The sequence below is a fragment of the Panthera onca genome, chromosome B1 (genome assembly GCF_046562875.1).
Source record: "Panthera onca isolate mPanOnc1 chromosome B1, mPanOnc1 haplotype 2, whole genome shotgun sequence".
Taxonomy (NCBI): Eukaryota; Metazoa; Chordata; class Mammalia; order Carnivora; family Felidae; genus Panthera; species Panthera onca.
Genome location: NC_138342.1, coordinates 197,831,535 through 197,887,153, shown reverse-complemented (window position 1 = coordinate 197,887,153; position 55,619 = coordinate 197,831,535). Strand labels below are relative to the sequence as shown.

Here is a 55,619-nt window from a genome sequence, read left to right as displayed (position 1 = left end):
ATGATTGTGATGTTATTCCTTTTCAATGAGTCGCTGAGTTCCCGAATTCTTAAATCCTGCTCTTTTGCTTTAGTCTCCCTCTTTCCTTCTGCTTCGTTATTCTCCATTGCTTTGTCCCCTCTATCGCTGGTTTCCTGCTCAGCCTTATCATCCTTCCTGCTGTGGCATCTGTTCCAGATCGCAGCTCGCTTGTAGCCTTGTTTATTTCATCCTGGCTAGCTTTGCCTTCATTTATCCCCACAGAAAGGCATTCTCATCTACTTTCGACCCCAGCTGGTGTTCTTATTATCGTGATTCTAAATTCTGGTTCAAACATCTTGCTTGTTTCTATCTGTGTTGGTTAAGGGCCTGGCTGTCCTTTCTTCCTGCTCTTTCTGTTGGGGTGAATTCCGTTGCTTCGTCCTTTTGACCGAAGGAAAGGAATGAATAAGATAAAAGAATTCAAAACTAAAAAATAAGAAACAACACACACACACGAATCACCCAAATGGTGCTAGATCCTAGGTGAGTTGTGGTCTGGTTGTTGAAATGGGCTTGATAGATTAGAGGAAGAAGGGAAAGAACATAAAAAAAGGAAACCGTTGGAAAATTTGGAAAAAAGAACACAGTGAAATAGGATAAACTGAAATGATGGAATTCAAATGGAATTTGACACATTTACAAAAAATTGAACGAATATAGTCGACAAACACTCAAGGAAATTATTTTAAACCCTGGAAAATAACCACATATTGTTTCTCTTTCTGTCTTCATGAAAAAGAAAAGAAATGAAAAAGACAAGAAAAGAGATGGACCAGCGAACAGACTGAAATATGATTGAAGTTACATTGTTGTCCCCTAGAAGTCAAAGGATGAAGCACTTTGTAGTCCATACACTCAGAAGGCGGAGAGACTTGGGTTCCTGAAGAGCCAGGTTGGCCCAGTTGGGCGGTGCTAAGTGTCACGGCTCTGTTCTCCACTAGATGGCGCAGCTAGCCTACAAGTGCGGATTGCTGGGGCGCTTGGAGGTGCATATGCGCATGCGCGGGAGCGGAGCCCTTGGCGTCACTCAGGTGCCCAGTCTGTAGTATCTGAACTCGGCTGTCTGCGACCAGCAATCCTACCCCCGTCCTTTCTCTCCGGCTTCTGTCCACTCGCCGCTTTTACACTGTCCGTGGCCCAGCCGTCAGGTTGCCAGGCGGCACCTTCCTCGTGGGATTTACCTCCCAGGCGGCTGTGTTTCCCGACCCCTCCCTTCTGAGGGCCCGCGGCTGAGACCTGCTCAGATCCTCTGCGTCAGGGTCTCAGCGAGCAGTGGCCGGGTGCCGGCCGCACCCGGGAACATCGGCAACACCGTGCCGCTGCCGATGCCCAGAGACTGAGGCTGGGTGCCAGCCTGCGCCCGAAAACGTTCGCGCGATGGTGTAGCAGCAGCGTTTCGAGGATTATGGAAAATCACCACACACCTCTGGTAGCGGGCTTCCCCCTTAACGACCTTGTTCCAGCACCAGCGAATGTGGCTGTTCTCCGGGGTCTGCTGGGACCTCTGGGGTCGGCTGGGGTGGCCACACAGACTACCTCGTGTCCTCGCAGCAGGGGAACCGCCTTTCTCCGTGTGGTTCGAGACACCCCTCCTCCACCCCTCCAGTCTTCACTCTGCTCTCGGGATTCGCCCTTCCGACCAGAGCACCGCCAGGTATCAGATGCGGAGTTTCGCACTCTGCCCTCCCCCTGTTTGTACAGTCTTCATGGAATTGAAACCCGCTCCTTTCTCCTTCCTCCCTTTTTGGTTCAGTGCCTGTGGCTCTTTCCACATTTCCACTTCCTCCCCAGCTGCTTTTGGCGGGGGGAGGGGAGGGCGAGGGGATTGCTTTCCCCATATTCTGCCCCTGTCTCCGTCCTCTCTCTGCAGGCAAAAACAGCTCCCTGCCCTCTGTGGCTTCTCTCTTCCCCAGGTCACCTCTCTGCGCCTCGTCCCCACTGAGTTCTGCGGTTCAGGTTGGGCAACCTTTTGCGTGAATCCTCAGATCAGTTTTCGAGGCGTGCAGGATGGTTTTGTGTTGATGTGGCTGCATGTTATGGATGCAAGACGCAAAGAACACTTCCATGCTCTTCTGCCATCTTGGCCCCTCCCCCCACACTGCCTTTTCTGTATCGTCACCAATACCCTTAGGAATTGCAGGGTGACTTCTCTGAATTAAGCTTTCCGTGAGAAATCCAGATTAGGCTGGCTGGATTTGGCGAGACCAAATAACGCTGTTCCCATTGCCATGATTGCTCCCACATCACCGCACGTGAGGCCACCTCCTGGTTTTCCATATGCAATCTTCTTTGCTAATTGTCAACAGTTTTTAAAATTGAATGTCTTGACTTCACTGGATTTATATTTTGAAAGAAAAGTTCCTGGAATGCCTGGAAAATATATCGTCACCAGTGGCCCGAGCAGCTCAAGGTTGTCTATTTTAGCTCAGAGTCCAGGGTCCAGCACGGCCAAAGCGAAGTCACAAGGAGGGAATCCTAGACCCACCAGACCTTCTGTAAATGTTCATGGTCGCCTTTATGCCCCACGAAATGCTCAGGCTGCAGCGCAAGGCATGGAGACTCCGACCTGCCAGGCTGAGCAAGTGCCCAAAGCCAGGTCCTCCTGGAAGTCTAGGCAATGCCCGTGCTGGCCAGCGGCGCCCCCTGCTGGACAGAGAGCAGTGTGCAAGACTCCCTCTTGTGACCTCCCCCACGGATTACAGAGCCAGAGGTGTGGACTTCATCATGTGTGGGTGGAACACGTGACACACGGCCACCCAGGAAGAGCTGGTCCTAGTCATCTGGGGAGCTGACTGGATGCTTATGGAGGCCGTCTTGAGATCCAGATCAAATATTGTCCGTGTGTGTGTGTGTGTGTGTGTGCGTGTGATATTCAGGTTTGAATCCAGGAAGAGAAAGTTGGATCCCCAAATTTCTACAGGATGACCTAGCATGGTTATTTTCTGTGGCTTTTCCCTTCGTGGCTCAGTTGCACATACACTGTTTGCGTTTTACCCACGATTCTGCCCACTTTAGAATCAAATCCACAGGAAGGATAGATTTCACGTGTGCATGTCTTTTGAGATCTAACATCCAGCTAGCCCTGTTGAACTCTTTGACTGAGAAAGTGCCATGTCATCGCTCATCTGTGGAATAAAAAACAAAATAGAAGAACCTAGGGCAAGCGAAGAATAAATAAAATAAGATAAAATCACAGCGGGAGGCAAGCCATAGGAGACTCTTCAAAAAATTTTGTTTTCTCTTTATCTTAGAGAGAGAGAGAGAGAGAGAGAGAGAGAGACAGAGACAGAGACAGAGATACAGAGCATGACGAGGGGAGTGTCAGAGAGAGGCGTGCACCCAGAATCCAGAGCAGGCTCCAGGCTCTGAGCTGTCATCACAGCGCCGGACACGGGGCTTGAAGTCTCAAAGCCTTAGATCATGAGCTGACGGAATCAGAGTGCACACCGGCTGAGACACCCACGTGCCCCAGGAGAACCCTTAAGTGTAGAGAAGAAAGTGAGGGTTGCTCGAGGGGAGGAGTGGGTGGGCTCCCTTTGCAACGGGCGTTATGGAGGGCCCCTGTGGGGGTTGGCAGTGGGTGTTTCATGTAAGTGACGAAGCCCTAAATTCCACCCCTGAAACCAAGACTGCACTCAATGTTAACTAAATTTGATTTCAATTTGGAAAATGGAGGGGGGAATGGGTGCCTCAGTCGGTTGAGTGTCCAACCTCAGCTCAGGTCAGGATCTCATGGTTCGTGGGGTTGAGCTCCACGTTGGGCTCTGTGCTGACAGCTCAGAGCCTGGAGCTGCTTTGGATTCTGTGTTTCTCTCTCTCTGCCCCTCCCATGCCAACACTCTGTCTCTGTTTTTGTGTGTGTGTCTCTCTCTGTTTATTTAAACGTTTTATTTCATGTTTAAAACATGAAAACAACAGACCAATAAATTTTAAAAGTAGATGAAGAAAAAGTATTTTTCCTCTATCGGCTCTGATATTTGAACATCCAGAATTCAATAAGATTTCCTGTACAAAATTCACATGCTGACGTTAGTTCCCACTAAGTGTGGTATGTATGTTTAATGCAGACTGGAAACAACAACAACAACAGCAGCAGCAGCAGCAGCAGCAGCAGCAGCAACAACAACAGGCTTTACCCTGTCAGTGCCATTGGCAAACGACCAGAGATCTCCTATATGGCCCCCCTCCCCTGGGGGGAATTGAAGGATGATGCACTAATTCCCATTCAACAATGTATTTAGTGAGTCTCTCGCTCCTGAGAAATGAAATACAGTTGTGACTTAGAGCATCCATCCATACCCTGACCTGAAATACCACATTGTTGCCTCGGTGTCCACTTGAGACTGTTTTTCTGAGGTGTACAACCGAGGACCAAGATTGCAATGCAACTGACCAGAAATCCCTGAGCCTCCTCCCTTGTGGAGGAGATTGTCCGATGGGGGGATGGTGGTCAACTCTGCGGAACAAGGTAGAGCTGCTTGGTGGCTGAGCAATAAGAGGTGGGAGAAGGTTCCTTTCCCCCATTTGCTCTGCAGCCTCATGGGAGGGGGATTGTTAAGGGAACCGAATCTAATGAACATGGGCCAGGATGGCTCCACCCACCCGTCTCCTGAGAAATAAGCATTTATTTGCTCTTTGCCATTTCCAGGCAATTAGCCAATGTTCACATGAACATGTGGAGACTTTACAAAATAGATTATGTATACAAGGAAACACTTTGCACAGTTATGAATTCGTGTTTCCTTCTGCTCCTCTCCTTCTGACACAAAACATTCCTGAAAAGGCTGTCTGCTCCCACGTAGAGCTAGAGTTCTTCCCGTTTCCTGGTCATTTGCCACTTCTCCGTGTGGAAGCACTGAGATTGTTTCAAACTCCTTCCCCTGCCGGTGCATGTTGGGATATCGCCTAGAGTCCCCACACGCACATGTTTGGGCACATGGACTTTACCGATACACAGAGAGTAGGGAATGGGATGATGGGACCGTGAGTCCCAGGCATTTTCACAGGGACTCCCGGGGCTCTGCCTTGTTTCCACCTTCATGCCTCATTGGCCACTCCCTCTGACCCTTTCAGGCTCTGAGAGTGCCCAATGATCCTCGGTGCTGATGGAGGGGAGAAACCTTGCGAGTCCCCAGCATAATCCACACCTCTCCAATAACCTCATTACAGACAGCCAGCCTTAAAGCTCAGGATTCTCCAGGTCCACTGGAACGCCATAGCCCATGAATCCAGCCAGATTCATGGTCCCTCCACATGTCTGGATCGCACCCACCTACAACACACAAAATATGGCCTACAAGGGACTGTGAGTGAGTGAGTAGTGAGTGAGGGCGGGTGAGTGTGCACGTGGGCAGGCGTGTATCTCAAGGCCTGTAGTGGGATCCCTGCACTGCTTCCTGAGACCTCTGTCCCTTCTTGTTCTTCCTCTTGGTAGCTCTGGCTCTGCCTGGGAGACAAGGGACTCGGTTAATGGCCGTTGCGCTCTGAGGTGGGATGTCCCTGGCTGAACTGTTGAGCCGGTAGATGTTTGGTTCACGGTGATCCTTTCCCATCTCGTCTCTGTATTTGGACTGGTGAATTAGGACTGCACCGGGGGGAAGGGCAAATTCTAATTTCCTGAGGTTGAATTCAGACTTGGGACGGTGGCTTTCTTGGAGGAATCTCCACTGGTCTAACGTGATTGCTGGCGGTGGTGTCTCTTCCACGTGATCCTCCAATTGTGGCACCTCGATGTCGGGGTCGGTTTCGGGCCCCCCTTGGGCCGCAGCCGTGCCTGCGTGGTCAGCCTGGAGGGATGTGGATTCCCCAGCACCTGGCTCACTCCCACGGTCTCTTTCCAATTCACTCTTCTGGATGTAAAAGAGGACATAGGCATGTTGGCTCAGGGCAGACGTCGCATCACTGGCGGTCACCTTCGCATCATCCATTTTGTACCACTGGCCGTTCCCAGCTTTGATGTAACAGAAGTAATGTCCGCTGTGACAATTCCAGCCCGCGTGCACCAGCACGGCATAGAGCACATAAGTCAGCGACCCCCCGTTCTGCCCAGACACGTATCGTCGCATGTCAAGGCGCTCAGGATATTGCACTTCCTTAGCCAGTTTGCTGCCCGTGAAATGGCAGAATCGTTTCAATACCAGCATCAGGACCTTGGAGCAAGTGTGCAAAGTCAACGTCTTGGAAGCGGGTACCTTGTCGAGACAAGTACTACAACGATAGGCATTTTCACCATCCAACTGTTCGGGCTTCACCAAGTGTTGCAAAGCTTGGCTCACACTCTGAGCCGCCCTGATATCCAGGCTAATGTCCAGGTAAGGGTCCAAAGTGCTGGAGACACCCTGGCAGTGGAGACACTGGATTTGAGACCTCCAGTACCCGCCAAAGATTTGCCGGATGAGGGTGGCGTCCTGAGCCTGAGGCTCTGAAGGCTTGTCCTCACGCAAACACGCTTGCTGCATAGCATCCAGAGTGAACATCAGAAACTCATGGGCATCCTCCTGCCTGTGTGTGTGGAAGGCAGCGAGCAGTTTTGGCGGAGGCCGGATCACATCTCCCGGACGGCAGAGGGCCCGGGTCACGTGAGCCTGCAGAGCACACAGCACGCAGAATGGCTGCCTCCCACAGCTTCGGGAGTGCTCCTGGGACAGCATGTAGCCGGCGAGGGGTGGTGTGTACGTCAGACACTGCAGCGCCGCATTCGCATAGCACGTGTTCCCCAGGTTCTGCAGGCCAGCCCCAACCACGGAAGGTCTCCTCCAACTCACGGGTTTCTTTGCGGGGGGCAGACCTATTGACGCGGGAGCCCAACCGTTCGGCAGGTCGCAGGGTGTGTGCGATGACGGTGACGGCTTCTCAGGTAGAGTGGGTCCTCTGTGGCCTTCAGCACCACCCGTATTTGACCCGCAAGGTTTGAGGTTTGGAAAGACATGGAACTGAGACTCCTCTCGGCAGTGGGAAGAGGGCGTCTCCATGTCTCCTGAAACGTGGAGCCTCACGTTGCAGAGCGATGCTTCTCTCAGGAGGCCAGTCTCAGAATGATAGCTGTGGCCCTCTCCTCAGCCCTCGTAAAGCTCGCCCCACCCACCTGACTAGGACCACGTCATCCAATCAGCCACCAGCTGGAGTTGGATGAAGGGTCTTAGGGTGTGGCCACTCTTCTGCAGACAGACCACTCAGCCCAGCCTTCCTCCTGCCCCTCCCTCCTCAAGAGGCACACACACACACACACACACACACACACACGTTTCACCACTTTCTCCACCTCCCTCATTTCCATTGCTCCCTCTCTGGACAGACGGACTTGAGCATTTCCAACCTAGAGGAAATCCTTTTTTGAGTATCCACTTTGCTTTTAGATAACACAAAGTGTCAAGGAATGACGGCCATGAATTTGTTAGGCTATGGAAATCATTTTACCAATTGAGCTCTGGTATCATGTAGGAGCACCTCCTCTCCGTCAGCCAGAATGCATGGGACACCAGCAAATTATTCTGGAATGATGACTGTCCATGGATTTGATTCTAAAACTCCTGAACTGTCTCCATAGGATCCGTGTATACAACTATCACGAAGGTCCTTTGAAACACGTCTGTCTACCAAGGGGTGGCCGAGAAATTGTCCCAAGAAATATCCTTTGCCTGGTTTCGGGCTTTGTAAATGCTTTCTTCATTTTGTAGCTCCCTTCCCAATAGGAGAACAAATCCTAAACCCATCATTTGCCAAATTGTCACTGGTATTCCTAGCAAATCACATAGCAAGGTAGGTATAGGTTCCCGTGGTTCAGGACATGTTTGTTGTGGATTTGTGACATTTATAGACGGTTTGAAATGGGAATTTAGACATGCAAGGAACAATGTCCCCTCGAGGAAACTGTGGCTTTAATGTGTCAGTATCTCTAGACCAGATTTCAGAACTGACCAGGTCTACTGAAAATGTGCTTTCTTCTCTAATGTTTGTTTGCTTTTCACTTTTAACATTTTAATTGATTTATTTTGAGAGAGAGACAGAGAGAGAGAGAGACAGAGAGACAGAGAGCGAGAGAGAGCGCTCATGTGGACAAGCCAGGGAGAGACAGAGAGAGAGGGAGAGAGGATCCTCAATTAAACAGTCACCTCCTCAGGGTCACCAACTAGGAGGAAAAGGCTGCGAGCACGTGAGGTGTCTCAGTGCCAAACACACTCATGTGAGGGGAAGGAAAGGGGCAAGAGGTCAAGGAGGACACACAATGGGATGCACAAAAGGAGTCTTCAGACTCTTGTGACCACAGCCTGAAGACACGGCCCTCTCCCTGCCTGGTGCCCTCCAGCCCCACCCACGGCTTCCTTCAGCCTCTGCCTGGCCTCACTGCATGGGACCGGACCACGGCCCCACCTTTACCCGCAGCATCCTTACCCCTGCCACACCCATGCCCACACCTCATCCCAGTGCTCTCCGGCCTCGGTTGGCCCGGCCTCACGTCCAGGCCTTTGCTCCACCGGGCCAGCCTGGCGCCAGCCACTCTCAGGACCACACCCCAAGGAGAATCTACCAGAGAGTGGGCAGAGGAGGGGGGCGAGCGAGGCCAGGGCACAAGCACACCTTTCCCTGTTCTTCAAATATCCGTTGGCAGGCGCCACGTTTGGACCTGTTTCTGCAAGGAATCATCTCTCCCTTTGGTTGTCATCTCGTCCTAGAAAACCGGTTGTGTTTTCACTGGACGGTGTTAGATGGTAGGAAGTCTCACGTGACTGGTCTGAGCAAAGCAAGTTGCCCTATTTAACGTAGTGACTTGAGCCAGTCCATTCCAGACCTTCCTGGAGCATAAAGCTGACCCCTGTCCCAAGACGAGACACCTGCTCCTGTCTGAGTGCCTGGCCCCGACAAGGCCATTCTCCCCGGGTCTGGAGCCTGCCGGTCTTCAGACTCCACGAACACCCCCTTGCTTCTCTAGCCTCAGCCCCGGCCACCTGCCACGTGGGCAAAGAGGCCTGCAGAATGGCTTCCAAAGAAACTTTGACCACCTAATTCTCTGTCCTCTCTCATCAATCGCTCATCACTCTACGTGTCTATCTCCTAACTCTCGTGTCTCCTTCCCCTGTCTAGTATCTATCTGTGGAATGTCTTTCTCATCCTTTCCTTTGTATCTCTTCTATGCCACCCTCCTTGACGTGACTTGTGAATGAAAATGCCTTTGAGAGACATGTGGACAGCAGCCCCTAACGCTGAGTGATTTCCCATGCACATGTTCTTTCGGTTCATGGGTTTTTATGTCGACAGACAGAGAGAGAGACAGACAGAGAGACAGAGAGAGAGAGAGAGAGAGAGAGAGGGAGGGAGGGAGGGAGAATGTGGGGGAGGGTTAGAGAGAAAAGGAGAGAGGCGATCCCGAGGAGGGAGGGAAACTCAAAGTTCAATCTCCCCAACCCTGAGATCATGACGTGAGCCGCCTCCAGGTCAGACACTTCTCTGACTGAGCCACTCAGGCATCCCGACCCTCATCGGTTTCGAATTCACCTCTAGCATTGTCTTGTTCCCAGGACACTTGGAGAGACTTTATCTTGAAAGGAGAAGAGAGGTTAACCCGTGTTTCTTTGCTGCTTCTGAATCCTTAGTTGTTCTCCACTAGGTGAGGATCCAAGTCCCAAGTGCACTTGGGAACAAATGCAGGATTCTACTCTATGTGACGGGAAACTACAGTGTACACACAAAAAAGAAAACCATGCACATTCGGTCGTCTCTGAGCAAATTTTATTAGCTGTGGTAACACTACACACAATGTTGCACTACCAGGGAAAAACAAAAATGCAGACAGCATGTAAAATAGTCCCCGATATGATCTGCAGAAAAACGATATCAGTGAACTATTCTAAAACGAAAGATTGCCTCCACTTGCCCAGCCCAGACTGGAATCATTCCTCCGGTGTCCCCAAATTCAGACATTCGCAAACCCGATACACATTCATTTCGCAGATCCTTAAGTTGACATTCGAGTGGACGACCTCTTGCAATCCTGGCGCTGAATTTCTCATAGAATCTATTGAAACGGAAGAGACGAGACCTTGTTGATTGAGACGGAGCCGGTGAACCAGAAGGTGTAGCTGCATAAAGGAAAAGTGCGCCATGAGCGTCTGCACGTGGGCGCTCAACCCACTCCCCGCCCCAAGCAGGACACCAAACACAGTGTGGACGCAAGTTTTTGTCCTTGCAGGTCTTTGGGGGAATTGCTGCTTTAGCAAAACTAGGTCACGGCCCTGCCTTGGCCTCCGCTCCGCAGTCACCTGCTCGGGGTCACAAGGGCCAGAGGACGAGTGTCCGAGGACATGAGGTGTCTCACTCCCGGTCGCTCTCCTCCGAGGACGAGGAAAGCTGCAGGTCATCGTGGAGGATGCTCAGGGAGACAGGCACACAGCCTCCCTCAGACTGGTGTGTGATGGGTGGACCCTGGCCAGGGGGGACTGGCCTCTCGGGAGGTGGCAGACAGGGAGCTGCTATGAACCTGGAGCTCCAGCCGCCTTTGTCCAGGCGGCTGAAGACCATTCGCAGGGGCTGGCCGGGTGCCTGCGGACAGGGCGGACACAGAGGCCAGGGGCACGCCTGGAGAGTGTCCAGGTGAGGTTGGGGGCGTGGAGGCTGGAGGCCCCTGCTTTGCACCGAGGCAGGGGTCTTCCTGGTCAGTTGGGCTGCCCCCGTGGGACACCATGCACTTGTCCTTGCTGGACGACACAGACTCTGGCGCAGCCCCACATGGGTGCTCCCTGTGCTCTTGTGGGGTGGCTGGAAGGGGCTGCAACGTGGTTTCTTTCGGGGGTTCTGGCACGTGTCGTCGGGGAGCGGGGCCCATCTCGTGCCTGGTGTCTGGATGTGGGGCTGGGGACTCGCAGCCAAACGGGTTGGAGGAGGATCAGGGCTCCCCTCAGGACGCTTGGCTGGTGCCTGGGCGTGGCCAATGCCACCCGCCTTGGAGACGGCCCTGGAAGCTTCGAGGGAGGCACATCGGGGCCGGTGTTGTCTCAGCTGGACACCGAGGCCTGGATCCCGGGCAGAGCGTTGGTGTGCCGGGGCAGGCGGGGCAGGCGGGGCAGGGGTCCCCACTTGCTGGGCATCCTGTCGGCCAGCAGGCGGGAAGGTGCTCGCCGCAGGTCTCCCGAGAGGAGCAGCCGACGGGGACAGCTGTGTCGTGTCAGGCGTCCCGCTAGGAGGCTCAGCCGGGACGTGCGGCTCCAGCACGGACACCCTCTTGGTGCTGTACACGGGCATCGGCCTGTGCGGATGCTGTGGGAACACACAACACACAGACAACGGCCATTAGTCCTTCCTCCCCACCAAGGACACATGCACGACAAGCACAGCAAAGAGACCGACAGAAACGCAAGCAACCGGGAGACACGGGAAAGGATTGTACTGACAGAGGACAAGGGCCTCCAGCTCAGCGTCGATCGGGAAGAAACACTGGGCAGTAGCCCCTTGATGCTTTGATTCCATGGGAGCGACGGACCAGAAAGGTTGTGCATCGTGCCTGCCTCCCGAAGTGGACAAGCACGTCCATTCAGGCTTCTAGGAAAAGTACAGGCGTCCTGCAGGTGGAGGTTCGCGGTGGGGGCTACTGAGTTTGGATGGCCAATGGGGCGGGTCTATGTGTCACCAGGGAAAGATGCCTGTGCCTCCCAAGAGGCCTAGGTGTGGGCACAGCGCCCCGACATTATGTTGGCACGCCCAGCCGGCACCCGGTTAGCACACATGCAAGGAATCCTGCCGGATCATGGACACCCGGCAAACGTGGCTGGAAAGGACCCGCACGGAAATCCCAATGTTGACAATCGGGGTGGACCCCCTTCCTCAGCCAGGAGGGCCGGGAAGCCCGTCACATCCCCGTCCCCAGGAGAGAACGAGAGCAGGGACGGGGGACACTCACCCTCACATAGTCGCAGGAATCTGTGGAGTCCCTCCAGGCTCGCTGCTGCCTTCCAGGGGCTATCCTGGGGAATCTCTGCAGCAGCGCCTTCCTCTGCTGGGCTTCTCGCCTGCACGACCAAGAACGGGAAGGTGAAGGAGCGGCATTTCGTGTGTTCACCTGGGGAGCGAGTGATGGGGCTTGGGCAAGATCTCCTTTCTTCATCTGCCCCCCTGGCTCCCACTCCAGCGAGCCGTCCAGGTTGGCCCAAGACGTCCTCGTGTCGAGAGCCGTGTGCGCCACTGCCTGTCATTTGCCGCCTCCCCCTGTCTCCCTACCCCAGGACACACAGCCTCAGGGACTCCCCCAGAGCAGCACAATAGGCTCGTGAGGTCCCCTGGGGGGCGGGGAGCTCCTTTCTCTGCCTCCCCCACCCCTGTGTGTGTGTGAAGACGACACAGCACCCAGTGTCCGGGTACAGAGACTCAGCGACCTGAGCTGCCAGCCCACGGGCAGGCCGGAGCCGGCCGCATCCTCACCTTTGTCCCTCTTCCATGTCCCTCGCAGCCTGGTTGAAGGGCCCGGGCTTGTGCTGGTCCTGCTGCTGGCGTGGTTCCACATTCTCCTTCGGCTTCCTGGGGACAAAGGCCTGGGGGGCCAGGCACCCGTCCCAGCGCTTCATGGGGCACCTGGTGCTGGATGCGTTGTGCCCAAAGGCTCCGCAGTCCTTACACTTGAGCTGCGGACCAAGGAGGGGGGGGGGGGTGCTCAGTGAATCAGCACCAATCACAGGCCTACTGCAAAGGACATGACAAGGACACACTCGGGGAGCGGAGGACTGGTGTGGGACAGGGCACATCGTGGACGGCTCGGGAGGTGCCAGGAGATGGAAGTGCCTAGGATTCTACCCAAGCCTCTGTGAGGGACGGACCGGGAGTTGGGATTGCAGGTCTCAGGCCGCGTAGAATGAGCCCCACGCCACGATGGGGACAAACACCAGGCTGGACGTGACCCTCCGGCCGAGGGAGCTTATCCCAACGGGCAGGCTGCTGAGATGCCAAGGCAGGCCACCGTGGGCTAGGAAAGGACGACCGACTTCCGGACACAGAGTCTTCATTCCCTCGTCATGTGCGATCCCCGGCTTCAGAGGCATGGCTCCCCCACCCCCACCCGACCCAGCCCCTCCAACCCACCCACTGGTTCACCACGCCTCCAGGGCTCCACTTACCCGAGGATCCTCGTCCTCTAGCCTGGGAACCCTGGGCGCCATGGCTGCTCTCCGTTGCCTCTTCCCGTTTGGGGCTTTCAAGGGTCTGGAAGGTACGTGCTGGGTGTGCCCACCCGCCATCTGCCCCATCTCCTTGAAGGGTCAAGTCAGCCTTGCTTGAAGATGGGTTTCTGGACTTGCTGAGTCAATGGGAAAAGGAGAGTCATTCCCACAGACACAACGACTCCTTCATGAACCTTCCTCCCCCAGCGGGCACGAGGGGGCGTCATGCCCACCAGGTCAGACACGGTCCTCACCTGGGAGGTGGGACCTCTCCCTCCTGCATGTTCTACACGCTCTCCCGTGGACCCACCCGCAGGACGGCACCCTCAGGCAAGGCCGTGGAGGTGGTCTTGCGTGACTCACCGGAGAGACTTTCGGGAAGTCTCTCCCAGGGCCCTCCGGAAGGAAGACCACACACAAAGTCCTGGCCCCCACGGACACCGCAATCCACGCTACGGCGATACTCCCTGTGGCACCCAGGGTTGCATGTGCACCGAGAAGGATGCTTGCCTCTCCAGAATGTACCTCTCCTACTTGACCCCCAGAGAAACCACCCTCAAAGACAAAGTCAATGAAAACGTTTCGTTTCTGCTCGACTCGACTGGAAGCTTCCCCACGCAGGGCCTGAACCCTTTCCTTTCATGTGGCCTTGACGGGGCCCCACGCTGAACTCACGTGTCAGCCGTGGCAAATGAGTATTTGCCGTGAAATTCGGGTGAACAAGAAAATTCCTTAGGCTCTCAGGCCCCACGGCGACATGGAGCAGGATGCTGTCACTGCTCCCGCACGCCCTCACACCAGTCCGACTCTGGGGTTCAGTTCCTTTGGAAGCAGAACCTCATGTGCTCAGGAACACCGAGAGCCACGCCTTTCCTCAGTCTCTGTTCTCACACTCGTCTTCAACACTAAAGCGTCCTTCACCTGGTGAGTCGAGGCGCATCACAACCTCCATTTCCTCCCTGTCCCACTTCCGTGCCAGCTCGTGTGAGCCCCACATCGTCCCAACCCACCTGAAACGCCAACGTGCTCCTCCTGTGTGTCAGGAGACACCGAGACGTCCAGAGCGGCGGGTGGCAGGCGGACTGCCGTGGCGGAGACTCAGCGTCCGTCCGGCGTGCCCGAGGGACGGTCAGTGAGGGACACTTCCTTCCTTCCCGGACTCTTAGACCCGCCCAAGGTCACGTGACCTCTCGGGCACTTTAATCCCAGGCAGCCCATCACCTTGGTGCTCCTCACGTCTCCACACTAGGAACGAATCCTGGAGGTTTAGCGATTTCTTGCCGTTGTAACTGGTATGCATGCATGTGGAGATAGACGTTTCAGAACACATCTTCACCCTTGGAAAAAGAGACTCGTGTGTGCATGCCTGTTTCATTCGTAAACTGGTGTTTCTCGTGGGCCTCCAGGGAAGCTTGCGGGGCCCCTGGCCTCACGTACGTTCCTGTGGTTGGGGGCCCCTTCGGCGTCCTCCGTGTCCAAGCTTCTCCCTTTCCCAACGGGAGCGGTGTGTCCATGAGCTATTTGCAGTGTCCCTTCACTCCACACCCTGCCCTGCCCTCCCCGTTCCCCTTTCTGTCTCTAGGGCGGTGACTGCGCTTGCTGGGACCTTCGGAGGAATGGGATCCTATGTCCCGTGTCCCCTGGGAACCAGCCGCCTTGGCACTTGGTCTCGTGACCCAAGTCGCTGTTCCTGACAAGTCCCTGTGTTGACGCGGGGCGGGGGGGGGGGCGCTCCCTGTGTCCGACGCCCCTCGTTTGGGGCTCTTTGTTGTTGCCCATCAACTCGGACGTTCTGTTTCGCTTTTGCTCCCATTGGGGGATGTTGGTGTGATTGCCACCGTTTCTCCTGGCCTGGCCTGGCTGGCCTCAGCCACGGACACTGTGTCAGGGAGATGTCTTTGGGATCCCGAAGGGCCAGACCCAAGGGACAAGGTGCAACCCCATCGGCGGGGCATTCCTGAGTGTCATGCAAGCGAGCACCTTTCTCCCACAGCAGTGCAAAAGCTAGCGGCCCCACTGGCCGAGGTGGAGGGCCTGCGTCGGCAGTGCCGTGGGCACCCTGGATGGTTTCCCTCCTTGAACATTGGCGTGTATTGCGCGTCGTGTGCGCTTTTCTTTGGCCTTTCCTATCTTCTCCGGGAGGCTGCTCCTGTGGCCTCTGTCCACTGCCCTCAAGGCAGGGCCCTCCCCCAACCTGGTGCCCTCCAGCCCCGCCCACCGCTTCCTTCAGCCTCTGCCTGGCCTCCTCACTCCATGGCACCATACCCCGGCCCCACCCTTACACGCAGCATCCTTACCCCTGCCACACCCGTGCCCACACCCTTTCCCAGTGCTCTCAAACCTCCGTTGGCTTGGCCTCGCTTCCAGGCCGTGGCTCCACGGGGCCAGCCTGGTGCCGGACACTCTCAGGACCACTCCCCAGGGAGAAGCCCCCAGAGAGTGGGGGCGGGGGAGGGGGCGGGCGAGGCCAGGGCACAAGCACACCTTTCCCTGTTCTTCAAATATCCGTTGGCCCCCTCCCTGCTTGGTTTTGTACCCCTCCCTGTTTTTATATTATTTTTCCTTCCCTTCCCTGATGCTCATCTGTTTTGCACCTTAGAGCCTTCATATGAGTGAAGTCATGTGATAGTTGTCTTTCTCTGACTCATTTCGCTGAGGAGAATACCCTCTCCTTGTAGCCACATCGTTGCGAATGGCACCCTGTTTTTCCTTTCGATCGCCTCGTAATGTTCCATTGTATCTCTATGTGCCACCTCTTCTTTTTCCATTCCATGCATCTATGGACATTCGGGCTCTTTCCATCCTTTGGCTATTGTTGATAGTGCTGCTGGAAGCTTTTGGGGGCGTTTGGGTGCAGGTGCCCCTTGGAAACAGCACACCCATATCCCTTGGATAAATACCTAGTCGTGCAATTGCTGGCTCGTAGGGTCGCTGTGCTTTCAGTTTTTTGAGGAACCTCCATGCTGTTTTCCAGAGTGGCGGCGCCAGTTTGCATTCCCACCAGCAGTGCAAAAGAGATCCTGTTGCTCCGCACCCTGGCCAACATCGGTTGTTGCCTGACTTGTTAATGTTAGCCATTATGACACATTATGTGTGAAGTGGTAGCTCATTGTGATCTTGATATGGATTTCCCTGGTGATGAGTGAGGTTGAGCATTTTTTCATGTGTCAGTTGACCATCTGGATGTCTTCCTGGAGCAGTGTCTATTCATGACTTTTGCCCATTTCTTCGCTGGATTCGTTGGTTTTTGGCTGTTGAGTGTGATCAGTTCTTTATCGATTTGTCTACTGAGCCTTTCTCTGATGTGTCGTTCGCAAATATCTTCTACCATTGATGATTGAGCTGATTTGTTAGTGTAGCTGATCTGTTTCCTTCACGGCGCAGGAGAGTTTTCTTTGGATGAGTTCTCAATAGGTCGTTTTTCCTTTTGTTTCCCTTGCCTCCGGAGACGCGTTGAGTAAGAAGTTGCTGTGGCCCAGATCACAGAGGCTTTTCCCTGCTTTCTCCTCGAGGGTTTTGATGGCTTCCTGTCTTACACTTAGGACGTTCCTCCCTTTTGAGTTTCTTTATGTGTACGGTGTCAGAAAGTGGTGCGGGTTCCTTTTTCTGCATGTCGCTGTCCAGTTTTCCCAGCACCGCTTGTTGAAGAGACTGTCTTTATTCCATTGGATATTCTTTCCTGCTTTGTCAAGGAGTCGTTGGCCATCCATTTGTGGGTCCATTTCTGTTCTCTTGAGCTGAGTGTCCGTTTTTGTGCCAGTACCATACTGTCTTGATGATGACAGCTGTGCAATTACAGCTTGAGGACTGCGATTGTGATGCATCGAGCTTTCCTTTCTTTTTCAACAGTGCTTTGGCTCTTCAGGGTCTTTTCTGGGCCCATGCAAATTCTAGGATTGTCTGTTCCAGCTCTGCGAGGAGTGCTGGTGTTCTTTGGATAGGTGTTGCTTGGAGTATGTCGATTGCTTTGGGTGGTACTGACATTTTACCCATATTTGTTCCTCCCAACCAGGAGCGTGGAATCTTTTTCCATTATGTTTTCTGTCTTCTAAAATTTCATGTAGTTGTCAGTGTATAGGTTTTTCATCTCTTTGGTTAGATTTATTCCTAGGTATTTTATGATTTTGGGTGCAATTGTCAATGGGACCGATGCTTGATTTCTCTTCCTGTTGCTTCATCATTGGTGTATCGGAATGCAGCCCGTTTCTGTGCATTGATTTCACATCCTGCAACTTTGCTGAATTCATGGATCAGTTCTAGCAGTTTGTGGTGGAATCTTTTGGGTTTTCCATATGGAGTATCATGTCGTCCACCAAGAGGGAACGTTTGACCTCTCCCGGCCAATTTGGAGGCCTTTGAGTTCTTTGTGTTGTCTGATGGCTGAGGCTAAGGCTTCCAATGCGATGGTGAATAACAGTGGCAAGAGTGGACCTCCCTGTCTTGTCCCTGTCCTTAGGGGGAAAGCTCTCAGGTTTTCCCCATGGGGGATGATATTCGCGTTGGGTCTTTCGTATATGACTTATATGGTCCTTCTAGCCCTACTTTCTTGAGGGTTTGTATCAAGATAGGATGTTGTATTTTGTCCCATGCTTTCTCCGCATTGATTGAGAGGATCGTGTGGTTCTTGTCCTTTCTTTTCTTAGATGTGATGAATCACATTGATTGTTTTGTGCATATCGAACCAGATCTCCATCCCAGGTATAGATCCCACCTGGTCGTGGCGAATCATTTTTTGGATATATTACTGTTGGATCCGATCGGCTGACAACTTGTTGAGCAGTTTTGCATCCATGTTCCTCAGGGAAATGGGCCCATCGTTCTCCTTCGTCATGGGGTCTCTGTCTGGGTTTGGAATCAAGGAAATACTGGCTTCGTAGAAAGAGCTTGGAAGTGTTCCTTCCGTTTCTCTCTTTTGGAGCAGCTTCAAGAGAATAGATGTGAACGCTTCTCTAAATGTTTGGGAGAATTCCCCTGGAAAGCCGTCTGGCCCTGGACTCTGTATTTTTCTTTTTGTGGGGGGTGGGGGGAGGGGGAGATTTTTGATTACTAATTCATTTTCTTTACTTCTTTTGGTCTGTTCAAATTTTCTTTCTTCCTGTTTCAGTTTTGGTAGTTTATATGTTTCTTGGGAGTTGTCCATTTCTCCCAGATTGCCCATTTTATTGGTGTATAATTGCTCACAATATTCTCGTAGTATTGTTTGTATTTCTGCTGTGTTGGTTGTGATCTCTCCTCTTTCATTCTTGATTGCCTTTCTTTGGGTCCTTTCCTTTTTCTTTTTGAGCAAACTGGCTAGGGATTTATCAATTTTGTGAATTCTTTCAACGAATCAGCTCTGGTTTCACTGATCCGTTCTAGTGTCGTTGGTTTTGTTTTGTTTTTTTTTCTTTTTGTACTTGTGTTTGTTTTTGTGTTTTGTTTTTTGTTTTTTTTTTTTTTTTGGTTTCCATAGCATTGATTTCTGCTCTAATCTGCATTATATCCTGTCTCTGCTGGTTTGGGGTTTTCTTTGCTGTTCTTTTTCCAACACTTTAAGGTGAACGGTTAGGTTGTGTCTCTGAGCCGTTTCTTCTTTCTTTCGGAAGGCCTGGATTGCTATATACTTCCCTCGAATGACCCCCTTTGCTGCGTCCCAGAGGTTTTGGCCTGTGGTGTTACCGTTCTCCTTTGCTTCCATGGACTGTTTAATTTCCTCTTTAACTTCTTGGTTAGCCCATTCACTCTTAAGTAGGGTGTTCTTTAGTCTCCAAGTATTTGTTACATTTCCACATTGTTTCTTGTCGTGATTTCGAGTTTCATAGCATTGTGGTCTGAGAATATGCACGATATGGTGTCGATCTTTTTGTCCTTGTTGAGGGCTGATTTGTGTCCCAGTATGTGATCTATTGTGGAGAATGTTCCGTGTGCACTGGAGAAGAATGTATATTTGCCTGCTTTAGGATGAAATGTTCTGACAATATCTGTCAAGTCCATCTGGTCCAGTGTGTCATTCAAAACCATTGCTTCCTTGTTGATTGTGGGTTTAGGTGAGCTGTCCGTTGCTGTAAGTGGGGTGTTGACGTTCCCTCCTAGTATGGTATCATTCTCAATGAGTTTCTTTATGTCTGTGATGCATTGATGTATCTATTTGGGCGCACCACATTTGGTGCACAAATGTTTACAATCGTGAGGTCTTCTTGGTGCACAGACCCAATAATTATGATATAACGCCCTTCTACGTGTCTCGTTAGAGTCTTTATTTTAAAGTCTAGATTGTCCGATATAAGTATGGCTACTCCTGCTTTCTTTTGCCAACCATGAGCATGAGAGATGGTTTTCCATCCCCTTGCTTTCAATCTGAAGGCGTCTTTAGGTCTCAAGTGGGTCCCTTGTAAGCAGCATATGGACGATCTTCTTTTCTCACCCATTCTGTTACCCTATGTGTTTTGATTGGAGCATTGAGTCCATTGACGTTTGGAGTGAGTACTGAAAGGTATGAAGTTATTGCCATTGTGTTGCTTGTAGAGTTGGAGGAGTTGCTGGTGGTGTTCGCTGATCCTTGCCAGTGTTTTCTGCCTGTGGTCTGTTTTTTTCTTTTATGTCTTTTGTCCCCTGGGAGAGTCCGCCTTCAAATGTCTTGCAGGGCTGGTGGAGTGGTCAGGAACTCCTTTAATTTTTGCTTGGGACACTTTCCATCTCTACTTCTATTTGGAATGACAGCTTTGCTGGACAAATAAGTTTTGGCCGCATACTTTTAGGATTCAGTGCGATGAATATAGCCTGCCACTCATTTCTGGGCTGCCAGGTTTCTGTGGATAGGTCTGCTGCAAATGTGGTCAGTCGTCCCTTGTAGGGGAAGGACTTTTGTTTCCCTTGCTGCTTTCCTGATTCTTTCCTTGCCTGAGTATTTTGTGAACTCCACTAGGCTCTGCCTTGTTGATGGTTGGACGTTGTCGAATCTAATGGGAGTCTTCTGTGCTTCCTGGATTTTGTGTGTCTTTCCCAGGTTAGGAAAGTTTTCTGCTGTGATGTGCTCACATAACCCTTCTACCCCCTTTTCTCTCTCCTCGTCTTCTGGGACCCCTATGATTGTGATGTTATTCCTTTTCAATGAGTCGCTGAGTTCCCGAATTCTTAAATCCTGCTCTTTTGCTTTAGTCTCCCTCTTTCCTTCTGCTTCGTTATTCTCCATTGCTTTGTCCCCTCTATCGCTGGTTTCCTGCTCAGCCTTATCATCCTTGCCGCTGTGGCATCTGTTCCAGATCGCAGCTCGCTTGTAGCCTTGTTTATTTCATCCTGGCTAGCTTTGCCTTCGTTTATCCCCACAGAAAGGCATTCTCATCTACTTTCGACCCCAGCTGGTGTTCTTAGTATCGTGATTCTAAATTCTGGTTCAAACATCTTGCTTGTTTCTATCTGTGTTGGTTAAGGGCCTGGCTGTCCTTTCTTCCTGCTCTTTCTGTTGGGGTGAATTCCGTTGCTTCGTCCTTTTGACCGAAGGAAAGGAATGAATAAGATAAAAGAATTCAAAACTAAAAAATAAGAAACAACACACACACACGAATCACACAAATGATGCTAGATCCTAGGTGAGTTGTGGTCTGGTTGTTGAAATGGGCTTGATAGATTAGAGGAAGAAGGGAAAGAACATAAAAAAAGGAAACCGTTGGAAAATTTGGAAAAAAGAACACAGTGAAATAGGATAAACTGAAATGATGGAATTCAAATGGAATTTGACACATTTACAAAAAATTGAACGAATATAGTCGACAAAAACTCAAGGAAATTATTTTAAACCCTGGAAAATAACCACATATTTTTTCTCTTTCTGTCTTCATGAAAAAGAAAAGAAATGAAAAAGACAAGAAAAGAGATGGGCCAGCGAACAGACTGAAATACGATTGAAGTTACATTGTTGTCCCCTAGAAGTCAAAGGATGAAGCACTTTGTAGTCCATACACTCAGAAGGCGGAGAGACTTGGGTTCCTGAAGAGCCAGGTTGGCCCAGTTGGGCTGTGCTAAGTGTCACGGCTCTGTTCTCCACTAGATGGCGCAGCTAGCCTACAAGTGCGGATTGCTGGGGCGCTTGGAGGTGCATATGCGCATGCGCGGGAGCGGAGCCCTTGGTGTCACTCAGGTGCCCAGTCTGTAGTATCTGAACTCGGCTGTCTGCGACCAGCAATCCTACCCCCGTCCTTTCTCTCCGGCTTCTGTCCACTCGCCGCTTTTACACTGTCCGTGGCCCAGCCGTCAGGTTGTCAGGCGGCACCTTCCTCGTGGGATTTACCTCCCAGGCGGCTGTGTTTCCCGACCCCTCCCTTCTGAGGGCCCGCGGCTGAGACCTGCTCAGATCCTCTGCGTCAGGGTCTCAGCGAGCAGTGGCCGGGTGCCGGCCGCACCCGGGAACATCGGCAACACCGTGCCGCTGCCGATGCCCAGAGACTGAGGCTGGGTGCCAGCCTGCGCCCGAAAACGTTCGCGCGATGGTGTAGCAGCAGCGTTTCGAGGATTATGGAAAATCACCACACACCTCTGGTAGCGGGCTTCCCCCTTAACGACCTTGTTCCAGCACCAGCGAATGTGGCTGTTCTCCGGGGTCTGCTGGGACCTCTGGGGTCGGCTGGGGTGGCCACACAGACTACCTCGTGTCCTCGCAGCAGGGGAACCGCCTTTCTCCGTGTGGTTCGAGACACCCCTCCTCCACCCCTCCAGTCTTCACTCTGCTCTCGGGATTCGCCCTTCCGACCAGAGCACCGCCAGGTATCAGATGCGGAGTTTCGCACTCTGCCCTCCCCCTGTTTGTACAGTCTTCATGGAATTGAAACCCGCTCCTTTCTCCTTCCTCCCTTTTTGGTTCAGTGCCTGTGGCTCTTTCCACATTTCCACTTTCTCCCCAGCTGCTTTTGGCGGGGGGAGGGGAGGGCGAGGGGATTGCTTTCCCCATATTCTGCCCCTGTCTCCGTCCTCTCTCTGCAGGCAAAAACAGCTCCCTGCCCTCTGTGGCTTCTCTCTTCCCCAGGTCACCTCTCTGCGCCTCGTCCCCACTGAGTTCTGTGGTTCAGGTTGGGCAACCTGTTGCGTGAATCCTCAGATCAGTTTTCGAGGCGTGCAGGATGGTTTTGTGTTGATGTGGCTGCATGTTATGGATGCAAGACGCAAAGAACACTTCCATGCTCTTCTGCCATCTTGGCCCCTCCCCCCACACTGCCTTTTCTGTATCGTCGCCAATACCCTTAGGAATTGCAGGGTGACTTCTCTGAATTAAGCTTTCCGTGAGAAATCCAGATTAGGCTGGCTGGATTTGGCGAGACCAAATAACGTTGTTCCCATTGCCATGATTGCTCCCACATCACCGCACGTGAGGCCACCTCCTGGTTTTCCATATGCAATCTTCTTTGCTAATTGTCAACAGTTTTTAAAATTGAATGTCTTGACTTCACTGGATTTATATTTTGAAAGAAAAGTTCCTGGAATGCCTGGAAAATATATCGTCACCAGTGGCCCGAGCAGCTCAAGGTTGTCTATTTTAGCTCAGAGTCCAGGGTCCAGCACGGCCAAAGCGAAGTCACAAGGAGGGAATCCTAGACCCACCAGACCTTCTGTAAATGTTCATGGTCGCCTTTATGCCCCACGAAATGCTCAGGCTGCAGCGCAAGGCATGGAGACTCCGACCTGCCAGCCTGAGCAAGTGCCCAAAGCCAGGTCCTCCTGGAAGTCTAGGCAATGCCCGTGCTGGCCAGCGGCGCCCCCTGCTGGACAGAGAGCAGTGTGCAAGACTCCCTCTTGTGACCTCCCCCACGGATTACAGAGCCAGAGGTGTGGACTTCATCATGTGTGGGTGGAACACGTGACACACGGCCACCCAGGAAGAGCTGGTCCTAGTCATCTGGGGAGCTGACTGGATGCTTATGGAGGCCGTCTTGAGATCCAGATCAAATATTGTCCGTGTGTGTGTGTGTGTGTGTGTGCGTGTGATATTCAGGTTTGAATCCAGGAAGAGAAAGTTGGATCCCAAAATTTCTACAGGATGACCTAGCATGGTTATTTTCTGTGGCTTTTCCCTTCGTGGCTCAGTTGCACATACACTGTTTGCGTTTTACCCACGATTCTGCCCACTTTAGAATCAAATCCACAGGAAGGATAGATTTCACGTGTGCATGTCTTTTGAGATCTAACATCCAGCTAGCCCTGTTGAACTCTTTGACTGAGAAAGTGCCATGTCATCGCTCATCTGTGGAATAAAAAACAAAATAGAAGAACCTAGGGCAAGCGAAGAATAAATAAAATAAGATAAAATCACAGCGGGGGGCAAGCCATAGGAGACTCTTCAAAAAATTTTGTTTTCTCTTTATCTTAGAGAGAGAGAGAGAGAGAGACAGAGACAGAGACAGAGACAGAGATACAGAGCATGACGAGGGGAGTGTCAGAGAGAGGCGTGCACCCAGAATCCAGAGCAGGCTCCAGGCTCTGAGCTGTCATCACAGCGCCGGACACGGGGCTTGAAGTCTCAAAGCCTTAGATCATGAGCTGACGGAATCAGAGTGCACACCGGCTGAGACACCCACGTGCCCCAGGAGAACCCTTAAGTGTAGAGAAGAAAGTGAGGGTTGCTCGAGGGGAGGAGTGGGTGGGCTCCCTTTGCAACGGGCGTTATGGAGGGCCCCTGTGGGGGTTGGCAGTGGGTGTTTCATGTAAGTGACGAAGCCCTAAATTCCACCCCTGAAACCAAGACTGCACTCAATGTTAACTAAATTTGATTTCAATTTGGAAAATGGAGGGGGGAATGGGTGCCTCAGTCGGTTGAGTGTCCAACCTCAGCTCAGGTCAGGATCTCATGGTTCGTGGGGTTGAGCTCCACGTTGGGCTCTGTGCTGACAGCTCAGAGCCTGGAGCTGCTTTGGATTCTGTGTTTCTCTCTCTCTGCCCCTCCCATGCCAACACTCTGTCTCTGTTTTTGTGTGTGTGTCTCTCTCTGTTTATTTAAACGTTTTATTTCATGTTTAAAACATGAAAACAACAGACCAATAAATTTTAAAAGTAGATGAAGAAAAAGTATTTTTCCTCTATCGGCTCTGATATTTGAACATCCAGAATTCAATAAGATTTCCTGTACAAAATTCACATGCTGACGTTAGTTCCCACTAAGTGTGGTATGTATGTTTAATGCAGACTGGAAACAACAACAACAACAACAACAACAGCAGCAGCAGCAGCAGCAGCAACAACAGGCTTTACCCTGTCAGTGCCATTGGCAAACGACCAGAGATCTCCTATATGGCCCCCCTCCCCTGGGGGGAATTGAAGGATGATGCACTAATTCCCATTCAACAATGTATTTAGTGAGTCTCTCGCTCCTGAGAAATGAAATACAGTTGTGACTTAGAGCATCCATCCATACCCTGACCTGAAATACCACATTGTTGCCTCGGTGTCCACTTGAGACTGTTTTTCTGAGGTGTACAACCGAGGACCAAGATTGCAATGCAAGTGACCAGAAATCCCTGAGCCTCCTCCCTTGTGGAGGAGATTGTCCGATGGGGGGATGGTGGTCAACTCTGCGGAACAAGGTAGAGCTGCTTGGTGGCTGAGCAATAAGAGGTGGGAGAAGGTTCCTTTCCCCCATTTGCTCTGCAGCCTCATGGGAGGGGGATTGTTAAGGGAACCGAATCTAATGAACATGGGCCAGGATGGCTCCACCCACCCGTCTCCTGAGAAATAAGCATTTATTTGCTCTTTGCCATTTCCAGGCAATTAGCCAATGTTCACATGAACATGTGGAGACTTTACAAAATAGATTATGTATACAAGGAAACACTTTGCACAGTTATGAATTCGTGTTTCCTTCTGCTCCTCTCCTTCTGACACAAAACATTCCTGAAAAGGCTGTCTGCTCCCACGTAGAGCTAGAGTTCTTCCCGTTTCCTGGTCATTTGCCACTTCTCCGTGTGGAAGCACTGAGATTGTTTCAAACTCCTTCCCCTGCCGGTGCATGTTGGGATATCGCCTAGAGTCCCCACACGCACATGTTTGGGCACATGGACTTTACCGATACACAGAGAGTAGGGAATGGGATGATGGGACCGTGAGTCCCAGGCATTTTCACAGGGACTCCCGGGGCTCTGCCTTGTTTCCACCTTCATGCCTCATTGGCCACTCCCTCTGACCCTTTCAGGCTCTGAGAGTGCCCAATGATCCTCGGTGCTGATGGAGGGGAGAAACCTTGCGAGTCCCCAGCATAATCCACACCTCTCCAATAACCTCATTACAGACAGCCAGCCTTAAAGCTCAGGATTCTCCAGGTCCACTGGAACGCCATAGCCCATGAATCCAGCCAGATTCATGGTCCCTCCACATGTCTGGATCGCACCCACCTACAACACACAAAATATGGCCTACAAGGGACTGTGAGTGAGTGAGTAGTGAGTGAGGGCGGGTGAGTGTGCACGTGGGCAGGCGTGTATCTCAAGGCCTGTAGTGGGATCCCTGCACTGCTTCCTGAGACCTCTGTCCCTTCTTGTTCTTCCTCTTGGTAGCTCTGGCTCTGCCTGGGAGACAAGGGACTCGGTTAATGGCCGTTGCGCTCTGAGGTGGGATGTCCCTGGCTGAACTGTTGAGCCGGTAGATGTTTGGTTCACGGTGATCCTTTCCCATCTCGTCTCTGTATTTGGACTGGTGAATTAGGACTGCACCGGGGGGAAGGGCAAATTCTAATTTCCTGAGGTTGAATTCAGACTTGGGACGGTGGCTTTCTTGGAGGAATCTCCACTGGTCTAACGTGATTGCTGGCGGTGGTGTCTCTTCCACGTGATCCTCCAATTGTGGCACCTCGATGTCGGGGTCGGTTTCGGGCCCCCCTTGGGCCGCAGCCGTGCCTGCGTGGTCAGCCTGGAGGGATGTGGATTCCCCAGCACCTGGCTCACTCCCACGGTCTCTTTCCAATTCACTCTTCTGGATGTAAAAGAGGACATAGGCATGTTGGCTCAGGGCAGACGTCGCATCACTGGCGGTCACCTTCGCATCATCCATTTTGTACCACTGGCCGTTCCCAGCTTTGATGTAACAGAAGTAATGTCCGCTGTGACAATTCCAGCCCGCGTGCACCAGCACGGCATAGAGCACATAAGTCAGCGACCCCCCGTTCTGCCCAGACACGTATCGTCGCATGTCAAGGCGCTCAGGATATTGCACTTCCTTAGCCAGTTTGCTGCCCGTGAAATGGCAGAATCGTTTCAATACCAGCATCAGGACCTTGGAGCAAGTGTGCAAAGTCAACGTCTTGGAAGCGGGTACCTTGTCGAGACAAGTACTACAACGATAGGCATTTTCACCATCCAACTGTTCGGGCTTCACCAAGTGTTGCAAAGCTTGGCTCACACTCTGAGCCGCCCTGATATCCAGGCTAATGTCCAGGTAAGGGTCCAAAGTGCTGGAGACACCCTGGCAGTGGAGACACTGGATTTGAGACCTCCAGTACCCGCCAAAGATTTGCCGGATGAGGGTGGCGTCCTGAGCCTGAGGCTCTGAAGGCTTGTCCTCACGCAAACACGCTTGCTGCATAGCATCCAGAGTGAACATCAGAAACTCATGGGCATCCTCCTGCCTGTGTGTGTGGAAGGCAGCGAGCAGTTTTGGCGGAGGCCGGATCACATCTCCCGGACGGCAGAGGGCCCGGGTCACGTGAGCCTGCAGAGCACACAGCACGCAGAATGGCTGCCTCCCACAGCTTCGGGAGTGCTCCTGGGACAGCATGTAGCCGGCGAGGGGTGGTGTGTACGTCAGACACTGCAGCGCCGCATTCGCATAGCACGTGTTCCCCAGGTTCTGCAGGCCGGCCCCAACCACAGAAGGTCTCCTCCAACTCACGGGTTTCTTTGCGGGGGGCAGACCTATTGACGCGGGAGCCCAACCGTTCGGCAGGTCGCAGGGTGTGTGCGATGACGGTGACGGCTTCTCAGGTAGAGTGGGTCCTCTGTGGCCTTCAACACCACCCGTATTTGACCCGCAAGGTTTGAGGTTTGGAAAGACACGGAACTGAGACTCCTCTCGGCAGTGGGAAGAGGGCGTCTCCATGTCTCCTGAAACGTGGAGCCTCACGTTGCAGAGCGATGCTTCTCTCAGGAGGCCAGTCTCAGAATGATAGCTGTGGCCCTCTCCTCAGCCCTCGTGAAGCTCGCCCCACCCACCTGACTAGGACCACGTCATCCAATCAGCCACCAGCTGGAGTTGGATGAAGGGTCTTATGGTGTGGCCACTCTTCTGCAGACAGACCACTCAGCCCAGCCTTCCTCCTGCCCCTCCCTCCTCAAGAGGCACACACACACACACACACACACACACACGTTTCACCACTTTCTCCACCTCCCTCATTTCCATTGCTCCCTCTCTGGACAGACGGACTTGAGCATTTCCAACCTAGAGGAAATCCTTTTTTGAGTATCCACTTTGCTTTTAGATAACACAAAGTGTCAAGGAATGACGGCCATGAATTTGTTAGGCTATGGAAATCATTTTACCAATTGAGCTCTGGTATCATGTAGGAGCACCTCCTCTCCGTCAGCCAGAATGCATGGGACACCAGCAAATTATTCTGGAATGATGACTGTCCATGGATTTGATTCTAAAACTCCTGAACTGTCTCCATAGGATCTGTGTATACAACTATCACGAAGGTCCTTTGAAACACGTCTGTCTACCAAGGGGTGGCCGAGAAATTGTCCCAAGAAATATCCTTTGCCTGGTTTCGGGCTTTGTAAATGCTTTCTTCATTTTGTAGCTCCCTTCCCAATAGGAGAACAAATCCTAAACCCATCATTTGCCAAATTGTCACTGGTATTCCTAGCAAATCACATAGCAAGGTAGGTATAGGTTCCCGTGGTTCAGGACATGTTTGTTGTGGATTTGTGACATTTATAGACGGTTTGAAATGGGAATTTAGACATGCAAGGAACAATGTCCCCTCGAGGAAACTGTGGCTTTAATGTGTCAGTATCTCTAGACCAGATTTCAGAACTGACCAGGTCTACTGAAAATGTGCTTTCTTCTCTAATGTTTGTTTGCTTTTCACTTTTAACATTTTAATTGATTTATTTTGAGAGAGAGACAGAGAGAGAGAGAGAGACAGAGAGACAGAGAGAGACAGAGAGCGAGAGAGAGCGCTCATGTGGACAAGCCAGGGAGAGACAGAGAGAGAGGGAGAGAGGATCCTCAATTAAACAGTCACCTCCTCAGGGTCACCAACTAGGAGGAAAAGGCTGCGAGCACGTGAGGTGTCTCAGTGCCAAACACATTCATGTGAGGGGAAGGAAAGGGGCAAGAGGTCAAGGAGGACACACAATGGGATGCACAAAAGGAGTCTTCAGACTCTTGTGACCACAGCCTGAAGACACGGCCCTCTCCCTGCCTGGTGCCCTCCAGCCCCACCCACGGCTTCCTTCAGCCTCTGCCTGGCCTCACTGCATGGGACCGGACCACGGCCCCACCTTTACCCGCAGCATCCTTACCCCTGCCACACCCATGCCCACACCTCATCCCAGTGCCACACCCATGCCCACACCTCATCCCCTCGGTTGGCCTGGCCTCACGTCCAGGCCTTTGCTCCACCGGGCCAGCCTGGCGCCAGCCACTCTCAGGACCACACCCCAAGGAGAATCTACCAGAGAGTGGGCAGAGGAGGGGGGCGAGCGAGGCCAGGGCACAAGCACACCTTTCCCTGTTCTTCAAATATCCGTTGGCAGGCGCCACGTTTGGACCTGTTTCTGCAAGGAATCATCTCTCCCTTTGGTTGTCATCTCGTCCTAGAAAACCGGTTGTGTTTTCACTGGACGGTGTTAGATGGTAGGAAGTCTCACGTGACTGGTCTGAGCAAAGCAAGTTGCCCTATTTAACGTAGTGACTTGAGCCAGTCCATTCCAGACCTTCCTGGAGCATAAAGCTGACCCCTGTCCCAAGACGAGACACCTGCTCCTGTCTGAGTGCCTGGCCCCGACAAGGCCATTCTCCCCGGGTCTGGAGCCTGCCGGTCTTCAGACTCCACGAACACCCCCTTGCTTCTCTAGCCTCAGCCCCGGCCACCTGCCACGTGGGCAAAGAGGCCTGCAGAATGGCTTCCAAAGAACCTTTGACCACCTAATTCTCTGTCCTCTCTCATCAATCGCTCATCACTCTACGTGTCTATCTCCTAACTCTCGTGTCTCCTTCCCCTCTCTAGTATCTATCTGTGGAATGTCTTTCTCATCCTTTCCTTTGTATCTCTTCTATGCCACCCTCCTTGACGTGACTTGTGAATGAAAATGCCTTTGAGAGACATGTGGACAGCAGCCCCTAATGCTGAGTGATTTCCCATGCACATGTTCTTTCGGTTCATGGGTTTTTATGTCGACAGACAGAGAGAGAGACAGACAGAGAGACAGACAGAGAGAGAGAGAGAGAGAGAGAGAGAGGGAGGGAGGGAGAATGTGGGGGAGGGTTAGAGAGAAAAGGAGAGAGGCGATCCCGAGGAGGGAGGGAAACTCAAAGTTCAATCTCCCCAACCCTGAGATCATGACGTGAGCCGCCTCCAGGTCAGACACTTCTCTGACTGAGCCACTCAGGCATCCCGACCCTCATCGGTTTCGAATTCACCTCTAGCATTGTCTTGTTCCCAGGACACTTGGAGAGACTTTATCTTGAAAGGAGAAGAGAGGTTAACCCGTGTTTCTTTGCTGCTTCTGAATCCTTAGTTGTTCTCCACTAGGTGAGGATCCAAGTCCCAAGTGCACTTGGGAACAAATGCAGGATTCTACTCTATGTGACGGGAAACTACAGTGTACACACAAAAAAGAAAACCATGCACATTCGGTCGTCTCTGAGCAAATTTTATTAGCTGTGGTAACACTACACACAATGTTGCACTACCAGGGAAAAACAAAAATGCAGACAGCATGTAAAATAGTCCCCGATATGATCTGCAGAAAAACGATATCAGTGAACTATTCTAAAACGAAAGATTGCCTCCACTTGCCCAGCCCAGACTGGAATCATTCCTCCGGTGTCCCCAAATTCAGACATTCGCAAACCCGATACACATTCATTTCGCAGATCCTTAAGTTGACATTCGAGTGGACGACCTCTTGCAATCCTGGCGCTGAATTTCTCATAGAATCTATTGAAACGGAAGAGACGAGACCTTGTTGATTGAGACGGAGCCGGTGAACCAGAAGGTGTAGCTGCATAAAGGAAAAGTGCGCCATGAGCGTCTGCACGTGGGCGCTCAACCCACTCCCCGCCCCAAGCAGGACACCAAACACAGTGTGGACGCAAGTTTTTGTCCTTGCAGGTCTTTGGGGGAATTGCTGCTTTAGCAAAACTAGGTCACGGCCCTGCCTTGGCCTCCGCTCCGCAGTCACCTGCTCGGGGTCACAAGGGCCAGAGGACGAGTGTCCGAGGACATGAGGTGTCTCACTCCCGGTCGCTCTCCTCCGAGGACGAGGAAAGCTGTAGGTCATCGTGGAGGATGCTCAGGGAGACAGGCACACAGCCTCCCTCAGACTGGTGTGTGATGGGTGGACCCTGGCCAGGGGGGACTGGCCTCTCGGGAGGTGGCAGACAGGGAGCTGCTATGAACCTGGAGCTCCAGCCGCCTTTGTCCAGGCGGCTGAAGACCATTCGCAGGGGCTGGCCGGGTGCCTGCGGACAGGGCGGACACAGAGGCCAGGGGCACGCCTGGAGAGTGTCCAGGTGAGGTTGGGGGCGTGGAGGCTGGAGGCCCCTGCTTTGCACCGAGGCAGGGGTCTTCCTGGTCAGTTGGGCTGCCCCCGTGGGACACCATGCACTTGTCCTTGCTGGACGACACAGACTCTGGCGCAGCCCCACATGGGTGCTCCCTGTGCTCTTGTGGGGTGGCTGGAAGGGGCTGCAACGTGGTTTCTTTCGGGGGTTCTGGCACGTGTCGTCGGGGAGCGGGGCCCATCTCGTGCCTGGTGTCTGGATGTGGGGCTGGGGACTCGCAGCCAAACGGGTTGGAGGAGGATCAGGGCTCCCCTCAGGACGCTTGGCTGGTGCCTGGGCGTGGCCAATGCCACCCGCCTTGGAGACGGCCCTGGAAGCTTCGAGGGAGGCACATCGGGGCCGGTGTTGTCTCAGCTGGACACCGAGGCCTGGATCCCGGGCAGAGCGTTGGTGTGCCGGGGCAGGCGGGGCAGGCGGGGCAGGGGTCCCCACTTGCTGGGCATCCTGTCGGCCAGCAGGCGGGAAGGTGCTCGCCGCAGGTCTCCCGAGAGGAGCAGCCGACGGGGACAGCTGTGTCGTGTCAGGCGTCCCGCTAGGAGGCTCAGCCGGGACGTGCGGCTCCAGCACGGACACCCTCTTGGTGCTGTACACGGGCATCGGCCTGTGCGGATGCTGTGGGAACACACAACACACAGACAACGGCCATTAGTCCTTCCTCCCCACCAAGGACACATGCACGACAAGCACAGCAAAGAGACCGACAGAAACGCAAGCAACCGGGAGACACGGGAAAGGATTGTACTGACAGAGGACAAGGGCCTCCAGCTCAGCGTCGATCGGGAAGAAACACTGGGCAGTAGCCCCTTGATGCTTTGATTCCATGGGAGCGACGGACCAGAAAGGTTGTGCATCGTGCCTGCCTCCCGAAGTGGACAAGCACGTCCATTCAGGCTTCTAGGAAAAGTACAGGCGTCCTGCAGGTGGAGGTTCGCGGTGGGGGCTACTGAGTTTGGATGGCCAATGGGGCGGGTCTATGTGTCACCAGGGAAAGATGCCTGTGCCTCCCAAGAGGCCTAGGTGTGGGCACAGCGTCCCGAAATTATGTTGGCACGCCCAGCCGGCACCCGGTTAGCACACATGCAAGGAATCCTGCCGGATCATGGACACCCGGCAAACGTGGCTGGAAAGGACCCGCACGGAAATCCCAATGTTGACAATCGGGGTGGACCCCCTTCCTCAGCCAGGAGGGCCGGGAAGCCCGTCACATCCCCGTCCCCAGGAGAGAACGAGAGCAGGGACGGGGGACACTCACCCTCACATAGTCGCAGGAATCTGTGGAGTCCCTCCAGGCTCGCTGCTGCCTTCCAGGGGCTATCCTGGGGAATCTCTGCAGCAGCGCCTTCCTCTGCTGGGCTTCTCGCCTGCACGACCAAGAACGGGAAGGTGAAGGAGCGGCATTTCGTGTGTTCACCTGGGGAGCGAGTGATGGGGCTTGGGCAAGATCTCCTTTCTTCATCTGCCCCCCTGGCTCCCACTCCAGCGAGCCGTCCAGGTTGGCCCAAGACGTCCTCGTGTCGAGAGCCGTGTGCGCCACTGCCTGTCATTTGCCGCCTCCCCCTGTCTCCCTACCCCAGGACACACAGCCTCAGGGACTCCCCCAGAGCAGCACAATAGGCTCGTGAGGTCCCCTGGGGGGCGGGGAGCTCCTTTCTCTGCCTCCCCCACCCCTGTGTGTGTGTGAAGACGACACAGCACCCAGTGTCCGGGTACAGAGACTCAGCGACCTGAGCTGCCAGCCCACGGGCAGGCCGGAGCCGGCCGCATCCTCACCTTTGTCCCTCTTCCATGTCCCTCGCAGCCTGGTTGAAGGGCCCGGGCTTGTGCTGGTCCTGCTGCTGGCGTGGTTCCACATTCTCCTTCGGCTTCCTGGGGACAAAGGCCTGGGGGGCCAGGCACCCGTCCCAGCGCTTCATGGGGCACCTGGTGCTGGATGCGTTGTGCCCAAAGGCTCCGCAGTCCTTACACTTGAGCTGCGGACCAAGGAGGGGGGGGGGGTGCTCAGTGAATCAGCACCAATCACAGGCCTACTGCAAAGGACATGACAAGGACACACTCGGGGAGCGGAGGACTGGTGTGGGACAGGGCACATCGTGGACGGCTCGGGAGGTGCCAGGAGATGGAAGTGCCTAGGATTCTACCCAAGCCTCTGTGAGGGACGGACCGGGAGTTGGGATTGCAGGTCTCAGGCCGCGTAGAATGAGCCCCACGCCACGATGGGGACAAACACCAGGCTGGACGTGACCCTCCGGCCGAGGGAGCTTATCCCAACGGGCAGGCTGCTGAGATGCCAAGGCAGGCCACCGTGGGCTAGGAAAGGACGACCGACTTCCGGACACAGAGTCTTCATTCCCTCGTCATGTGCGATCCCCGGCTTCAGAGGCATGGCTCCCCCACCCCCACCCGACCCAGCCCCTCCAACCCACCCACTGGTTCACCACGCCTCCAGGGCTCCACTTACCCGAGGATCCTCGTCCTCTAGCCTGGGAACCCTGGGCGCCATGGCTGCTCTCCGTTGCCTCTTCCCGTTTGGGGCTTTCAAGGGTCTGGAAGGTACGTGCTGGGTGTGCCCACCCGCCATCTGCCCCATCTCCTTGAAGGGTCAAGTCAGCCTTGCTTGAAGATGGGTTTCTGGACTTGCTGAGTCAATGGGAAAAGGAGAGTCATTCCCACAGACACAACGACTCCTTCATGAACCTTCCTCCCCCAGCGGGCACGAGGGGGCGTCATGCCCACCAGGTCAGACACGGTCCTCACCTGGGAGGTGGGACCTCTCCCTCCTGCATGTTCTACACGCTCTCCCGTGGACCCACCCGCAGGACGGCACCCTCAGGCAAGGCCGTGGAGGTGGTCTTGCGTGACTCACCGGAGAGACTTTCGGGAAGTCTCTCCCAGGGCCCTCCGGAAGGAAGACCACACACAAAGTCCTGGCCCCCACGGACACCGCAATCCACGCTACGGCGATACTCCCTGTGGCACCCAGGGTTGCATGTGCACCGAGAAGGATGCTTGCCTCTCCAGAATGTACCTCTCCTACTTGACCCCCAGAGAAACCACCCTCAAAGACAAAGTCAATGAAAACGTTTCGTTTCTGCTCGACTCGACTGGAAGCTTCCCCACGCAGGGCCTGAACCCTTTCCTTTCATGTGGCCTTGACGGGGCCCCACGCTGAACTCACGTGTCAGCCGTGGCAAATGAGTATTTGCCGTGAAATTCGGGTGAACAAGAAAATTCCTTAGGCTCTCAGGCCCCACGGCGACATGGAGCAGGATGCTGTCACTGCTCCCGCACGCCCTCACACCAGTCCGACTCTGGGGTTCAGTTCCTTTGGAAGCAGAACCTCATGTGCTCAGGAACACCGAGAGCCACGCCTTTCCTCAGTCTCTGTTCTCACACTCGTCTTCAACACTAAAGCGTCCTTCACCTGGTGAGTCGAGGCGCATCACAACCTCCATTTCCTCCCTGTCCCACTTCCGTGCCAGCTCGTGTGAGCCCCACATCGTCCCAACCCACCTGAAACGCCAACGTGCTCCTCCTGTGTGTCAGGAGACACCGAGACGTCCAGAGCGGCGGGTGGCAGGCGGACTGCCGTGGCGGAGACTCAGCGTCCGTCCGGCGTGCCCGAGGGACGGTCAGTGAGGGACACTTCCTTCCTTCCCGGACTCTTAGACCCGCCCAAGGTCACGTGACCTCTCGGGCACTTTAATCCCAGGCAGCCCATCACCTTGGTGCTCCTCACGTCTCCACACTAGGAACGAATCCTGGAGGTTTAGCGATTTCTTGCCGTTGTAACTGGTATGCATGCATGTGGAGATAGACGTTTCAGAACACATCTTCACCCTTGGAAAAAGAGACTCGTGTGTGCATGCCTGTTTCATTCGTAAACTGGTGTTTCTCGTGGGCCTCCAGGGAAGCTTGCGGGGCCCCTGGCCTCACGTACGTTCCTGTGGTTGGGGGCCCCTTCGGCGTCCTCCGTGTCCAAGCTTCTCCCTTTCCCAACGGGAGCGGTGTGTCCATGAGCTATTTGCAGTGTCCCTTCACTCCACACCCTGCCCTGCCCTCCCCGTTCCCCTTTCTGTCTCTAGGGCGGTGACTGCGCTTGCTGGGACCTTCGGAGGAATGGGATCCTATGTCCCGTGTCCCCTGGGAACCAGCTGCCTTGGCACTTGGTCTCGTGACCCAAGTCGCTGTTCCTGACAAGTCCCTGTGTTGACGCGGGGGGGGGGGGGCGCTCCCTGTGTCCGACGCCCCTCGTTTGGGGCTCTTTGTTGTTGCCCATCAACTCGGACGTTCTGTTTCGCTTTTGCTCCCATTGGGGGATGTTGGTGTGATTGCCACCGTTTCTCCTGGCCTGGCCTGGCTGGCCTCAGCCACGGACACTGTGTCAGGGAGATGTCTTTGGGATCCCGAAGGGCCAGACCCAAGGGACAAGGTGCAACCCCATCGGCGGGGCATTCCTGAGTGTCATGCAAGCGAGCACCTTTCTCCCACAGCAGTGCAAAAGCTAGCGGCCCCACTGGCCGAGGTGGAGGGCCTGCGTCGGCAGTGCCGTGGGCACCCTGGATGGTTTCCCTCCTTGAACATTGGCGTGTATTGCGCGTCGTGTGCGCTTTTCTTTGGCCTTTCCTATCTTCTCCGGGAGGCTGCTCCTGTGGCCTCTGTCCACTGCCCTCAAGGCAGGGCCCTCCCCCAACCTGGTGCCCTCCAGCCCCGCCCACCGCTTCCTTCAGCCTCTGCCTGGCCTCCTCACTCCATGGCACCATACCCCGGCCCCACCCTTACACGCAGCATCCTTACCCCTGCCACACCCGTGCCCACACCCTTTCCCAGTGCTCTCAAACCTCCGTTGGCTTGGCCTCGCTTCCAGGCCGTGGCTCCACGGGGCCAGCCTGGTGCCGGACACTCTCAGGACCACTCCCCAGGGAGAAGCCCCCAGAGAGTGGGGGCGGGGGAGGGGGCGGGCGAGGCCAGGGCACAAGCACACCTTTCCCTGTTCTTCAAATATCCGTTGGCCCCCTCCCTGCTTGGTTTTGTACCCCTCCCTGTTTTTATATTATTTTTCCTTCCCTTCCCTGATGCTCATCTGTTTTGCACCTTAGAGCCTTCATATGAGTGAAGTCATGTGATAGTTGTCTTTCTCTGACTCATTTCGCTGAGGAGAATACCCTCTCCTTGTAGCCACATCGTTGCGAATGGCACCCTGTTTTTCCTTTCGATCGCCTCGTAATGTTCCATTGTATCTCTATGTGCCACCTCTTCTTTTTCCATTCCATGCATCTATGGACATTCGGGCTCTTTCCATCCTTTGGCTATTGTTGATAGTGCTGCTGGAAGCTTTTGGGGGCGTTTGGGTGCAGGTGCCCCTTGGAAACAGCACACCCATATCCCTTGGATAAATACCTAGTCGTGCAATTGCTGGCTCGTAGGGTCGCTGTGCTTTCAGTTTTTTGAGGAACCTCCATGCTGTTTTCCAGAGTGGCGGCGCCAGTTTGCATTCCCACCAGCAGTGCAAAAGAGATCCTGTTGCTCCGCACCCTGGCCAACATCGGTTGTTGCCTGACTTGTTAATGTTAGCCATTATGACACATTATGTGTGAAGTGGTAGCTCATTGTGATCTTGATATGGATTTCCCTGGTGATGAGTGAGGTTGAGCATTTTTTCATGTGTCAGTTGACCATCTGGATGTCTTCCTGGAGCAGTGTCTATTCATGACTTTTGCCCATTTCTTCGCTGGATTCGTTGGTTTTTGGCTGTTGAGTGTGATCAGTTCTTTATCGATTTGTCTACTGAGCCTTTCTCTGATGTGTCGTTCGCAAATATCTTCTACCATTGATGATTGAGCTGATTTGTTAGTGTAGCTGATCTGTTTCCTTCACGGCGCAGGAGAGTTTTCTTTGGATGAGTTCTCAATAGGTCGTTTTTCCTTTTGTTTCCCTTGCCTCCGGAGACGCGTTGAGTAAGAAGTTGCTGTGGCCCAGATCACAGAGGCTTTTCCCTGCTTTCTCCTCGAGGGTTTTGATGGCTTCCTGTCTTACACTTAGGACGTTCCTCCCTTTTGAGTTTCTTTATGTGTACGGTGTCAGAAAGTGGTGCGGGTTCCTTTTTCTGCATGTCGCTGTCCAGTTTTCCCAGCACCGCTTGTTGAAGAGACTGTCTTTATTCCATTGGATATTCTTTCCTGCTTTGTCAAGGAGTCGTTGGCCATCCATTTGTGGGTCCATTTCTGTTCTCTTGAGCTGAGTGTCCGTTTTTGTGCCAGTACCATACTGTCTTGATGATGACAGCTGTGCAATTACAGCTTGAGGACTGCGATTGTGATGCATCGAGCTTTCCTTTCTTTTTCAACAGTGCTTTGGCTCTTCAGGGTCTTTTCTGGGCCCATGCAAATTCTAGGATTGTCTGTTCCAGCTCTGCGAGGCGTGCTGGTGTTCTTTGGATAGGTGTTGCTTGGAGTATGTCGATTGCTTTGGGTGGTACTGACATTTTACCCATATTTGTTCCTCCCAACCAGGAGCGTGGAATCTTTTTCCATTATGTTTTCTGTCTTCTAAAATTTCATGTAGTTGTCAGTGTATAGGTTTTTCATCTCTTTGGTTAGATTTATTCCTAGGTATTTTATGATTTTGGGTGCAATTGTCAATGGGACCGATGCTTGATTTCTCTTCCTGTTGCTTCATCATTGGTGTATCGGAATGCAGCCCGTTTCTGTGCATTGATTTCACATCCTGCAACTTTGCTGAATTCATGGATCAGTTCTAGCAGTTTGTGGTGGAATCTTTTGGGTTTTCCATATGGAGTATCATGTCGTCCACCAAGAGGGAACGTTTGACCTCTCCCGGCCAATTTGGAGGCCTTTGAGTTCTTTGTGTTGTCTGATGGCTGAGGCTAAGGCTTCCAATGCGATGGTGAATAACAGTGGCAAGAGTGGACCTCCCTGTCTTGTCCCTGTCCTTAGGGGGAAAGCTCTCAGGTTTTCCCCATGGGGGATGATATTCGCGTTGGGTCTTTCGTATATGACTTATATGGTCCTTCTAGCCCTACTTTCTTGAGGGTTTGTATCAAGATAGGATGTTGTATTTTGTCCCATGCTTTCTCCGCATTGATTGAGAGGATCGTGTGGTTCTTGTCCTTTCTTTTCTTAGATGTGATGAATCACATTGATTGTTTTGTGCATATCGAACCAGATCTCCATCCCAGGTATAGATCCCACCTGGTCGTGGCGAATCATTTTTTGGATATATTACTGTTGGATCCGATCGGCTGACAGCTTGTTGAGCAGTTTTGCATCCATGTTCCTCAGGGAAATGGGCCCATCGTTCTCCTTCGTCATGGGGTCTCTGTCTGGGTTTGGAATCAAGGAAATACTGGCTTCGTAGAAAGAGCTTGGAAGTGTTCCTTCCGTTTCTCTCTTTTGGAGCAGCTTCAAGAGAATAGATGTGAACTCTTCTCTAAATGTTTGGGAGAATTCCCCTGGAAAGCCGTCTGGCCCTGGACTCTGTATTTTTCTTTTCGTGGGGGGTGGGGGGAGGGGGAGATTTTTGATTACTAATTCATTTTCTTTACTTCTTTTGGTCTGTTCAAATTTTCTTTCTTCCTGTTTCAGTTTTGGTAGTTTATATGTTTCTTGGGAGTTGTCCATTTCTCCCAGATTGCCCATTTTATTGGTGTATAATTGCTCACAATATTCTCGTAGTATTGTTTGTATTTCTGCTGTGTTGGTTGTGATCTCTCCTCTTTCATTCTTGATTGCCTTTCTTTGGGTCCTTTCCTTTTTCTTTTTGAGCAAACTGGCTAGGGATTTATCAATTTTGTGAATTCTTTCAACGAATCAGCTCTGGTTTCACTGATCCGTTCTAGTGTCGTTGGTTTTGTCTTTTTTTTTTTTTTTCTTTTTGTACTTGTGTTTGTTTTTGTGTTTTGTTTTTGTTTTTTTTTTTTTTTTTTGGTTTCCATAGCATTGATTTCTGCTCTAATCTGCATTATATCCTGTCTCTGCTGGTTTGGGGTTTTCTTTGCTGTTCTTTTTCCAACACTTTAAGGTGAACGGTTAGGTTGTGTCTCTGAGCCGTTTCTTCTTTCTTTCGGAAGGCCTGGATTGCTATATACTTCCCTCGAATGACCCCCTTTGCTGCGTCCCAGAGGTTTTGGCCTGTGGTGTTACCGTTCTCCTTTGCTTCCATGGACTGTTTAATTTCCTCTTTAACTTCTTGGTTAGCCCATTCACTCTTAAGTAGGGTGTTCTTTAGTCTCCAAGTATTTGTTACATTTCCACATTGTTTCTTGTCGTGATTTCGAGTTTCATAGCATTGTGGTCTGAGAATATGCACGATATGGTGTCGATCTTTTTGTCCTTGTTGAGGGCTGATTTGTGTCCCAGTATGTGATCTATTGTGGAGAATGTTCCGTGTGCACTGGAGAAGAATGTATATTTGCCTGCTTTAGGATGAAATGTTCTGACAATATCTGTCAAGTCCATCTGGTCCAGTGTGTCATTCAAAACCATTGCTTCCTTGTTGATTGTGGGTTTAGGTGAGCTGTCCGTTGCTGTAAGTGGGGTGTTGACGTTCCCTCCTAGTATGGTATCATTCTCAATGAGTTTCTTTATGTTTGTGATGCATTGATGTATCTATTTGGGCGCACCACATTTGGTGCACAAATGTTTACAATCGTGAGGTCTTCTTGGTGCACAGACCCAATAATTATGATATAACGCCCTTCTACGTGTCTCGTTAGAGTCTTTATTTTAAAGTCTAGATTGTCCGATATAAGTATGGCTACTCCTGCTTTCTTTTGCCAACCATGAGCAAATGTGTGGAATTTGACACATTTACAAAAAATTGAACGAATATAGTCGACAAACACTCAAGGAAATTATTTTAAACCCTGGAAAATAACCACATATTTTTTCTCTTTCTGTCTTCATGAAAAAGAAAAGAAATGAAAAAGACAAGAAAAGAGATGGACCAGCGAACAGACTGAAATACGATTGAAGTTACATTGTTGTCCCCTAGAAGTCAAAGGATGAAGCACTTTGTAGTCCATACACTCAGAAGGCGGAGAGACTTGGGTTCCTGAAGAGCCAGCTTGGCCCAGTTGGGCGGTGCTAAGTGTCACGGCTCTGTTCTCCACTAGATGGCGCAGCTAGCCTACAAGTGCGGATTGCTGGGGCGCTTGGAGGTGCATATGCGCATGCGCGGGAGCGGAGCCCTTGGCGTCACTCAGGTGCCCAGTCTGTAGTATCTGAACTCGGCTGTCTGCGACCAGCAATCCTACCCCCGTCCTTTCTCTCCGGCTTCTGTCCACTCGCCGCTTTTACACTGTCCGTGGCCCAGCCGTCAGGTTGCCAGGCGGCACCTTCCTCGTGGGATTTACCTCCCAGGCGGCTGTGTTTCCCGACCCCTCCCTTCTGAGGGCCCGCGGCTGAGACCTGCTCAGATCCTCTGCGTCAGGGTCTCAGCGAGCAGTGGCCGGGTGCCGGCCGCACCCGGGAACATCGGCAACACCGTGCCGCTGCCGATGCCCAGAGACTGAGGCTGGGTGCCAGCCTGCGCCCGAAAACGTTCGCGCGATGGTGTAGCAGCAGCGTTTCGAGGATTATGGAAAATCACCACACACCTCTGGTAGCGGGCTTCCCCCTTAACGACCTTGTTCCAGCACCAGCGAATGTGGCTGTTCTCCGGGGTCTGCTGGGACCTCTGGGGTCGGCTGGGGTGGCCACACAGACTACCTCGTGTCCTCGCAGCAGGGGAACCGCCTTTCTCCGTGTGGTTCGAGACACCCCTCCTCCACCCCTCCAGTCTTCACTCTGCTCTCGGGATTCGCCCTTCCGACCAGAGCACCGCCAGGTATCAGATGCGGAGTTTCGCACTCTGCCCTCCCCCTGTTTGTACAGTCTTCATGGAATTGAAACCCGCTCCTTTCTCCTTCCTCCCTTTTTGGTTCAGTGCCTGTGGCTCTTTCCACATTGCCACTTTCTCCCCAGCTGCTTTTGGCGGGGGGAGGGGAGGGCGAGGGGATTGTTTTCCCCATATTCTGCTCCTGTCTCCGTCCTCTCTCTGCAGGCAAAAACAGCTCCCTGCCCTCTGTGGCTTCTCTCTTCCCCAGGTCACCTCTCTGCGCCTCGTCCCCACTGAGTTCTGCGGTTCAGGTTGGGCAACCTGTTGCGTGAATCCTCAGATCAGTTTTCGAGGCGTGCAGGATGGTTTTGTGTTGATGTGGCTGCATGTTATGGATGCAAGACGCAAAGAACACTTCCATGCTCTTCTGCCATCTTGGCCCCTCCCCCCACACTGCCTTTTCTGTATCGTCACCAATACCCTTAGGAATTGCAGGGTGACTTCTCTGAATTAAGCTTTCCGTGAGAAATCCAGATTAGGCTGGCTGGATTTGGCGAGACCAAATAACGCTGTTCCCATTGCCATGATTGCTCCCACATCACCGCACGTGAGGCCACCTCCTGGTTTTCCATATGCAATCTTCTTTGCGAATTGTCAACAGTTTTTAAAATTGAATGTCTTGACTTCACTGGATTTATATTTTGAAAGAAAAGTTCCTGGAATGCCTGGAAAATATATCGTCACCAGTGGCCCGAGCAGCTCAAGGTTGTCTATTTTAGCTCAGAGTCCAGGGTCCAGCACGGCCAAAGCGAAGTCACAAGGAGGGAATCCTAGACCCACCAGACCTTCTGTAAATGTTCATGGTCGCCTTTATGCCCCACGAAATGCTCAGGCTGCAGTGCAAGGCATGGAGACTCCGACCTGCCAGCCTGAGCAAGTGCCCAAAGCCAGGTCCTCCTGGAAGTCTAGGCAATGCCCGTGCTGGCCAGCGGCGCCCCCTGCTGGACAGAGAGCAGTGTGCAAGACTCCCTCTTGTGACCTCCCCCACGGATTACAGAGCCAGAGGTGTGGACTTCATCATGTGTGGGTGGAACACGTGACACACGGCCACCCAGGAAGAGCTGGTCCTAGTCATCTGGGGAGCTGACTGGATGCTTATGGAGGCCGTCTTGAGATCCAGATCAAATACTGTCCGTGTGTGTGTGTGTGTGTGTGTGTGCGTGTGATATTCAGGTTTGAATCCAGGAAGAGAAAGTTGGATCCCAAAATTTCTACAGGATGACCTAGCATGGTTATTTTCTGTGGCTTTTCCCTTCGTGGCTCAGTTGCACATACACTGTTTGCGTTTTACCCACGATTCTGCCCACTTTAGAATCAAATCCACAGGAAGGATAGATTTCACGTGTGCATGTCTTTTGAGATCTAACATCCAGCTAGCCCTGTTGAACTCTTTGACTGAGAAAGTGCCATGTCATCGCTCATCTGTGGAATAAAAAACAAAATAGAAGAACCTAGGGCAAGCGAAGAATAAATAAAATAAGATAAAATCACAGCGGGGGGCAAGCCATAGGAGACTCTTCAAAAAATTTTGTTTTCTCTTTATCTTAGAGAGAGAGAGAGAGAGAGACAGAGAGAGAGACAGAGACAGAGACAGAGATACAGAGCATGACGAGGGGAGTGTCAGAGAGAGGCGTGCACCCAGAATCCAGAGCAGGCTCCAGGCTCTGAGCTGTCATCACAGCGCCGGACACGGGGCTTGAAGTCTCAAAGCCTTAGATCATGAGCTGACGGAATCAGAGTGCACACCGGCTGAGACACCCACGTGCCCCAGGAGAACCCTTAAGTGTAGAGAAGAAAGTGAGGGTTGCTCGAGGGGAGGAGTGGGTGGGCTCCCTTTGCAACGGGCGTTATGGAGGGCCCCTGTGGGGGTTGGCAGTGGGTGTTTCATGTAAGTGACGAAGCCCTAAATTCCACCCCTGAAACCAAGACTGCACTCAATGTTAACTAAATTTGATTTCAATTTGGAAAATGGAGGGGGGAATGGGTGCCTCAGTCGGTTGAGTGTCCAACCTCAGCTCAGGTCAGGATCTCATGGTTCGTGGGGTTGAGCTCCACGTTGGGCTCTGTGCTGACAGCTCAGAGCCTGGAGCTGCTTTGGATTCTGTGTTTCTCTCTCTCTGCCCCTCCCATGCCAACACTCTGTCTCTGTTTTTGTGTGTGTGTCTCTCTCTGTTTATTTAAACGTTTTATTTCATGTTTAAAACATGAAAACAACAGACCAATAAATTTTAAAAGTAGATGAAGAAAAAGTATTTTTCCTCTATCGGCTCTGATATTTGAACATCCAGAATTCAATAAGATTTCCTGTACAAAATTCACATGCTGACGTTAGTTCCCACTAAGTGTGGTATGTATGTTTAATGCAGACTGGAAACAACAACAACAACAACAACAGCAGCAGCAGCAGCAGCAGCAACAACAGGCTTTACCCTGTCAGTGCCATTGGCAAACGACCAGAGATCTCCTATATGGCCCCCCTCCCCTGGGGGGAATTGAAGGATGATGCACTAATTCCCATTCAACAATGTATTTAGTGAGTCTCTCGCTCCTGAGAAATGAAATACAGTTGTGACTTAGAGCATCCATCCATACCCTGACCTGAAATACCACATTGTTGCCTCGGTGTCCACTTGAGACTGTTTTTCTGAGGTGTACAACCGAGGACCAAGATTGCAATGCAAGTGACCAGAAATCCCTGAGCCTCCTCCCTTGTGGAGGAGATTGTCCGATGGGGGGATGGTGGTCAACTCTGCGGAACAAGGTAGAGCTGCTTGGTGGCTGAGCAATAAGAGGTGGGAGAAGGTTCCTTTCCCCCATTTGCTCTGCAGCCTCATGGGAGGGGGATTGTTAAGGGAACCGAATCTAATGAACATGGGCCAGGATGGCTCCACCCACCCGTCTCCTGAGAAATAAGCATTTATTTGCTCTTTGCCATTTCCAGGCAATTAGCCAATGTTCACATGAACATGTGGAGACTTTACAAAATAGATTATGTATACAAGGAAACACTTTGCACAGTTATGAATTCGTGTTTCCTTCTGCTCCTCTCCTTCTGACACAAAACATTCCTGAAAAGGCTGTCTGCTCCCACGTAGAGCTAGAGTTCTTCCCGTTTCCTGGTCATTTGCCACTTCTCCGTGTGGAAGCACTGAGATTGTTTCAAACTCCTTCCCCTGCCGGTGCATGTTGGGATATCGCCTAGAGTCCCCACACGCACATGTTTGGGCACATGGACTTTACCGATACACAGAGAGTAGGGAATGGGATGATGGGACCGTGAGTCCCAGGCATTTTCACAGGGACTCCCGGGGCTCTGCCTTGTTTCCACCTTCATGCCTCATTGGCCACTCCCTCTGACCCTTTCAGGCTCTGAGAGTGCCCAATGATCCTCGGTGCTGATGGAGGGGAGAAACCTTGCGAGTCCCCAGCATAATCCACACCTCTCCAATAACCTCATTACAGACAGCCAGCCTTAAAGCTCAGGATTCTCCAGGTCCACTGGAACGCCATAGCCCATGAATCCAGCCAGATTCATGGTCCCTCCACATGTCTGGATCGCACCCACCTACAACACACAAAATATGGCCTACAAGGGACTGTGAGTGAGTGAGTAGTGAGTGAGGGCGGGTGAGTGTGCACGTGGGCAGGCGTGTATCTCAAGGCCTGTAGTGGGATCCCTGCACTGCTTCCTGAGACCTCTGTCCCTTCTTGTTCTTCCTCTTGGTAGCTCTGGCTCTGCCTGGGAGACAAGGGACTCGGTTAATGGCCGTTGCGCTCTGAGGTGGGATGTCCCTGGCTGAACTGTTGAGCCGGTAGATGTTTGGTTCACGGTGATCCTTTCCCATCTCGTCTCTGTATTTGGACTGGTGAATTACGACTGCACCGGGGGGAAGGGCAAATTCTAATTTCCTGAGGTTGAATTCAGACTTGGGACGGTGGCTTTCTTGGAGGAATCTCCACTGGTCTAACGTGATTGCTGGCGGTGGTGTCTCTTCCACGTGATCCTCCAATTGTGGCACCTCGATGTCGGGGTCGGTTTCGGGCCCCCCTTGGGCCGCAGCCGTGCCTGCGTGGTCAGCCTGGAGGGATGTGGATTCCCCAGCACCTGGCTCACTCCCACGGTCTCTTTCCAATTCACTCTTCTGGATGTAAAAGAGGACATAGGCATGTTGGCTCAGGGCAGACGTCGCATCACTGGCGGTCACCTTCGCATCATCCATTTTGTACCACTGGCCGTTCCCAGCTTTGATGTAACAGAAGTAATGTCCGCTGTGACAATTCCAGCCCGCGTGCACCAGCACGGCATAGAGCACATAAGTCAGCGACCCCCCGTTCTGCCCAGACACGTATCGTCGCATGTCAAGGCGCTCAGGATATTACACTTCCTTAGCCAGTTTGCTGCCCGTGAAATGGCAGAATCGTTTCAATACCAGCATCAGGACCTTGGAGCAAGTGTGCAAAGTCAACGTCTTGGAAGCGGGTACCTTGTCGAGACAAGTACTACAACGATAGGCATTTTCACCATCCAACTGTTCGGGCTTCACCAAGTGTTGCAAAGCTTGGCTCACACTCTGAGCCGCCCTGATATCCAGGCTAATGTCCAGGTAAGGGTCCAAAGTGCTGGAGACACCCTGGCAGTGGAGACACTGGATTTGAGACCTCCAGTACCCGCCAAAGATTTGCCGGATGAGGGTGGCGTCCTGAGCCTGAGGCTCTGAAGGCTTGTCCTCACGCAAACACGCTTGCTGCATAGCATCCAGAGTGAACATCAGAAACTCATGGGCATCCTCCTGCCTGTGTGTGTGGAAGGCAGCGAGCAGTTTTGGCGGAGGCCGGATCACATCTCCCAGACGGCAGAGGGCCCGGGTCACGTGAGCCTGCAGAGCACACAGCACGCAGAATGGCTGCCTCCCACAGCTTCGGGAGTGCTCCTGGGACAGCATGTAGCCGGCGAGGGGTGGTGTGTACGTCAGACACTGCAGCGCCGCATTCGCATAGCACGTGTTCCCCAGGTTCTGCAGGCCAGCCCCAACCACGGAAGGTCTCCTCCAACTCACGGGTTTCTTTGCGGGGGGCAGACCTATTGACGCGGGAGCCCAACCGTTCGGCAGGTCGCAGGGTGTGTGCGATGACGGTGACGGCTTCTCAGGTAGAGTGGGTCCTCTGTGGCCTTCAGCACCACCCGTATTTGACCCGCAAGGTTTGAGGTTTGGAAAGACATGGAACTGAGACTCCTCTCGGCAGTGGGAAGAGGGCGTCTCCATGTCTCCTGAAACGTGGAGCCTCACGTTGCAGAGCGATGCTTCTCTCAGGAGGCCAGTCTCAGAATGATAGCTGTGGCCCTCTCCTCAGCCCTCGTAAAGCTCGCCCCACCCACCTGACTAGGACCACGTCATCCAATCAGCCACCAGCTGGAGTTGGATGAAGGGTCTTAGGGTGTGGCCACTCTTCTGCAGACAGACCACTCAGCCCAGCCTTCCTCCTGCCCCTCCCTCCTCAAGAGGCACACACACACACACACACACACACACACGTTTCACCACTTTCTCCACCTCCCTCATTTCCATTGCTCCCTCTCTGGACAGACGGACTTGAGCATTTCCAACCTAGAGGAAATCCTTTTTTGAGTATCCACTTTGCTTTTAGATAACACAAAGTGTCAAGGAATGACGGCCATGAATTTGTTAGGCTATGGAAATCATTTTACCAATTGAGCTCTGGTATCATGTAGGAGCACCTCCTCTCCGTCAGCCAGAATGCATGGGACACCAGCAAATTATTCTGGAATGATGACTGTCCATGGATTTGATTCTAAAACTCCTGAACTGTCTCCATAGGATCTGTGTATACAACTATCACGAAGGTCCTTTGAAACACGTCTGTCTACCAAGGGGTGGCCGAGAAATTGTCCCAAGAAATATCCTTTGCCTGGTTTCGGGCTTTGTAAATGCTTTCTTCATTTTGTAGCTCCCTTCCCAATAGGAGAACAAATCCTAAACCCATCATTTGCCAAATTGTCACTGGTATTCCTAGCAAATCACATAGCAAGGTAGGTATAGGTTCCCGTGGTTCAGGACATGTTTGTTGTGGATTTGTGACATTTATAGACGGTTTGAAATGGGAATTTAGACATGCAAGGAACAATGTCCCCTCGAGGAAACTGTGGCTTTAATGTGTCAGTATCTCTAGACCAGATTTCAGAACTGACCAGGTCTACTGAAAATGTGCTTTCTTCTCTAATGTTTGTTTGCTTTTCACTTTTAACATTTTAATTGATTTATTTTGAGAGAGAGACAGAGAGAGAGAGAGACAGAGAGACAGAGAGCGAGAGAGAGCGCTCATGTGGACAAGCCAGGGAGAGACAGAGAGAGAGGGAGAGAGGATCCTCAATTAAACAGTCACCTCCTCAGGGTCACCAACTAGGAGGAAAAGGCTGCGAGCACGTGAGGTGTCTCAGTGCCAAACACACTCATGTGAGGGGAAGGAAAGGGGCAAGAGGTCAAGGAGGACACACAATGGGATGCACAAAAGGAGTCTTCAGACTCTTGTGACCACAGCCTGAAGACACGGCCCTCTCCCTGCCTGGTGCCCTCCAGCCCCACCCACGGCTTCCTTCAGCCTCTGCCTGGCCTCACTGCATGGGACCGGACCACGGCCCCACCTTTACCCGCAGCATCCTTACCCCTGCCACACCCATGCCCACACCTCATCCCAGTGCTCTCCGGCCTCGGTTGGCCCGGCCTCACGTCCAGGCCTTTGCTCCACCGGGCCAGCCTGGCGCCAGCCACTCTCAGGACCACACCCCAAGGAGAATCTACCAGAGAGTGGGCAGAGGAGGGGGGCGAGCGAGGCCAGGGCACAAGCACACCTTTCCCTGTTCTTCAAATATCCGTTGGCAGGCGCCACGTTTGGACCTGTTTCTGCAAGGAATCATCTCTCCCTTTGGTTGTCATCTCGTCCTAGAAAACCGGTTGTGTTTTCACTGGACGGTGTTAGATGGTAGGAAGTCTCACGTGACTGGTCTGAGCAAAGCAAGTTGCCCTATTTAACGTAGTGACTTGAGCCAGTCCATTCCAGACCTTCCTGGAGCATAAAGCTGACCCCTGTCCCAAGACGAGACACCTGCTCCTGTCTGAGTGCCTGGCCCCGACAAGGCCATTCTCCCCGGGTCTGGAGCCTGCCGGTCTTCAGACTCCACGAACACCCCCTTGCTTCTCTAGCCTCAGCCCCGGCCACCTGCCACGTGGGCAAAGAGGCCTGCAGAATGGCTTCCAAAGAACCTTTGACCACCTAATTCTCTGTCCTCTCTCATCAATCGCTCATCACTCTACGTGTCTATCTCCTAACTCTCGTGTCTCCTTCCCCTCTCTAGTATCTATCTGTGGAATGTCTTTCTCATCCTTTCCTTTGTATCTCTTCTATGCCACCCTCCTTGACGTGACTTGTGAATGAAAATGCCTTTGAGAGACATGTGGACAGCAGCCCCTAACGCTGAGTGATTTCCCATGCACATGTTCTTTCGGTTCATGGGTTTTTATGTCGACAGACAGAGAGACAGACAGAGAGACAGAGAGAGAGAGAGAGAGAGAGAGAGAGGGAGGGAGGGAGAATGTGGGGGAGGGTTAGAGAGAAAAGGAGAGAGGCGATCCCGAGGAGGGAGGGAAACTCAAAGTTCAATCTCCCCAACCCTGAGATCATGACGTGAGCCGCCTCCAGGTCAGACACTTCTCTGACTGAGCCACTCAGGCATCCCGACCCTCATCGGTTTCGAATTCACCTCTAGCATTGTCTTGTTCCCAGGACACTTGGAGAGACTTTATCTTGAAAGGAGAAGAGAGGTTAACCCGTGTTTCTTTGCTGCTTCTGAATCCTTAGTTGTTCTCCACTAGGTGAGGATCCAAGTCCCAAGTGCACTTGGGAACAAATGCAGGATTCTACTCTATGTGACGGGAAACTACAGTGTACACACAAAAAAGAAAACCATGCACATTCGGTCGTCTCTGAGCAAATTTTATTAGCTGTGGTAACACTACACACAATGTTGCACTACCAGGGAAAAACAAAAATGCAGACAGCATGTAAAATAGTCCCCGATATGATCTGCAGAAAAACGATATCAGTGAACTATTCTAAAACGAAAGATTGCCTCCACTTGCCCAGCCCAGACTGGAATCATTCCTCCGGTGTCCCCAAATTCAGACATTCGCAAACCCGATACACATTCATTTCGCAGATCCTTAAGTTGACATTCGAGTGGACGACCTCTTGCAATCCTGGCGCTGAATTTCTCATAGAATCTATTGAAACGGAAGAAACGAGACCTTGTTGATTGAGACGGAGCCGGTGAACCAGAAGGTGTAGATGCATAAAGGAAAAGTGCGCCATGAGCGTCTGCACGTGGGCGCTCAACCCACTCCCCGCCCCAAGCAGGACACCAAACACAGTGTGGACGCAAGTTTTTGTCCTTGCAGGTCTTTGGGGGAATTGCTGCTTTAGCAAAACTAGGTCACGGCCCTGCCTTGGCCTCCGCTCCGCAGTCACCTGCTTGGGGTCACAAGGGCCGGGCCAGAGGACGAGTGTCCGAGGACATGAGGTGTCTCACTCCCGGTCGCTCTCCTCCGAGGACGAGGAAAGCTGCAGGTCATCGTGGAGGATGCTCAGGGAGACAGGCACACAGCCTCCCTCAGACTGGTGTGTGATGGGTGGACCCTGGCCAGGGGGGACTGGCCTCTCGGGAGGTGGCAGACAGGGAGCTGCTATGAACCTGGAGCTCCAGCCGCCTTTGTCCAGGCGGCTGAAGACCATTCGCAGGGGCTGGCCGGGTGCCTGCGGACAGGGCGGACACAGAGGCCAGGGGCACGCCTGGAGAGTGTCCAGGTGAGGTTGGGGGCGTGGAGGCTGGAGGCCCCTGCTTTGCACCGAGGCAGGGGTCTTCCTGGTCAGTTGGGCTGCCCCCGTGGGACACCATGCACTTGTCCTTGCTGGACGACACAGACTCTGGCGCAGCCCCACATGGGTGCTCCCTGTGCTCTTGTGGGGTGGCTGGAAGGGGCTGCAACGTGGTTTCTTTCGGGGGTTCTGGCACGTGTCGTCGGGGAGCGGGGCCCATCTCGTGCCTGGTGTCTGGATGTGGGGCTGGGGACTCGCAGCCAAACGGGTTGGAGGAGGATCAGGGCTCCCCTCAGGACGCTTGGCTGGTGCCTGGGCGTGGCCAATGCCACCCGCCTTGGAGACGGCCCTGGAAGCTTCGAGGGAGGCACATCGGGGCCGGTGTTGTCTCAGCTGGACACCGAGGCCTGGATCCCGGGCAGAGCGTTGGTGTGCCGGGGCAGGCGGGGCAGGCGGGGCAGGGGTCCCCACTTGCTGGGCATCCTGTCGGCCAGCAGGCGGGAAGGTGCTCGCCGCAGGTCTCCCGAGAGGAGCAGCCGACGGGGACAGCTGTGTCGTGTCAGGCGTCCCGCTAGGAGGCTCAGCCGGGACGTGCGGCTCCAGCACGGACACCCTCTTGGTGCTGTACACGGGCATCGGCCTGTGCGGATGCTGTGGGAACACACAACACACAGACAACGGCCATTAGTCCTTCCTCCCCACCAAGGACACATGCACGACAAGCACAGCAAAGAGACCGACAGAAACGCAAGCAACCGGGAGACACGGGAAAGGATTGTACTGACAGAGGACAAGGGCCTCCAGCTCAGCGTCGATCGGGAAGAAACACTGGGCAGTAGCCCCTTGATGCTTTGATTCCATGGGAGCGACGGACCAGAAAGGTTGTGCATCGTGCCTGCCTCCCGAAGTGGACAAGCACGTCCATTCAGGCTTCTAGGAAAAGTACAGGCGTCCTGCAGGTGGAGGTTCGCGGTGGGGGCTACTGAGTTTGGATGGCCAATGGGGCGGGTCTATGTGTCACCAGGGAAAGATGCCTGTGCCTCCCAAGAGGCCTAGGTGTGGGCACAGCGCCCCGAAATTATGTTGGCACGCCCAGCCGGCACCCGGTTAGCACACATGCAAGGAATCCTGCCGGATCATGGACACCCGGCAAACGTGGCTGGAAAGGACCCGCACGGAAATCCCAATGTTGACAATCGGGGTGGACCCCCTTCCTCAGCCAGGAGGGCCGGGAAGCCCGTCACATCCCCGTCCCCAGGAGAGAACGAGAGCAGGGACGGGGGACACTCACCCTCACATAGTCGCAGGAATCTGTGGAGTCCCTCCAGGCTCGCTGCTGCCTTCCAGGGGCTATCCTGGGGAATCTCTGCAGCAGCGCCTTCCTCTGCTGGGCTTCTCGCCTGCACGACCAAGAACGGGAAGGTGAAGGAGCGGCATTTCGTGTGTTCACCTGGGGAGCGAGTGATGGGGCTTGGGCAAGATCTCCTTTCTTCATCTGCCCCCCTGGCTCCCACTCCAGCGAGCCGTCCAGGTTGGCCCAAGACGTCCTCGTGTCGAGAGCCGTGTGCGCCACTGCCTGTCATTTGCCGCCTCCCCCTGTCTCCCTACCCCAGGACACACAGCCTCAGGGACTCCCCCAGAGCAGCACAATAGGCTCGTGAGGTCCCCTGGGGGGCGGGGAGCTCCTTTCTCTGCCTCCCCCACCCCTGTGTGTGTGTGAAGACGACACAGCACCCAGTGTCCGGGTACAGAGACTCAGCGACCTGAGCTGCCAGCCCACGGGCAGGCCGGAGCCGGCCGCATCCTCACCTTTGTCCCTCTTCCATGTCCCTCGCAGCCTGGTTGAAGGGCCCGGGCTTGTGCTGGTCCTGCTGCTGGCGTGGTTCCACATTCTCCTTCGGCTTCCTGGGGACAAAGGCCTGGGGGGCCAGGCACCCGTCCCAGCGCTTCATGGGGCACCTGGTGCTGGATGCGTTGTGCCCAAAGGCTCCGCAGTCCTTACACTTGAGCTGCGGACCAAGGAGGGGGGGGGTGCTCAGTGAATCAGCACCAATCACAGGCCTACTGCAAAGGACATGACAAGGACACACTCGGGGAGCGGAGGACTGGTGTGGGACAGGGCACATCGTGGACGGCTCGGGAGGTGCCAGGAGATGGAAGTGCCTAGGATTCTACCCAAGCCTCTGTGAGGGACGGACCGGGAGTTGGGATTGCAGGTCTCAGGCAGCGTAGAATGAGCCCCACGCCACGATGGGGACAAACACCAGGCTGGACGTGACCCTCCGGCCGAGGGAGCTTATCCCAACGGGCAGGCTGCTGAGATGCCAAGGCAGGCCACCGTGGGCTAGGAAAGGACGACCGACTTCCGGACACAGAGTCTTCATTCCCTCGTCATGTGCGATCCCCGGCTTCAGAGGCATGGCTCCCCCACCCCCACCCGACCCAGCCCCTCCAACCCACCCACTGGTTCACCACGCCTCCAGGGCTCCACTTACCCGAGGATCCTCGTCCTCTAGCCTGGGAACCCTGGGCGCCATGGCTGCTCTCCGTTGCCTCTTCCCGTTTGGGGCTTTCAAGGGTCTGGAAGGTACGTGCTGGGTGTGCCCACCCGCCATCTGCCCCATCTCCTTGAAGGGTCAAGTCAGCCTTGCTTGAAGATGGGTTTCTGGACTTGCTGAGTCAATGGGAAAAGGAGAGTCATTCCCACAGACACAACGACTCCTTCATGAACCTTCCTCCCCCAGCGGGCACGAGGGGGCGTCATGCCCACCAGGTCAGACACGGTCCTCACCTGGGAGGTGGGACCTCTCCCTCCTGCATGTTCTACACGCTCTCCCGTGGACCCACCCGCAGGACGGCACCCTCAGGCAAGGCCGTGGAGGTGGTCTTGCGTGACTCACCGGAGAGACTTTCGGGAAGTCTCTCCCAGGGCCCTCCGGAAGGAAGACCACACACAAAGTCCTGGCCCCCACGGACACCGCAATCCACGCTACGGCGATACTCCCTGTGGCACCCAGGGTTGCATGTGCACCGAGAAGGATGCTTGCCTCTCCAGAATGTACCTCTCCTACTTGACCCCCAGAGAAACCACCCTCAAAGACAAAGTCAATGAAAACGTTTCGTTTCTGCTCGACTCGACTGGAAGCTTCCCCACGCAGGGCCTGAACCCTTTCCTTTCATGTGGCCTTGACGGGGCCCCACGCTGAACTCACGTGTCAGCCGTGGCAAATGAGTATTTGCCGTGAAATTCGGGTGAACAAGAAAATTCCTTAGGCTCTCAGGCCCCACGGCGACATGGAGCAGGATGCTGTCACTGCTCCCGCACGCCCTCACACCAGTCCGACTCTGGGGTTCAGTTCCTTTGGAAGCAGAACCTCATGTGCTCAGGAACACCGAGAGCCACGCCTTTCCTCAGTCTCTGTTCTCACACTCGTCTTCAACACTAAAGCGTCCTTCACCTGGTGAGTCGAGGCGCATCACAACCTCCATTTCCTCCCTGTCCCACTTCCGTGCCAGCTCGTGTGAGCCCCACATCGTCCCAACCCACCTGAAACGCCAACGTGCTCCTCCTGTGTGTCAGGAGACACCGAGACGTCCAGAGCGGCGGGTGGCAGGCGGACTGCCGTGGCGGAGACTCAGCGTCCGTCCGGCGTGCCCGAGGGACGGTCAGTGAGGGACACTTCCTTCCTTCCCGGACTCTTAGACCCGCCCAAGGTCACGTGACCTCTCGGGCACTTTAATCCCAGGCAGCCCATCACCTTGGTGCTCCTCACGTCTCCACACTAGGAACGAATCCTGGAGGTTTAGCGATTTCTTGCCGTTGTAACTGGTATGCATGCATGTGGAGATAGACGTTTCAGAACACATCTTCACCCTTGGAAAAAGAGACTCGTGTGTGCATGCCTGTTTCATTCGTAAACTGGTGTTTCTCGTGGGCCTCCAGGGAAGCTTGCGGGGCCCCTGGCCTCACGTACGTTCCTGTGGTTGGGGGCCCCTTCGGCGTCCTCCGTGTCCAAGCTTCTCCCTTTCCCAACGGGAGCGGTGTGTCCATGAGCTATTTGCAGTGTCCCTTCACTCCACACCCTGCCCTGCCCTCCCCGTTCCCCTTTCTGTCTCTAGGGCGGTGACTGCGCTTGCTGGGACCTTCGGAGGAATGGGATCCTATGTCCCGTGTCCCCTGGGAACCAGCTGCCTTGGCACTTGGTCTCGTGACCCAAGTCGCTGTTCCTGACAAGTCCCTGTGTTGACGCGGGGGGGGGGGGCGCTCCCTGTGTCCGACGCCCCTCGTTTGGGGCTCTTTGTTGTTGCCCATCAACTCGGACGTTCTGTTTCGCTTTTGCTCCCATTGGGGGATGTTGGTGTGATTGCCACCGTTTCTCCTGGCCTGGCCTGGCTGGCCTCAGCCACGGACACTGTGTCAGGGAGATGTCTTTGGGATCCCGAAGGGCCAGACCCAAGGGACAAGGTGCAGCCCCAATGGCGGGGCATTCCTGAGTGTCATGCAAGCGAGCACCTTTCTCCCACAGCAGTGCAAAAGCTAGCGGCCCCACTGGCCGAGGTGGAGGGCCTGCGTCGGCAGTGCCGTGGGCACCCTGGATGGTTTCCCTCCTTGAACATTGGCGTGTATTGCGCGTCGTGTGCGCTTTTCTTTGGCCTTTCCTATCTTCTCCGGGAGGCTGCTCCTGTGGCCTCTGTCCACTGCCCTCAAGGCAGGGCCCTCCCCCAACCTGGTGCCCTCCAGCCCCGCCCACCGCTTCCTTCAGCCTCTGCCTGGCCTCCTCACTCCATGGCACCATACCCCGGCCCCACCCTTACACGCAGCATCCTTACCCCTGCCACACCCGTGCCCACACCCTTTCCCAGTGCTCTCAAACCTCCGTTGGCTTGGCCTCGCTTCCAGGCCGTGGCTCCACGGGGCCAGCCTGGTGCCGGACACTCTCAGGACCACTCCCCAGGGAGAAGCCCCCAGAGAGTGGGGGCGGGGGAGGGGGCGGGCGAGGCCAGGGCACAAGCACACCTTTCCCTGTTCTTCAAATATCCGTTGGCCCCCTCCCTGCTTGGTTTTGTACCCCTCCCTGTTTTTATATTATTTTTCCTTCCCTTCCCTGATGCTCATCTGTTTTGCACCTTAGAGCCTTCATATGAGTGAAGTCATGTGATAGTTGTCTTTCTCTGACTCATTTCGCTGAGGAGAATACCCTCTCCTTGTAGCCACATCGTTGCGAATGGCACCCTGTTTTTCCTTTCGATCGCCTCGTAATGTTCCATTGTATCTCTATGTGCCACCTCTTCTTTTTCCATTCCATGCATCTATGGACATTCGGGCTCTTTCCATCCTTTGGCTATTGTTGATAGTGCTGCTGGAAGCTTTTGGGGGCGTTTGGGTGCAGGTGCCCCTTGGAAACAGCACACCCATATCCCTTGGATAAATACCTAGTCGTGCAATTGCTGGCTCGTAGGGTCGCTGTGCTTTCAGTTTTTTGAGGAACCTCCATGCTGTTTTCCAGAGTGGCGGCGCCAGTTTGCATTCCCACCAGCAGTGCAAAAGAGATCCTGTTGCTCCGCACCCTGGCCAACATCGGTTGTTGCCTGACTTGTTAATGTTAGCCATTATGACACATTATGTGTGAAGTGGTAGCTCATTGTGATCTTGATATGGATTTCCCTGGTGATGAGTGAGGTTGAGCATTTTTTCATGTGTCAGTTGACCATCTGGATGTCTTCCTGGAGCAGTGTCTATTCATGACTTTTGCCCATTTCTTCGCTGGATTCGTTGGTTTTTGGCTGTTGAGTGTGATCAGTTCTTTATCGATTTGTCTACTGAGCCTTTCTCTGATGTGTCGTTCGCAAATATCTTCTACCATTGATGATTGAGCTGATTTGTTAGTGTAGCTGATCTGTTTCCTTCACGGCGCAGGAGAGTTTTCTTTG

The 55,619-nt window shown here is 53.4% G+C and overlaps 2 protein-coding genes and 1 pseudogene across 2 annotated transcripts; all 3 read right to left on the bottom strand.

The window, feature by feature from the left end:
* Positions 1–5,384: 5,384 nt before the first annotated feature.
* On the bottom strand, positions 5,385–7,499 carry LOC145715432 (ubiquitin carboxyl-terminal hydrolase 17-like protein 6). The gene has a single exon (XM_081795441.1). It carries the CDS (start codon positions 6,990–6,992, stop codon positions 5,385–5,387), a length of 1,608 nt encoding a protein of 535 aa, XP_081651567.1. The 5' UTR covers positions 6,993–7,499.
* Positions 7,500–25,601: 18,102 nt separating this feature from the next.
* LOC145715431 (ubiquitin carboxyl-terminal hydrolase 17-like protein 6) lies at positions 25,602–27,280 on the bottom strand. Its single transcript, XM_081795440.1, has one exon. The coding sequence runs from the start codon at positions 27,207–27,209 to the stop codon at positions 25,602–25,604; it is 1,608 nt and encodes a 535-aa protein (XP_081651566.1). The 5' UTR covers positions 27,210–27,280.
* Positions 27,281–44,455: 17,175 nt separating this feature from the next.
* On the bottom strand, positions 44,456–47,508 carry LOC145715430 (ubiquitin carboxyl-terminal hydrolase 17-like protein 6; annotated as a pseudogene).
* Between the last annotated feature and the right edge of the window lie 8,111 nt (positions 47,509–55,619).

What these genes read in the sequence shown, in the direction of transcription:
- LOC145715432 (XM_081795441.1), bottom strand. Translation starts at nt 6,992, where the DNA reads ATGGAGACGCCCTCTTCCCACTGCCGAGAGGAGTCTCAGTTCCATGTC.
- LOC145715431 (XM_081795440.1), bottom strand. Translation starts at nt 27,209, where the DNA reads ATGGAGACGCCCTCTTCCCACTGCCGAGAGGAGTCTCAGTTCCGTGTC.